General features: G+C 37.8%; 1 protein-coding gene across 1 annotated transcript; it reads left to right on the top strand.

The window, feature by feature from the left end:
- The first annotated feature begins 42459 nt into the window (after positions 1–42459).
- On the top strand, positions 42460–70080 carry TDO2 (tryptophan 2,3-dioxygenase). Its single transcript, XM_036764567.1, has 12 exons — positions 42460–42570; positions 42871–42976; positions 44540–44630; positions 48081–48151; positions 53145–53272; positions 56811–56997; positions 60839–60946; positions 62518–62629; positions 63562–63619; positions 65303–65382; positions 66010–66100; positions 69799–70080. Exons 1-12 carry the CDS (start codon positions 42536–42538, stop codon positions 69953–69955), a joined length of 1224 nt encoding a protein of 407 aa, XP_036620462.1. The 5' UTR covers positions 42460–42535; the 3' UTR covers positions 69956–70080.
- The last annotated feature ends 2009 nt before the right edge of the window (positions 70081–72089 follow it).

Genomic DNA, 72089 nt, shown 5'->3' with positions numbered 1-72089 from the left:
CAAAACAAACAAGTGAGAAAATGATGCTTTAATCTGCATTTAGACTCCATAGTGTTTTCTTAGAATGCGTATAACATTTCTATCATGAGAATTTTGGAATTGCCTTAGATCGTTGTATAGCTAAGAACCAAGTCAGTCATAATTTTTTTTATTTTTTTAATTTATTTTATTTTTTATAAATTTTTATTTTAGTTTATAACACTCAGTTCCACAAATTTTGGGGTTCTAAATTTTCTCTCCCTCTCTCCCGAAGACATCATGTAATCCAATGTAGGTTCTACATATACTTTCACATTGAACTTATTTACATAACAGTCCAGTTGTAAAGAATTGTAACCAATGGGATGAATCATGAGGAAGAAACAAACCAAAAAAGGGGAGAAAAGCAAATAGTTTGCCTTAATCTACAATCAGAGTCCATAATTCTTCTGGATATGCAAAGTTTTTTCCATCATAAGTTTTTTGGAGCTGTCTTTGAATCTTGCATTGATGAGAGGAGTCAAAGTCTATCCAAGTTAGTTCTTACTCCATGTGTCTGTAATCCTGTATAATCTCCTGGTTCTGCTCCCCTCAATCAGCATCAAATCATGTAAGTCTTTCCAGGTTATAATGAGCTCATTTCTTATAGCACAATAGTATTCCATTACAGTCACGCCACAATTTGTTTAGCCATTCCCCAATTGATGGGCATAACCTTGATTTCCAATTCTTGGCCACCACAAAAAGAGCTGCTATGAATATTGTATATACTGATCCATTTCCTACTTATATGCCAGATATAACCCTGGAAGTGGTATTGCTGGGTCAAAAGAGTATGCACATTTTTATAGCCTTTTGGGCACATAGTTTGCTCTCCAGAATGGCTGGATCAGTTCACAACTCCACCAACAATGTGACAATGTTCCAATTTTCCCACATCCAGTGTTTATCATTTTTCTGTTTTGTCATGTTGGCCAATTTGACAGATGGGTACCGAGTTGTTTTTATTTGCATTTCTCTAATCAAGAAGACATTTAAAGCACTTTTTCATATGACTAGGTATCCTTAATTTCTTAAGACTGCCTGTTCATATCCTTTGACCATTTCAAAATTTGAGAATGGTTTGTATTCCTATATATTTGGTTCAGTTCCCTGTATATTTTAGAGATGAGGCCTTCATCAGAGATATTGGTTGTATTTCTCCCAATTTTCTGCTTCATCTCTAGTCTTTGTTGCATTGGCTTTGTACAAAACCTTTTAAATTTAACATAATCAAAACTATCCATTTTGCATTTTGTATTGTTCTCTATCTCTTGGGTCATGAATTCTACCCTTTCCCATAAATCTGACAGGTAAACTAATTCTTTGCTCTCAAATTGCTTATAGTATCTATCAGTCTTTATACCTAAATCATGAACCCATTTTGACTTTATTTTGGTATGCGGTGTAAGATAGTGGTCTATGCTTAGTTTCTGCCCTACCATTTCCCAATTTTCCCAACAGTTTTTGTGAAATAGTGAATTCTTAGCCCAGAAACTGGATTCTTTGGGTTTACCAAAAGAGTGGATTGCTATAGTTGATGACTACTGTGTCTTGTGCACTTAACCTGATCCACCACTCTGTTTCTTAGCCAGTACCGACTAGTTTTGATCACTGCTGCTTTATAGTACAGTTTAATATCTGGTATGGCTAGGCCACCTTCCCTAGCATTTCTTTTCATTAATTCCCTAGATATTCTGGACCTCTTGATCTTCCAGCTGAATTTTGTTATTTTATCCAGCTCTGTAAATTTTTTTTGGTAGTTCAATTGGTATGGCACTGAATAAGTAATTTAGGCAAAATTGTCATTTTTTTTTTTACGTTAGCTCAGCCTAACCATGAGCAACTGATGTTTTTCCATTTATTTAGATCTGACTTTATTTGTGTGAAAAGTGTTTCGTAAATATATGCCCTGGGTTTGTCTTGGCAAGTAGTTGCCCAAATATTTTATAGTGTCTACAATAACTTTAAATGGAATTTCTCTTTCTATCTCTTGCTGCTGGGCTTTGTTAGTAATGTAAAGGAATGCTGAGGATTTATGTGGGTTTATTTTATGCCCTGCAACTTTGCTACTAAAGTTTATTTCTGGTAGTTTTTTACTTGATTCTCTAGGATTCTCTAAGTAAATCATCATATCACCTGGAAAGAATGACAATGTTCTTACCTATTCTAATTCTCTTATTGCTAAAGCTAACATTTCTAGACCAAATTGAACAATAGGGGTGAAAATGGACATCCTTGTTTCACCCCCGATCTTAATGGGAATGCAGCTAGGTTATCGCCCTTACATATAATGCTTGCTGATGGTTTTAGGTAGATGCTACTTATCATTTTAAGGAAGACTACATTCCTATGCTTTCTAGTGTTTTAATAGGAATGGGTGCTGTATTTTGTCAAAAGCTTTTTCTGCATCTATTGAGAGAAATCATATGGTTTGTGCTAGTTTTGTTATCAATTATGCTGATAAGTTTCCCTAGTATTTCTTAGTATGTAGAATGTCTCAGTTCTACTCCATTCAGCACCAGTTCATGTAAATCCAGGTTTTTCTGAAATCCACCTGCTCATTTCTTAGCACAATAGGATTTCATTACATCCATATGCCACGACTTGCTCATCCATTCCCCAATAATTTGCCACCATAAAACCGCTATAAATATTTCTGTACATATGGATTCTTTTCCCTTTTTATGATCTCTTTGGGATACAGACCTTGTAGAGGTTTTCTTTGATCAAAGGGTATTCACAATTTGATTGCCCTTTGGGCATAATTGCAAATTGATCTCAAGAATTGTTGGATCCATTTGCAACTACACCAACAATGCATTAATGTGACCAATCTTTATAATGATATCCATGTAAATTTCCCTATAGTAACTGTTAAAATGGGTATCCCAATGATAGTCTTCTCTAGTAACAAGATAGTCAGGTGGGCATACTATGTGTCTAATCACTTGCCTAGCCTCTGTACCTTTCCAATGAGATATTTCGCATTGTCTTCCATTTTTTCTTTCCTTTGGTTCTGTTTTATAATATCTTGACTTCATTTTACGTAGTTCCTGGCACAATTAGTTCAGTCCTTACATTTCTATTCAGCTGGATACTGAAGTGGTTTCCCATTTCCTTTACAAATAGGTACTGAGCAAAGAGGACTTGTTAAGGACAGCCAGCTACCTAGTCTGATGCCAGATTTAAGGTACTTCATTCCCAATCATGTCATTTCAGCCCGTGCCAGTTACAATATATAAGCAAATTTGCACACAGTGCCCTTTTCAATAGACAGGCAATATCCTAGCCAAGAGTATCCAGAATAAAATTTTTTCCTATAACCAATACATACTTTATCTCTCAGTTCAGGAAGGGGAAAAGTAGTGACTTTGTCCTGCTCACATATTTTACACATGGAAGTGCACACAACACGCATACATGACTAACATGAGTATGCTATGCATACGTGTGCTGCAACATGCTATCATGACAACACAAATTGGGATGCATGGCATGGATCTGTAAGCACCAGTTATGCCAAGCAAATCTCACACATGCATCCTTTCAACCACGTAACATGTGTGCATGCATGGGTGTAATGTGTACACATGTCATATATGTATATATATGTGTATATATATGTGTATATATGTGTATGTATGTGTATATATATATATATATATATATATATATATATATATATATATATGATATAACCACACAGCTGTAGCATGGCATATATGTGACCATGCATGCATACATGTACAGAATGTTGACAAAGCTCAAAACACATTGTGTGCACATGTTCACCTGCACATCATGTTCAACAGCTGATTCACAACATGCACACATGTATAGGCACATGTGATAGGGAACATATACTGTTCATGAATGTGCAGCATGACAGGTCACACGCACACATGTCACTCATGTGCCCATCACATGTATAGTGCACTTGTCACATTAACAGATCAACACGCATGTGTTGCCTGACACGAGTGTCCCATGTGCACACGTTTGTAAACATGCAACATGCTATCATGATAACAAAAACTGAGATTATGTGCAATAAGATTGTATGCTATTAATTATATCAGTTCAACAATTCCACATGTAGGGTTGCAACCATACAAGCATGGAATCATATGCAATATTATACAAGTATGCTTTCTTTACATGCATTGCTACAACCATATGACCATACAAACATGTGATAATGTAACACTTATGTAGAGATATTAACCACACATGCGTTCAACATGGCTGCAACATGCATGCCGCATATATGCAAGGGAAACCACATGTATGTGCTTACAGGTAACATGACATGTGAGTCATGCGAGTCAGTCATATGTCAGACATGAGTGTGTCACAAAGCAGTCACATGTATCATGTGGGCCATTCATGTCAGTCATGTGTGCCATGCATGACTACTCATGCTGGATGCATCAGTGCACAGTGCGCATATGTGACATAATGCCCGACAGTACATGCATGACATGCACGACACATGACACACACGAATGACATGGCAATACAATTGACATGAAATACATGGCTGTCATGGCATGTGACATAGCTCGGTCATGTGTCAGGTCATGTGTGTCATGTCAGTCATGTGTCATAATGTGTCATGTGATGCTTTTTATATGTATGTTGCACTGGCAAGTCAGACATGTGTGTCAGTCATGCATACCAGGCATGTTGGGTGCCATATGTGTCATGTACATGTATAATGCCTGCACCTTGTATGGCATGTTATGTGCATGCATCCAGCATGCATTGTCATGCATGACACACATGACAGGTGTGATATGCTTGTGACACACTCATGTCTGATACATGGCTGACTCACATGACATGCATGACTGACATGCCTTGTGGCCTGTAGGCATATATGTATGCACCATGCATTTTGCAGCCATGGTGCATGCATGTGTGGTTAATATGGCTACCTAAGTGTTACAACATTACATGTTTGTATGGTTGTAGCTATGCATGTAATGAAAGCATGGTTGTATGGTTGCATATGATTCCATGCTTGTATGGTTGCAACCCTACATAAATATACGTGTACACATGTGAATTGTTGAATTGATATAATTAACAGTATACGATCTTATTGCCCATCATCTTGATTTTTGTTGTCCTGATAGCATGTTGCATATTTACAAACGTGTGCTTATAGGATACTCATGTCAGGCAACACATGTGTGTTGGTCTGTTAATGTGACACGTGCACTACACACATGGCAGGCTGTTTGGTTAAGCTAAGTTAGGTTCGGATTCAGATTCGTGCTGACAGTAAGGCACACTCCTGAGAGAACATGGTTTTTATTGAAAGACAGGGGAAATACTCTAACAAACACAGTTAACACAACAAAGACAAAGACACAAACAACATAGATTCATCACCTCTGGGGGGGAACTCCAGCACTTGATCCTCTCAAAGCTGAGGGGGATTCTGGTTTACACAACGCAGCTTGATCAAGGTCCAAGAGGGAAACTGATCCCAGGAAGCTTCCTCTCCATTAAGTGAGATCCCACTAGCTTGTTCCACGTGGGGGCTTTTATAGTTTCTTGAACAAGGAGGGCCTACTGCTAACTGTTCCCCTCCAGAAGAGACAGCCACTCCCCTCCGGAGGGGAAGATTTTGTCAATCATTTTGTTTTTGAGAACTGGCTAGGTCCTTAAGAAGCAGTTTTGGAATTTCCTGTCCTTTGTCTTAAGAGTTACCTGTTCTTTGTTTGGGCCTGCCTGTCTCCTAGTGTATTCCATTCTTTGTTTGGCCCCATCAGCCAGACAGCAATGTCTGAGAGGTTAATGTCTGATTCTTTATTCCCAGCTGGAAAGACTAAAGATTTTGCAGGAGCTGGGGGATGGGGGGGGAAGGAAGAAAAGCTGGGCTTACACTATAATATGGAAGATCTTCTATAATGATTTATCATTCACAGGCATGTGCCTGTCATGCTGCACATTCATGAACAGGACATGTTCACTATCACATGTGTCTGTACATGTGTGCATGTTGTGACAGTCAGTTGTTGAATGCATAGTTAAAGAAATATGGATTAGCCTAAATAAGGCAAAGTTAGTTTTTTTGCTGCACAGATTATATAATGTGATTAACTTTTAAAAAAGCAACCAGTAAATCTGGACACTAGCTGTGTGACCTCACCTGTAAAATGAGCTGGAGAAAGAAAGCCCAGGGTCACGAGTTGACAGAAAGTGTCTGAGGCATCATTTGAACTTGGGTCCTCCTGTTACCAGGGCCAGTGCTCACATTCAGGTACGCGTTTGCTCATAACTGACCAAACTACATAGCTAAGTAAAATTTCCAGGCATGTTACAACATTGTCTTGAGGTTGTGAGTTTCTCATTTATGCATATTATGCATTTATGATAACAAATTTCATTTCCCTTTATAAACCAATCTTGTATAATAACATCTGTGTCTTTTGAGAGAAAAATATTACTCCACCTCCCTGTGACTGATGCACATAAATCATGAGAAATTTCAAAGGAGTTCAGGTCCAGGACAGTAATTGTAAGTCAGGGTAGGGGGAAGTAGGGAATTGGGATACAAGTGGTATTTTTTGCTTTTGCTCAAAATGATAAAATTCAGGCTTGTCGATCTAAAGATGAGAAACTCCCTGCAATCATTGAGTTCAACAGAAAAATCTAGGAAGAAAGTAACCTATATTCAAATTAGCAAAGAATAGCAATTGTGGTTTAGGAAAACAGATCTCTTACCTGTCTTGGCTGAGAAAGGGGAACTGGGAGAAAGAGGGACTGATTGACCTTGAATTCCAAGCAGGATGAAGAAACTGCAGAGCTGAACCAGCCAAAAGAGGTAGTTGAACCTGAGAGTAAACAAGTTTATCCTTAATTAAAATCCAGCTCTTTAAGGGAAGGTCCCATTTTTGTTGTTTTTGGCTTTGTACCTATATCAACTAGCATAATACCTTGCAAACAGATTCTTAATAGTTTGGTTGAATAAAGTTTCAGAATAGTCTATTAGTGGGACCCCATGACAACCTCTTTTTTTTTTTTTAAACTTAGTTATTTTGAAATAGAAATCCCCTACATGCAGGTGAATATTTCATTGACTAGGTACTTTATGTGGTCAATCCCCAAAAACCAAGTTATCAAAATAATCTAAGAACAAGTTTTTGTTGAGCACAGCTTGCCATCAGACCAAGTCTACTGCTCCATGAGAAACAATATTACCAAAACAAATGCTGCCCAGTTGCATTGATGCTCTTAGAAAAATCAAAGGATTACAGCTCTTTCCAAAACAAACAAAAAATTCCACTTTTGGGCTCGAGACATTGTTCTTGACAAATTCATGTTAAAGGAACTGGTTGATTATGAGGAAATTAGCAGTCTCTCTAGATGCGTCTGTCATCAGTTTACTGATGCTGCTGTACTTTGGAACCAATACTCCATAAGAAGAAAAGTTTATGCTGAGGTCAGCTATAACTTTAATTTGAAACCTTGGAGGAAGAAAAATACAAATGAGGCCTTTCAGTTGATGTTTTGTCATTTGTGTATTCAAATGCTTAACTTTGTGTGACTTCAATGACATAATGCAGAGATACAATTTCAGGAAGTTACAATGTTTAAAGACCAGTGGAAACCTTTTTCAACAGATGGGATTCAACATTAATAAAGGGCCTACTATGTATGAGAGATATCATAGCCCAGTGGACAGAGGTTTAGCCTTGAAGAGTGCACTTCAAGTATGCTGAACAGGATCAAGGACAATGGAGATGTCAGTTTTCAGGAGAGCACACGTACAATTTCCTGTGAGATTTGGAGAAGGACATGTCAGAAAAAACATTTGATTTATACTGCTTGGGAGAAATTAAACTGTTTAAATCTATCCTTATATTATTAAAGCTTTTCCACACCCTGAATGTTCCTGGACCCCAGTGATTCTTCAGGAACTTCAGAAATGGCTAACATAATCCTCATTCCCACATCACTACGCATAAAAAAACATTCTTATTTTCAGTTACCGCACCCAGAACCTGTGAAGATCCACCCAAGCTTGTGTTTTGATCAATTTAGCTACTCAGTAAAATTGCTTTATTGTGTATGTAGTTCATATGTGGGTACCCTTGTTTAAACCATATGTGATGTGAGCCTGGATGAGACAGACTCCTCCTTTCTGACCCATTCTCTACCTAATGACTTAAATTTCTTCCTAAAAGTATTATGGGGGGGGGGGGGGCGAGCGGTCTGTTCTAGTGGACAGAAGGGAGGAGACAGAAAAATTTTTGAGAAATAGAGGAGCAAATTAGAGGCTTCCCAACTTTGATGTAGTAAAGCATTGAGGGTGGGATGGGGGGATTGAAGAGCAAGATTTTAAATAATCCAAATCTTCACTAAAACTAAATGTTGACACAATAAAAATGCGATTGCTAATTGCCTAGAGGTAATGTCCTATATCCCAAATCAAATTCCCCAAATGATTTTTTTTCTTTACTAGTTACCCAGGCACTGATGCCCCTCACAGAATAAAGTCATCACTTCTAATCTCATTACCACATTCCTAACTCAAACCTTCCTCTCTTCCCCTCTGAGTGGAGAGCTGGAGGGTAGAGTACTACACTCTTACTGAAGCCTTCCTTTATAGAGGGCAGAAATTGGATTTTTATCTCTTTTTCCTGCAGCACCAGTTGGCTTCAACAAGATGCCCCCTGCCAGGTATCCAGCCTCTGTTTTCTAGATTCCTTTTGTTGTGTTGTCTTCCCCTGTTAGATTGTGAGCACCTTGAGGGCAAAGTATCTGGAACATAGTGTTTCATAATAAATGTTTATTGGATTGAAATATAAAGTTGTACTTTTTTGTCCTCCTTTTGCAGAATATGCTTTTGATTTCTCACTGTTTCGTCAGAGATTTGAGCCAGTGGGCATTTGTAGGATATGGTCTAGTTTTATCAATGAACACATCCAATTTGTGGCCTTTATATAGAAAATGCCGGAGTGGGGACTGTAAAGCTTGGTGGCAATTTCCATGTTGTAATCATGTATTTTGCAAACTAAAATAAAATTACAAAAGATTTACATTCACACAGTTTAGGGACATAAAAGAAGCCCCTATAAGACAAAGAAGTGGAATTTGAAGTCTCGAGTTCGTATCTTGATATACGAGGCATGTTTTAAATGCATTAAGATATTTCCTCCAGAGGCACCATGATTGCCATTTTTATCAAAGTTCCCATTTATCAAATAACTATTTTATAAAATGTTTTAAAGGTTAATTCATTTTATTCTCAGAACGACCCTGTGAGGTAGGTGCTATTTTAACCAATGAGCGGGGTGGCCAGGTGGCACAGTGGATAAAGCAAGCACTAGACCTATAGTCAGAATATTAAATCTGTCCTTAAACTTTTATTAGCTGTATAACTCTGGAAGTCATTTCACCCTGTTTGCCTCAGTTTACTTATCTGTCAAATGAGTAGGAGAAAGATGGCAAACCATTCAAGTATCTTTGACAAGAAAACCCCACATGGGGTCACAAAAAAATTGGATATAACTGAAACTGCTAAACAATAACATATGACAGGAAACTGCTAACCACCGAAGCTGCAAAGTAAAAGCTCCTGTTCTCTGGGAGCTGGCTTCCTTGATTGTCTCTTTCTGTGTCTCTCTGTCTTTCTCTCTTTGATTCTCTGCTCATCTATTTACCTGACCCTATATGCCTATTTTTTTTTATTAATAAATTTATTTTTTATTTTTAGCTTACAACACTCACTTTCACAACTTTTTGGGTTCCCAATTTTCTCTCCCTCCCTCTCCTCCCCCCTCCCTGCCAAGTCAGCATGTAAATCTAATGTAGGTTTTACATATACCTTCACATTAAACTTATTTACATAATAGTCCAGTTGTAAAGAAGAATTACAACCAATGGAATGAATCATGAGAAAGGAGAAATGAAACCAAAAAAGAAAGAAAAAAAAGCAAATAGTTTGCCTCAATCTGCATTCAGCCTCCATAATTCTTTTTCCAGACGCGCATAGCTTTTTCCATCCTGAGTCTTTTGGTGCTGTCTTTGAACCTTGAGTGATAAGAGGAGTCAAAGTCTAGCAAAGTTAGTCCTTACAGATACGGAGTGTCTGTAATAATGCATAATGATCTCCTGGTTCAGCTCCCTTCACATTCCAGGTTATGATGAAGACCATCTGTTCCTCATTTCTTACAGCACAATAGTATTTCATTACATTCACATACCACAATTTGTTTAGCCATTCCCCAATTGTATATGCCTATTTTTGACTGAAAAATCAGTATTTCTCCCACTAGACCAATATCCAATAAAAATAGCAAAGTAAAACTTGAGGAACTATGCTTACAGGGGAAAAAAAAAACCCTGTAGAATTTAACATTAAGAATTGGGGGACCATTTTAAAAAATGAAGATTAACAATTTTTAGATGTATTTGGGAAAATACTAATTTAAAAGAATTAGGGGATCATATAAGAAACCTGGAAATATATTATCATTTCGAACTTTTTAATCTCAGAAGCCATATAGAATGTGGGAAATTATTATGTAACTGGCGCCACTTGCTGACATATGTTAGGAATTGCATCAATCAGCTTGAAGAGGAATTGCTGAGCATGGGTCAGGGAGAGAGGATGAGAGCATGTGGAAGGGCTGTGTGGGATACTGCATCCCTTCCCCAGCTAGCAGAGCACGTCATGAGCCAATATTCCATGTATGTGAGAGACCAGGATTGCATCCACCACTGCTGCTATGATAAGGAAAGGAGGATCCATGTGGCCTCACTCCTATTTTCAGTGCCCTCTAAATTTGATACTGAGGGAAAAGCTTAAGAAGAACAGACCATTTATGACTGGATATAATGCCTCACTTTTGCTTAAAATACTATCTTCCACACCTGTGGTTATTTCTATTCCTCTCCTTTGGAATCTTTTGAAGACTTCCACATCTTGGTTTAATTTCATGACTTGGTGAAGATTCTTATTAATGAGTTTCCATTAACCAATTTTATTGTCTTCACCTGGACCTATGACTTTGTTTGTCTCTTTTCTCACCAAGTTAAAAAGATAATATACATTTCAAATTCCTCCTCATTTAAAGATAAGAAAGACAATGAGATACCTTTCTGCTTGCTGTATTCTTCACTAAAGCACTAATGAGCTTTGGGATCATCACAGGCTCATATATTTAAAGTTGAAAGAAAGCTCACAAATACTATTTAGTCCAACCCCATCTTTTTAAAGATGAATAGCTTGGTGGCTCCCACATGGGGCCTGGAGTCAGGATGACTCATCCTCATGAGTTCAAATCTGGCTGGAGACACTAGCTATATGACACTAAGCAAGTCATTCAACCCTTTTTTGCCTCAGTTTCCTCATCTGTAAAATTAGCTAGAGAAAGACATGGCAAACCACTCCAATCTTTGCCAAGAAAATCTTTTTTTCCCACATTTTAAAAATTTAATATATTTAGTTTTCAGCATTGATTGTTTGAATTACAAATTTTCTCCCCATTTCTACCCTCCCCCCCACTCCAAGATGGCGTATATTCTGGTTGCCTTGTTCCCAGTCAGCCCTCCCTTCTTGCATCCCACTCCCATCCCCTTTTCCCTTTCTTTCTTGTAGGGCAAGATAAATTTCTATGCCCCATTGCCTGTGTATCTTATTTTCTAGTTGCATGCAAAAACTTTTTTTTTTTTGTTTTTTGAACATCTGTTTTTAAAACTTTGAGTTCCAAATTCTCTCCCCTCTTCCTTTCCCACCCACCCTCCCTAAGAAGTCAAGCAATTCAATATAGGCCACATGCATATCATTATGTATAACCCTTCCACAATACTCATGTTGTGAAAGACTCACTATATTTTGCTCCTTCCTAACCTATCCCCATTTATTGGATTTTCTCCCTTGACCCTGTCCCCTTTCGAAAGTGTTTGTTTTTGATTACCTCCACCCCCATCTGCCCTCCCTTCTATCGTCCCCCTTTTTTTTATCTTCTTCTCCTCCTTTTTTCCTGTGGGGTAAGTTACCCAATTGAGCATGTGTGGTATTCCCTCCTCAGGTCAAATCTGATGAGAGCAAGATTCACTCATTCCCCCCTCACCTGACTTCTCTTCCCTTCCTACAGAACTGCTTTTTCTTGCCACTTTTATGCGAGATAATTTACCCCATTCTATCTCTCCCTATCTCCCTCTCTCAATATATTCCTCTCTCATCCCTTAATTTTATTTTATTTCTTTTAGATATCTTCCCTTCATCTTCAACTCACCCTGTGCCCTCTCTCTCTCTCTCTCTACATATATACATACTTACACACTCACATATACATGTATATATACATAAACATATATATGTATATATATATATATACATATATATATATATGTGCATATTCCCTTCAGCTACCCTAATACTGAGGTCTCATGAATCATACACATCATCTTTCCATGTAGGAATGTAAACAAAACAGTTCAACTTTAGTAAGTCCCTTGCAATTTCTTTTCCTTGATCACCTTTTCATGCTTCTCTTGATTCTTGTGTTTGAAAGTCAAATTGTCTATCCAGCTCTGGTCTTTTCACTGAGAAAGCTTGAAAGTCCTCTATTTTACTGAAAGCCCATATTTTGCCTTGGATTGCCAAGAAAATCTTGAATGAGATCGCAAAGAGTCGTTTATGACTGAACAACAACAACATTATTCCATTACATCTGTACTTCGAGTATTTTTGCCAAGAAAACCCCAAATGAGTTCGCGAAGAGTCACACACCCCTGAAAAACAACCGTTAAGGTCCAGGAAACTAAATTGAATTGTCCAAGGTCACAAAGGTAACTTCTGTCACAGGCAGGATATGAAACCAGGATCTCTGACTCCAGAGTCACTCCTCTTGAGGAAATATCACCCTAAGCTCTCACAAGCGATGCTGCCAGGGTATTCAAATTGTGAGGGTTTACTAGTCCTGAAAGGCTTCAAGTACTGGTGAGTCATCAGAATGTGTGTCTTTTGTCTGAGGATAAGGTTAGCCAAATTCAACACCAAAATATTGGCTATTGGGTAATGATTTTTTTTTCCAGTCATAGCAACTCAGAAAGATTGTCAGTGAAGGAGCTCTGATCCATCATGATGATGGCGGTATCTCCATTGATGAAATTATGGCTCCTTAAAATATAAGAAATATCCCCAGTATAATCTAGCTTTGACCCTTGCTCAGATCACGTAAGATAGAGGTACCTGTATGAGACACTGCAGGGATCTTCTTTTGAAAAAAAAAAAAAGACATTTCTTTATTTCATAAGCTTGTGAGTGGGACCAGCCCCTTTCCGTAGGCTATGTAGTCTGAACAGGCTGCATCTTTAAAATGACCAGTCTTGGACATCTTCTCTCTTTGTTTTTTCTTTTTCCTTTCTTAGGTATGTAGGAATAAACTATCTGGCCTAGACTTGATTCATATTGTATATTAAATACCTTTTTTAAAACTCTCTGATTTTTGGGAGACTCTAGATATGAGACATAATTTAACTTACTATAATTAAAATAATTCTGTAGTCCCTAGGGTGATACAGAGGGGGGGTTAACGAACCAGTGAATACGACTATATGACTTCCTTCAAGTCTCAGATAAATTACCACCTATAAGAAATCTATCTCAGTCTTAATGCTTTCCCTCTGAGATTATTCTCAATTTATCCTATACATATCTTATTTGTTCATAGCTGAATGCATGTTGTCTGGCCCTTCGACTGTGAGCTTCTTGAGAGCAGGGCCTTTTTTTTCCGGCCTTTCTCTGTATCCCCAGTATTTAGCACAGTGCCTGGCTTATTGTAGACACTCAATAAATGCTTGTTCACTGATTGGCTGGCTGAAAAGGTCAAAGCCTAAAGTCAGGCTTCCTAGGTGTGAACCCAGTCCAAACCTGTGTACAGAGCAGAGAGGTAAGTGCCCCCATTGGGCCCTTTGGATCCAGTGGAGCAAAACTTCAATGTTAAACATAAAATCCTAGAAAACCTAAGGCCATTCACACAACTGAAATCTGGCTTTATTGTTTTATCAAAATCAAGTCTCAGTTTGTGTTTATTTAGATAAGTAGGCAAAAAAGACCATAGAGGCTCACAAAAGGCTGAAAGAGACCCCAAAGCCTTATGTTTGCCCATCCCTTGAACAGGTGTAATCCGTGTTTCTGCCATTTATTTTTATTATTACTACATATTGTGTTTATTATTCCACATACTCTTGGTTAACAGTCTGAATAGGAGGATTTGGCATATATGCAGAGATTCACAGAGTACTCACACTCTTTGGAGCAGAAATTTTCACTGTGTGCTTAATTCTTTTATTATTCTTTCAGGGTAATAAAGTTCCATTAAAAATTGATGAGAATTTTCCTTATAGAGAAAGAGAAATATAATAGGAGCTCTGGGCCCTACAAAAGCAGATTATTCCAAAATATTTCACTTTTCCATTTCTTGTAGATGGGTTTAATAAGCTTAGAAAGGAAAACCAACAGATTCTTGTCCTTTAGCTTATCCTGAGGGATGCCTGCTAATGAGCAATGGCTGACAAATCCAACATCCTGCTTCAGGGATGAGACTCCATTTCTTCAAGAATCTGATTTCTTCAGTATCGGCACTGTCAACAGTATGGGCATATTTCAAAACTTCTATGCCTTATGAAACCAGCACACAGATATATATATATATATATTTTTTTTTTCTTCAATATATCCCTCCTCCTACTGTAAAATGCCAAAAGGAGTATGTTAACTATATGATGATATCTCTTCTAGAAGGGAATAGGGGTGGTGGAAAAAGAGAAGTAGTATTATAAAACTTTATGTCTGGTGGAGGGAAATATGTAGCAAAAAGTTAGGAAGGGATTTAGAGATTACCTCATTTTGTTGTTGTTGACTCATTTTCTGATTCTTCTTGACCCATTCAGGATTTTCTTGGCAAAGACACTAGAGAGGTTTACCATTTCCTTCTCTAGCTCATTTTGCAGATGAGGAAACTGAGGTAAGCAGGATTAAGTGACTTGCCCAGGGTCACATAGCTAGGAAATGTCTCAGGAAAATGAGTCTTCCTAACTTCAGGCCCAGCACTTTGGGCACTGTGTCACTACCTACCTGCCCTACCTTATTTTTGAGTTTCTCATTTTAGAAATGAGGAAGCGGGATTCAAAGCTTGCATCGATGATAGCATTTCTAGGCAAATTCACCTGAATCACAGCTTATTTATAGCAAATCTAGTATTAGAACCCAAGTCTGCTAGTCAGAGCAAAGCTACATAGCCTCAGAGCTGGAAGGGTTGTGCCTTCACTTTTCTGATGAGGAAACAGGCTGTCCTCTACGACATCACTCCGTTATGCTACCAGAAAATTTGTGCATGTGACACCATGGTCCAGAGAACAGAAAGCCACATGCTAAGCACCCCTTTGAACTAACAACTGTACAAGTTGAATAATCAGGAAAATATCCATGAATGACTGAGCATTTATTAAATACTTACTCAGTAACCCTAACCCTAAATGCATTGTACCTTCTGAATGTCGAGTGCTTATGATGGGAGGTCAACATGCAGATAATCCCTATGGTCAGTCATCTGCCTGTGCAACTGTAACCAGAATGGCCTTTGTTTTCTTTGAATGACTCAGCTTACCTCATTGAGCTTCCCTGGACACTGTGGCTTGCTCTTCCGGGGCAGGAGGCCCGGGGAGCATGCCGGGAAGCAGAGAACTTCCTGTGTGATGAGTCATGGGGCTGGCTGAGGGGAGGTGTTGACCTCTACCCTAGGGGGAGGGGCCAACTCAGGAACCAATCGGCCCTGGTCATTTGGGCGGAGCTTGATGATGTCAAAAACCCTATAAGAGGGGAGAGGACAGCTTGAAGATTCTTCTTTTCCTTTTCCGGTTGGAGCCAGCGACAGTTACGACAGTTACGTCAGTTACAGCGACCGTTACATCGTCAGTTTCAGTTGCAGCTTCAGACACAGACACAGCTGAAGCAGGAGCTGCCAGTAGCAGAGCTGACCTACGGGAGGAAGCTGAACAAAGACTTCAGGCCAGTGGGTAATCTTATTACCATCGAGGGGGAAGCATGATTTTGCTTTACGTAATCATGCTTCTCTGTAGCCTCCTGGTTACTCTTGCAAGGCGTACTTATTGGGCCTGGAAGATTTTGATCAACATATCAAAATGGGGCTTCTGGTTCATGGGTTGGTTACTGTGGAGCCTAAATAAATGTTTTGATTCTTCTGCCTTCTACTTTGAGAGTTTCTTATATCCGGCGGTTCCGAACCTTTCAGACATGTTTATGATCTTCTTTGAGATTATAAACTCTGCCCTCCTGATACATTTGGCGTCACGAACAGGATCGAGGTATCAGTATTTCTCATGCGTTGTTAAAACAAATAACAGAGGAGTGTTGTATATGCCAATTAGAAAAAGAACGAACTCTTCCTAGGATAGTTACTGGAGAAATAGCAAGGGGAAAAGTTCCAGCCCAAATTTGGCAGATAGATTATATTGGCCCACTACCCCAGGATAAAGGATGTAAATATGTATGTACGTGTGTTGACACCTATTCAGGTGTACTAGTGGCTTGTCCTTATAAAGACGCAACTCAGAAAAACACCTGTAAAACTTTAGATATTGTAAGTTTATATTATGGAACCCCAATGCAGATTCAAAGTGACAATGGGTCACATTTCAAGGGCAAAGAAGTGAAAAGATATTGTGTGTTGAATAATATAGAATGGATATATCATATTCCATATTACCCACAAGCATCTGGGCTAATTGAAAGAATGAATGGATTGTTGAAAGAACAGCTGAGAAAATTAAGCTCAAATAATTCATATCGACATTGGAAGGATAATTTGTCTATTGCCTTACGTAATTTGAATAATAGGCCCTTAGGGGGGAGTACACCTCTAGCCAGAATGATGACCCCAAATCTGCAGATCAGAGAACAGCAAACATGTGAGATCCACAACATTGAATTTTGGACTGTGAGGGAAGATGTCCCACTACCAAGTCCAGGAACACCTGGTTCAGCAGGATATGATTTACATTGTATAGAGAATTTTAAGTTAAATAGGAAAGAGATAAGAAAAACCCCTACTGGAGTATGTATGAGAATCCCCAAGAATCATCTTGGACGGATATTACCTAAACCAGGATTAGCGGCTCAAGGAATACATGTATTGGCTGGAGTGATAGATTCTAATTATCAAAAAGAAATTGTTGTGACACTCCAGAATATGGGTAAAAAACCTGTACAATTTTGTAGAAATGATAGGATGGTTCAAGTCATTATTATCCCCTGTGAAAAAATACCCTTTGTGAAAACTGACCCTCCTCCCAAAATAACTACTAGAGGGGCAAAAGGGTCTTGCTCCATTGATAGAATAAAGTCAGGAGCTAAGGTATGGGTAAAACGGAAGCCAGATGATATTCCAAAGGCTGCAGAAGTTATAGCCCATGGGAAGGACAACACTGTAACAGTTGTCTATTCAGGGGAAAATAATTACCAAATCGTACCCCTGAACCATATATTTTACCGTGAATAGGTTATAATAATAGATTCACAGACTATTCTTTTTGTCCGTTGTTTTGGCTAACCTTGTTGCTAGTTTTGTTTCCTTCAGGCTTAAGCACCCTGCACTTTCCGGTGACTGCCTAAGCATGTAGCATTCTTGGAATTCCTGCCAGCTTGTTAAAGAAATGACCTCTGGAATGGGACTTTTTGGGGGCAGGGCCATCTCTACATCCAATTTCAGCATGAAGAAGCTATGGAAAATGAGACCTTCACCCCTCACCCCAAGATTTTGAGCCCCAATCGTTCAAGGGGGGTGGAAATGATGATAGTGTTCTGTTCACTTATTTTGTGTTATCCTTGCTGTGTTGTTTTATTGTTATGATATTATTGATCCTATGTAATGGATACAAGGATTTAGGGGTGGACATTTGAATTATTAATAATTATTTTGGGGATGATTGATTGAAGAGATTATTTTGCTGGGATCTAGGGGTGGATCACATTTGAATCGTTAACCAATGTTTGGGAATGTCACTGAATGATATGTTTTGCTTTATAATGAATGATATGTTTTAGTTTCCTTTGTAATTGGATCACAATGTATGTTCTAGGATACATGGCTGATTAGATTATGTATCCTATAACAAGGGGTGGAGTGTAACCAGAATGGCCTTTGTTTTCTTTGAATGACTCAGCTTACCTCATTGAGCTTCCCTGGACACTGTGGCTTGCTCTTCCGGGGCAGGAGGCCCGGGGAGCATGCCGGGAAGCAGAGAACTTCCTGTGTGATGAGTCATGGGGCTGGCTGAGGGGAGGTGTTGACCTCTACCCTAGGGGGAGGGGCCAACTCAGGAACCAATCGGCCCTGGTCATTTGGGCGGAGCTTGATGATGTCAAAAACCCTATAAGAGGGGAGAGGACAGCTTGAAGATTCTTCTTTTCCTTTTCCGGTTGGAGCCAGCGACAGTTACGACAGTTACGTCAGTTACAGCGACCGTTACATCGTCAGTTTCAGTTGCAGCTTCAGACACAGACACAGCTGAAGCAGGAGCTGCCAGTAGCAGAGCTGACCTACGGGAGGAAGCTGAACAAAGACTTCAGGCCAGTGGGTAATCTTATTACCATCGAGGGGGAAGCATGATTTTGCTTTACGTAATCATGCTTCTCTGTAGCCTCCTGGTTACTCTTGCAAGGCGTACTTATTGGGCCTGGAAGATTTTGATCAACATATCAAAATGGGGCTTCTGGTTCATGGGTTGGTTACTGTGGAGCCTAAATAAATGTTTTGATTCTTCTGCCTTCTACTTTGAGAGTTTCTTATATCCGGCGGTTCCGAACCTTTCAGACATGTTTATGATCTTCTTTGAGATTATAAACTCTGCCCTCCTGATACAGCAACAAAGTACATCCCAACACAAATTCTGTTCCTGATGATTTAGGATTTAGTGCTAGAAAGAGCCAGAGAGATCATCTAATCCACTACCACCCCATTTTACAAATGAGGAAAGGCAAGGCAGGTCAACAAATATTTATTAAATACTCACCATGTGCCAGGCACAATGTAAAGCACTAAGGATACAAAGAAAGGCAAAAGACAGTTTCTGTTCTCAGGGAGCTCAGTCTAATGGGGGAGGCATCGCACAAAAAGAATAGCACAAACAAGACATAGGATAAACTGGAGTTAAGGACAAGAAAAGCAATAACTTTTCAGGGGATTGGGGAAGACCCAAGAAGTGCAGAAAGAAGTGAAATGTCTTAGCTGAGTTTGGACAGGTAGGAAGCAGCAAAGGGAGTATTTAAAGCATTTAAATTTGAAGTATTTAAAGTCTTCCAAGTCCAAATTCAGGGTTTTTTCCTACTATTCTGATGCTGCTGACAGGAAGGAGTTGTAAACCTAGGGTCTGCAGATAGTCTTCAGAGGGCCTGTGAACTTGGAAAAAAAATTGTATCTTTATTTCCATTAACCTTTAATTTTCTTTTTAATTCTCTATTTTATTCTATTGTATGCCTTGAAAGCATTATTTTGAGGAGGAATCCAGAGATTTCACCAGATCACCACAAGGTTCCACAACATACAAATAAATGAAAAGAGCCTCTTAAGAGCATCTCTTAAAAGGATTTCCAGCTTGGGCTCTTTGAGGAGATGTTCCACTGGCTCAATCTCTGGGAGGTTCCCTTTTGTGGCTTAGCCCCAGATGATGAAGACAGGTTTTGTTTGTGTCTCAATATTGATCTATGATCCTATTATTGAATAGGAGAGAGGAGGAACTTTACAAATGCTATACTGGTAGGGTGATCATGTTACTGAATTCTGAAAAACAATGTGGTTTGTTAGAAACCCAACAGGGTTTGGAACCAGAAGCCTTAGGTTCAAATCTTAACTCTTTCCAATTACAATCTATGAGAATCTAGGCAAGTCATTTGAACTCTGGTCCTATTCTGGAAAGTAAGAGGGTAGGGCTAGATGATGTAAAAATTCCCTTCCATCTCTCAGTCTAGATTCTTTGAGTCCTTGCAATTAGTTGACTTGGTTCAAAACCCTGAACATGCTGTCAGTGACATTTTGTTCTTGTTTGTTTACTGAATGTTGATTTCCTCACGCACATTCTGGGATTTTAACCTATGTACCTCTTTCTCAGTACAAAAATATTGATTTATCATGATTTCTACAACCTTGAGTGGGTTTCCATAGTTAAGCTATTGGTTTTCCCTTATTATCACATCAATTGATTAAGTCTATAGCTTACACATGCCAGAATGAAAAAGAAATTTTAAAAAATATAACATATCTCTGTCTAAGACCGTGTGTAAATATGCTCCAAATCACTAATTAGATAAATGAAAATTAAAATAACTCTGAAGTTTAACTTCTTATCCAACAAATTGGCAAAGATGACCCAAAAGACTACTCACAAAAAATTCAGAATAAGCCAAAATTGGAGGTACCTAGGAAAGACAAATTGTCCATTGACCTGCCCATGCCAGAAAACAAATCAAAAGTATTGGAAAAAAAAAGTGCCTGAACTTAGTGCTTTTTGTCTCAGGGATCCTACTGCTGAGCATACATACCTCAGGAAGGTAAAGCGCCATATATATACTAAAATATTCACAGCAGCACTTGAAAAGAACTGGAAACAATGTGACTACCTATTGATTATGGAATGATAGAATCAACTATGACTAACGGAATATTGTTGGGTAGTAAGAAATGATTAATGCGAAAAACTTAAGAGAAATAGAGGAAGATTTGGATGAATGTTTGCACAGCAAAAAGCCGTATGTATCACGTACTTACTGAATACATAATGAACACATTATGGAAGTCAAACCTTCATTAACTATCATACCTCATCTCTTTTCTGGAGAACAGATAATGAAACATACTTCCATTCCTTCAGCTGGGATGGATGATTATGGGATCAGAGCAGGAACATGGATTTAGAACGTGAAGGGTCCCAGCCAACCCTCCATCTCTTCATTAAATGAGAATAGTAAGACCCAGAGAGGGGAAGTAATTTCTCTGAGGTCACACAAATGGCAGAGTTGGGATTTGAATTCAGGTTTTCTGACTCTAAATGTAGTATTCCTTCTACTATTCCATGCTGTCCCTTGCTGTTGAATATAATGTTAGATGTGGTCACCATATCAGTAATTGTTTAACTATTTTTTTAAAAAAGAAGCGTTCCACTCAATGGGCAAGTAGAGGTTGGACGTGCATGTGTGCACGTATGTGTATGTGTGTAAATGTGTGTGTAGGGGGTGGGAGGATGAATTATATTCAGAAATGATTATGATATGTGAATGTTTAAAGCATTATAGACTTGAAATATAGGCAGAAATTCAAAACCATCCTGAGCTTTTGGGGACAAAAGCTTGTAGTTATAAGTACTTAAATAAATGGCAATAGTATTGTAAACAAATATAATAATATATTATTAATACATTATATAAACTGTTTAAGTATTATTAATAAATAATAAAAATGATCTTTATAAACAAACCTTTAAAAAAAAGAAATGTCTATGATATAAGAACAAAACATCATTGAAATTCGTTTGTTAAAAATGATAACAGCAACTAACCCCAAAAGTTACATAAATTATAAAAAGTGGTCTGGAATTAAACGTGAAGGCAACAGTTGAATCTTTCCTCTGTCAGTTGCTTTTCTGCTCTGGGTCTCAATTTCCTTATTTGAAAAATGGTTGTATTAAATTATTTCTAAGACCCCTCCAGCTCTCTATGTCCTAGGATGTGCGTATTTTTTTTTTGTGTGTGTACATATGGATCTGTGATTTCCTCTTCCAAAAGAGATCTACTTGCCTATGACTCAGTGTAGTAACAATCTTGCTAGCAGCTGCTGTGGGGGTGTAAGATCCACCAACAACCAGCACCCAGAAAGCCGTCAACACAGGTTCTTTGATCTGCTTTACTAAGGAAAGTAACTTTAAGGGGTTAACAATCTCAGTTTAATCAAACATACAAATATCATTCACAGTTCAGGGGGAAAGATCAACCCCCTGAACTTTAAAGCAAATACAAACAGAAATTACAAACATCGACAAACAGACCTTGTCTGATTCAAATCACAATACATAGTTACCAGTGCCAACTTCTGGGTTGCAAAGCTGGGGGGCAGTTTGCAGCTTTCCCAGAGTCTCAACACTCCTTCCATGAGTGTGCCCCAAAAATCAAATGCCAAGCTCTCCTCAATTATATTCAGTTTGGAGCCCTGAGGGCTCTGACCTTACCCAGGCTGGATCTGGGAAAGTTCTCCATCCCCAGGATCACATCATATACAAATCAATGACTCCCAATTGTCCCAGTGCTGAGAAATACTCCAAGACAAAAAGATCCCACTCTATCTGCCCCATTCAAACAAAGGCCAGAATCATTAAAGGCACTTAAGAAGAAAAGCAAAAAGTCCCACCTTAATTACTATTACACTTAGCAAAGGGTTGCCTGAGGGAAAGAGAAGTTAAATGACTTACCTAGGATCACACTGCAAGTAAATGTCAGAGTAGGTAATTGAACCTAGATCTTCTTGACTTCAAATCCAGCACTCTATCTGCTACAGCACTTGGCCCTATACATATATGTGTCTCCAACTTAATTGTTTTGAAAAGGAATTTTCCACAAGCTAGCTACTTCTATGAACATTTTTGAGCTTTACCCTGGACTCTAAGGCTAGATTTTGAATTGTTCATTGACTGGGTTTATTTTCTTAAGTTCTAAATAGTTAGAGAGATAATACCATACAAGCTATTCCAGCCAGCCAATAACCTTAATTTAGTGGCCACTGAGTGCAATGTGTTGCACCAAACTTAATCAGGAAAAAATTTTGTAAAATATGATACTGGGGTGAATGTGTGTTCACTTTGGAAGTTGCTGTGGATGAAAAAAACATATTATTGATGCCTGTAGCTGTTCCTGAAAGGTCAGTGTGAGAAGAGAGGTTTTTTTTCATGCCAGAGAGTGTGAAGTCTGTACCTTGTCTTATGGTGTAAATTCTGGACTTTGATCAACTTTGCGTTGATGGGGTTTAGACTGTGGGAATCCCCTTGGACCCCGAAAGAATTCAGGTCCTATTTGTTTGAGGGGGGAATGATGAGGGTCCAGTCTCTGGGAACCCCCTTGAACCTGGACCACAGTCTCTGAGAGCCCCCTTGAACTCTCCTTGAGTCTTCCAACTGGATCTAGCCTTCCCCTAAGGCCATGGGACTTGCATTATCATTGGGCCCAAGTCTCTGCCTAGCCTAGCCCTCTATTGTCCAGCTGTTTCTGACCCTTAATACTGACCAAAATATCTATACCCTAGCTCCTTTACCCTAGTCCTCTATTGTCTGTCATCTCCCTGTAGCCTTCAGCCATTTCCCACCCTGGAGTCTGATCTCATCCCAGTCCCATCAAGCTCCTCCTTAGACTCTTCCTCAAGTCCCTCCCTAAACCACTCCTCTAGTCACCCCAGACCACCCCTCAATCCCTCCCACAATCTTTGTGACTATAATCTCTATCTTGCCTCTGTGAAGGCACTCAGATTCAATCTAGCTCAGCGGATCGAATCTGGCCTGCTTGTGAAAACAGAAGTCACAAAGGGTGGGATTTCTTAAGACAACCCACTATAGCAAACCCTTAATAAACTTTGTCTTTTCCCTTGGCTGAGAAGGCTTGAGTCGAATTCTTTTGGCCAGTGTGTCGGTACTTTGGGGTGTCGAGCACCCCTCAACCCCAAACCTTTTCAGCGTGACTGGTGCTGCTGGCAATGTGCTGATAAATGTTTTAACAACCAGCTGGATGGGTGGGGCGGGGGTTGTGGAATATATGCTGGATACATTTTTAAGTTTAATCTACATTATTAATAACATTTTCTCTATCACTTTTCTAAGTCTAGACTACTAACAAAACAATAAATCAAGCCATGATTTATAGCATTTGCCAATTTCCATGGTGCACGTGCTTATGTTGAAAATTTAATAGTGGATTCTCATATGCCTGTTCAAACTGACTCCAGCACATCCCTGAGCGCCACCCTTCTCTCTAAATAAAATGTTACTGAGACTGTGTAAGTGCTAGGAGCCAAGCTTCTTTTCCATCTTCTTTTTAAAAATATTTTCCTCTTGTAGTGTTATACCAGAAGCGAGTGAGCCACGCCACAGAGTATAAGTTTTGAATGGAGAAGTTTATTAGCCGGCAGTCATTCGGGGAAATTATCCCAAATCAAATGACCACGTTTTAAGTGAGAGGGTAGTTTATATAGACAATACAGGATTCAGTGCTTAATTATCTCTTGAAGCTTACATATGTTATTTTGCAGACTCAGCAAGCCTGTGTTATTTCACTTTTTATGACCGTGATACAATAAGAGGAACCTCCTAAATAGATTGTAAATACAACATATCAGATAGCTGACAAAGTGTCAATTGGAATTACAACCCAGGATCTCTGTCTCCAACTTTTGCCATAACTCTTGAAGCTAGGAAGGCTCAAGATATGGTAAAAATCATATAATTCAAGACAATGTCTAGGGCCAAGGCTTCCATCCTGGTAATTAGCTTACATTCCTTGGAAATGTCTTAGGGGCCCAGGACACTAGCCAAATGGCAGGAACTCAGTCTGTTTTTTTCTTATGCAGACTGGGGTTTGCAGTTAGTGGCTGGGGGCAGGGTTTTTCTAGCAATAGCTGGCTACTCAGGTATCACAGTAGTGTAAATTATACACTTCTCAATAGGGTTACTAATGGATATTGTCCAACTATAGGCATAGTGGATAGAGAGGTAGCTGGTCTTATAGCGAAGACCACCTGAATTTAAGTCTGTGGAAGGGTACCATGCTTATGGGAGAGGGGGAAAAGAGAGAACCTCCTCTTCTTCCCTTCCCCCATATTGGCTCTGTGATTTTATTAACATAATGAACCTGAGGAGAGGAAGTTCCCTCTGCCAAGACAAATTGGCAGCTACTTCTTCCATTTGTGGTCTTAGAAAAGGCCTTGAGAGTCTTATGGTCTTTCTCAGGGTCATCCAACAAGTATGTGTGAAGGTCGGGACTTAGATACAGGTCTAAGGTGTGGAACAGTACGTCTCAGGTTTATGAGGGGAATGTTTTCTAGTTACTGCTTTAACTATTCCATCTTAATAAATACTTTTGCTTAAAGCTAGTGATCGACTGTTAAAATGAAACACGCCAACGGGTACTCGTCAGTTACAGTATTAGGAGTCTAGACCCCACAAGTTCTTTTCTCAAAAAAGGAAATGAGTTTATTCTCACATAAATTATTCTTTTTGTCTTTCAGTGATAACTGCTTTCATTTAAAAATTCTAATTTACTAAACCTTTAGTAACATGTTTTAGGATTGTAACAGAAATAGAAATTTAGTTCACTGGCATATTGCTTTAAGAATTTACTACCTTAATTTGTTTTGAAAACTTGCCCCATTTGTTCCTTTCCAGTCCTGTAACATCCTCCCAATTTCCCAAGATCATTTGACCATTTTCCCATCACTTTCAGCAATCATAGCTACTAAGTGTCAGGGAGGGAATTAGAACATGGGTCTTTTCTGATTCCAAGTCTAACATTTAAAATAACCAGTTAGAATTTGGTCAGTTCTACACGTTTCTCACATTTTTAATAACCCAAAGTTATAAGAAGCACTTTCCTTACAGCACCTTTGGGAGGCAGAAGTAGTAATACCAGTAATACCAGTAACAGTAATACCTTCTTTTATAGATGGGCAAATTAAGGTCTAAGGATCTCAAGCTTCTTGGCTTGTATCAGACAGATAGTGAGGATTGTAATCTAGATTTGAACCCAGGTCTTCTGATTCTACATTCAGTGCTCTTTCTATTACACTGCATTGCTTTCTCATACTTCCTCCTCGTAGATCCCTTTTAAGAGGAGGAGGCCAGAGTAGCTGATCTCTGAGAACATGCCATCTAGAGCTGAAATGGACATCAGAAGCCATCTCTTCCAAGCCCTTTATTTTACAGATAAGGAAAATAGAGTATGGAGGGTGAGTGGAAAGGATGTGAAGGGCCTTGTGCGTCACTTAGATAGTTAACAGAAGCAGACTTTGAACCCAGATCCTTCAAATCCAGGCCTATAGTTCTTTTCAAGCCTCTTTTAAAAAAATCTCTTTATTGCTTTTGCTCTTTTAATATTTTAAACCATGATTTGGAAATGATAGAAACTATTCTCTTATGGGTTCTATTTATTGAACTCTTAGTGAATGATTCACTGGTACTCTCCCAATGTCAGAAGCAAATAAGGAAGGGTTGAGCTCAACGTACAAGAAGCATTTTTCACATGGTTGTGGGTAGTTTGCATATCTTCTCTTGAAGACTTTTATTTCACCTTGTTATGATCACTTCTCTAGTAGGTTCTTCTTTTTTTGATAGTATTTTATTATTTCCAATTATATGTAAAGACAATTTTTAATTTTTATAAACTTTTGAGTTCCAAATTTTTCTCCTTCCCTTCCTTTCTTCCTAAAACTATAAGCAATTTGATTATAGGTTATGTATGCAATCATATTTCTATGTTAGTCATGTTGTGAAAGAAGAAACAGAACAAAAGGCAAAAAAAACCTGAAAAACTAAAGAAAGTGAAAATAGTATACTTTGATCTGGATTTAGACTCCATCGGTTCTTTCTCTGGATGTGGATGGCATTTTCCATCATGAGTCCTTTGTAATTGTCTTGGATCATTAGATCATCAAATCCAGCCTCAGATACTTATTGTGACCCTGAGCAAATCACTTAACCCTGCTTGCCTCAGTTTCCTCATCTGTAAAATGAGCTGAAGAAGGAAATGGCAAACCACTCCAGTATCTTTGCCAAGAAAGCCCCAAATGGGGTCAGGAAGAGTCAGATACAACTGAAATGACTAAACAGCAAAAAATTCCCTTTATACCTTGTATTTTCAATTTTATTAGAGATGTAAGAAGCAACATTTTTCTATTTAACAGTTTCTTTTCTCATCTTTGCATTGATTTTGTTTCTGTAAAAGCTTTTAAGCATCATATGGTCAAAATAGTGTATTTTATCTTTTTAGAATAACCTCTATCACTAGGAAGTAGAAGGAAAAATGCCATAAAGGAGGCTATGGAGGACAATGGATTGACTCTGAAGTCAGGGGATCTGGCTCTCAGTAGTGATATTTATGATCTTAGGAAAGTCATTTAATCTCCTCGTTTTGCCTTATATATAAAGTGAAGAGGATGGAGTGGATGGCCTCTAGGTTCCATTTCAGCTCAAAATCTATAATTCTTGTTGGGTTAAAACAATCTTTTTTTTATCATAGTTCTGGAAAATACCACCTAACTCATTTCATTTTGTTTTTAAAGTGACAACCTCTTATTTAGGTCACCTATTTGTTTGGAATTTATTGTGGTATTAGGTGCAATATGCTTTTCTAAATCACTATTTTTTTAAACTGTTTCAGGTTTCAAAAAAAAATTTGTTGAATAAGGAATTCCTATGATTGGAGTTATCAAATACAGGGCTACTATGTTCAATTGTCAGCTAGGTGGTAGGTAGAATGTAGGGCTTGGAGTCAGGAAGGCCTGAGTTCAAATGTGACCTCAGTTACTTACTAGCTGTGTGACTCTGGGTAAGCAACTTAACCCTGTTTGCCTCAGTTTCTTCATCTGTAAAATGAACTGGAGAAGGAAATGGCAAACCACGCCAGTATCTTTGCCAAGAAAGCCCTGAATGGGGTCATGGAGAGTCAGACACAACTGAACAACAAAAACGTTAAATTACTTCTGTGTCTTGCTTATCTACTCTGTTCCTCCAACAAATATTTGCCTTGAAAGGAGAAATTTTTTAAAAAGCAAGATATAAATTCAGTTGTTCAGCCTTTTTATCATTTGTAGAATTTTCCATCATTATTATTCCTCAAGCAGTGGCCCTATCCCTTTTTTAGATGCTCCTGCTGTGCCCAATATAACTTTAAAATAAACAGATTAAAACAAAACAAAACAAAACATCTTAGTTATCTTTACCACTCATCTACATTCTGGAAGATAATTCTGGACATCGACATTATTGACAATAACTCTGCTGCTTTTACAGATTTATTCTCAGTCATCTTCCCCTTACAGCTTCTATGTGGACCATTAAAAATGTTAGTTGGTCACAAAATAAGTTTCTATGCAATCTACCTTACTCTTTTTAGGCAGCTTCCTCTCTTACTCCTCATTAGAATGTAAGCATATGTGCATATGTGTAGGTGCTTAGTATTTCCTTCCTTCCTTCCTTTCTTCCTTCCTTCCTTCCTTCCTTCCTTCCTTCCTTCCTTCCTTCCTTCCTCCTTTTTTCCCTCTCTTTTTCTTTTTCCTTTCTTTCTTTTTTGTTTCTTTCCCTTTCCTTTTTTTCTTTCACTCTCCTTTCTTTCCTGTTCTTTTTCCCTTCCTTCCTTTTTCTCTTTCTTTCTTTCTTTTTTATTTTCTTTCTTATTTTCTTCCTTTGTTTCTTTGTCTCTTAACCTCTACGGCTCTGAGAATTTCTACTTTAATGGCCAGGTCTTCCCTGGTGGTCAGAATCAGGTCCAGAATAACAGTTCTTTGAAGGGTAATATTGTTTTTAATACAAGTCACACATTTCTTACATGCATCAATTTGTTGTTTATATATTAGATATCAGATCCTCATCAACTTGATACATATATATGTATATATGTATATATATATATATATATATATATATATATATATCTGTATATTGCCTTATCATACAATGCCACTCTTCCCTCTCCCCCTTTCTGAATAAGAAATAGAGAAGAATATAGTGGAAAGAACATCGACTATGGATCCAGAGACCTTGGCTCCAACCAGAATAATTTTCCAGTTCTGAATGCCATCTCATCAATGATAACTTTGGAGTCAAATTTGCTTCCTTACAATTGGATCTGTAGTTGAAGCTGTTTATTTCCTGGACTTTTGCATTCTCATATAGATATCTGAAACCATGGGTTCTATTCCTGTCTCTTTTCTTGGAAATTATATCATTCTCTTTTGTTGTTCTCCTCCTGTCATACTTGGAACACCGATTCATATGAGTTGTTTTCTTCCTCTATTATTTTAGGGTCTTATTAATTTCATAAGAGTTTAGGTAAATAGACTTACACATGTATGTGTAGGTGTATACTTACATATGTACAGAAACTCATTTATAAATATTTACATATGTATATGTAAATATACATATTAATTAAGTTGGGACTTTTTTTTTTTTTACTGTTTTAGAATGCTAAACTAATTAAGTGTCTTTGATTGAATGCTACTAGGTGCAAAGCCCGGGGGTCAAAGCCCTAATTACTAGGTGCTAAGCAGATGTGGGTGTGAAGCCCTGAGGGCCCTAAGGAGAGTTGTTAAGACCAGAGCCAGTAGTAGGCGCCTAAGTTCTGGTTGCTCAGATGAAGTTTGACAAGATCCAAAGATTGTATAAAAAGAGAGAACAGAGCTATTTGCTTGAGGCTCTCACTCCTGGAGGAATGTTGGTATGGGACTCTGGGCAGCCTCTCTAAGAGCCTCCTGGCTCATCAAACCAGATGTTGATGGTTTCTTGGTAACTATGAATTGTGATCTGGTCTGTTTATATTGTGTATGTTTGTAACTTGTTTGTATTTGCTCTGAAGTTCAGGTTGCTGGCTTTTCCTCCGGAACTAAGGGAGTTTATATGTATATGTTGGATTAAAGTAATATTGTTAACCCCTTAATGTTACTTTCCTTAGTAAAGCAGATCAAAAAATCCTGTGCTGGCAGTGTTCTTGTTGTTGGGCTCATGTTGGTCTTTCACCCCCACAACAGCTGCTAGCCAAATTGTTGCAACAGTATACACTATACTTGACAAAGAACATATCATTACTTTATTTTGAGCTGTATTCTTTGAACCCAAGTCTCATTCTCAGGCATCATTGTCCTGATTTTTTATTTACCTGTTTATTTACCTAATGAAGTTTATCGTCTAAATTCTATACCTTTGTCATTCTTGATGAAAACACCACCTGAAGTCCTAAGGTTTTTATTCGCTCCTACTCCCTTCTTGCCTGCCCACTCCCTTCCTACCTGGGGCTTCCTAACTTTTAGCAATGCTTTCTAGATTCCCTCTGGTCACATCATTTTCTTCCCACGAATCAACAGAAATGTGTAGTGTATGATGTGATAAGTGACTGGTATGACAGGTAATGGGAAACTTCTTTCTATCCCATTCCAGAAATACATCCCAGGAATGTGGAAGTGTTCTCCATTAGTTATCTCAGTTGGACAAATTTCAGATGGACCTCAGCACTCTTTGGCAAGTATTCACTAATTATCACTGCTCACCTCTTCTATGATAATGATTGGGTAATCACTCATTTGATCAACTTATCAGTCCATACTATCATTTCTTGGAATACAAGACACTCCTTTCTGAGATTAAGGAGTTTCCTGTGTTCCTTACATGGGAAGTGATTTATGCCTATATGCCCAATGTTTAGGGGCACTTCTTTGCTTCCTTCTCCAGATCGCATTTTCTAAGGAAGAATTTACTGACACAGGTTAGTGGTCCTCCTCCTCTGGCTCTTTATATTCTCTTTCATTTTTGTTTCCTAATTAAAACAAGTCTTCTCTTCTTTCAAGTAGCACTTACTTCATTTTCCATTGTAACATGAACATTTGAGGGGAATTCTTCTATACTTACAAAGTGTAAGTAGATAAAGGGTTGATTGTGGAGTAAGCAAGATCTGAGTTGAAATTATGCCCTAGATGCTGATAATCTTTCAGATCATTTGAACCTAAGTAAGGGCCAGAGCCTGAACTAATCAATCACAAGAAACCCCTCAGCCTAACACATATTTCCTTCTCTGAGTAAATTCAGAGAATGCCTCTTCCTGTGTCAACAAGGCCATATAGAGCTGACTAAGGGCAGTTTTCCTCTGTTTACAGCCATTAAGGATAAGACCCTTTACCTGAAACACTATCTTAAATAATGAGATTTTCTCTTATCTTAATATTTTCTGGACATATACTATGTTAGGTATGTTAATGGTAAAGAAAACACAGATATCCTGGGTTGTATTTTCAAGCAACACTTTGTTAACTTTCTTATCTTATTGTGTTTGCAACCTGTTCAACTAAGAAATTTCCTTTCTCATGATATAGTTAAACACATATGGAGACTATAAATCTGAGGGACACAAACATCCTGACTTGTGATTGTCCTAAAACATATAACAAGCTTGTCATTTTTTTCAGACAGAATTTAAGTTCTGGCTCCATGTACTGTTTGCTAGCTTCAGCCAGCTTTAAGAGAATAAACAATATGAATTTACATGACACCTAGCCTGTCTGCCTCTTTTAACTGAGCTTTCAGGTTAACAACACTTACTACCTGTGTGACGTGCCTCTTAGCATTGTTTTGATGATAAAATGAGATAATATATGTGAAGTGCTTTGCAAACCTTAAAGACCTATATCTATGTTAGCTATTGTTATTAAACACATTTGTACCAGGGATCTTGTTTTCCTTGCTTTTCAATTTGGGGTCAGGGAAGGGGAGTTGGGAATAAGAGAATATAAATCTTCATTTGAAAAAATAAAATTTAATTTGAAAATTAAAAAAAAAAGACAAAAAAATTACATTAAACTAGCCTCACACTCTGTGTTAACTAAACACATTGGAGGTATTTACATAATAAATTGCAGGTACATTTCCAGAGAGACATAGAGATCAGCATGAGGAATGCTTCTGTGGGCTTGCTAAGGATAGGAGACTTTTGTGTTTGTTGCTGCTTTAAATGAACCTGCTATCTTTTAAATCTCCTTCTTAGCCTGATCCCTGCAAGGGAGCTCATAGCAATTTGAGAAAGACACACACAAGCCAGATTCTAATATAACCAGGTCATCCCTGGGAAGAGATAAAATGAATTGTGCAAATTGTGATTTAGAGAGAGACTTAATCTGGTGTTCCATGTAAAAAGCCACTGTTAGAAGTACAACTTACATTTGTTTTAGGCTGGATCTATCCTCTGTATTTTTTTCTTTTGTAACTCTCTTGGCTAACACTCATAATTGAGTTGACCTGAAGGCATGCAGGAAGTAGACAATCAGGATATTGTAGTCAAATTCAGTCAATTTTCTATGCATGTTTGCACACGTGGCAAAATGGTAGGCATCAGTAAAACAGTTTGGAGTAATTCACATTTTCCGTAATATTTTTCATGTACTCTGACACGTAAATCATAGATACTCTCTCTGCTAGTTTTGGCAATTTCTAAAGTTAGTTTTAAATTTCCCATTTCACAATCCCAGTATTTCCTTCAGTCATAGTTACAACCTTCAAATATTTACAGGGATCTCTATATTGCAAATTTTGCCCCAGCCATAATTACAAAAGTTTCAATTATCATCAGATCAACTTAGATTATCCTCTTCTGTCTTAATTGCATGTGATACCATATGGAGAAAATTTAAAATTTCCCCAGATACACATCAATCTATAGTACACTGCTTCAAATTTAGCAATATAGGGACTGGGTCAGGTTATAGGCTATAGGTTTAAAGTCATAGAATTTTGAAAGTAACTGAATTTCCCCCCATGATTCATTCATTTTATGAAATAAAACCCATATATTCACCTGATGCACCTGCATGGACAGGAACCCTAATTTAGTCAGCCAAGAATTGAGAATATGTGTGATGACTTGACTGGATTGTAAACCATGATATATAAACCTTGAATAAGCAAACTGGGGGAAATTAGTGAAAAAAATTGAAGAAAAGATTTTGGGAAAAAATCATCTGTCTTTAAATATTTCAAGAAATATAGCATGAAATAAAGGAGGACAATGGGAGAAGTTGCAGAGGTCATATTTGGATATAATTAAAAACTTCCTGCTAACAAATAGAGCTTTCCCGGTATGGAATGGTCTATGTCAGGAGGTCTTAAGGGTGGGCCAGATGAACATTTCTCAGGATTGTCAGAGAAGGAATTCCTATGCAGGTTAGCCTAAAAGGCTGCTTTGCAAATCTTAAAGCAGTACATAAATGCTAGTTATCATTATGATCATTATTCACTCGTTTGTTTATTTATTTATCCATTCATTCCTTCAGTTATTCATTCATTTATTTGTTTGTTTATTTGCAGCTCTCAAATTCTGGGATTCTGACAGCATTTGTTAGTGTTTTGAAAGGAGCATATATTTTTTCAGTGTTATTTGGTAGCTTGACCAGTGAGCAGCAAAGAACATATTGCAACCTAATCTAACATTGGAAATGTTTAATGCCTAATATGTTTATAATTGGGCAACTAGGTGGTGGAGTGGATAGAATGCCAGGCCTAGAGTCAGGAAAACTCATCTTCCTGAATTCAAAGCTGGTCTCATATACTTACTAGCTGGGTGACCCTGGGGAAGTCACTGAACCCTGTTTGCCTCAGTTTCCTCATCAGTAAAATGAGCTAGAGTGGGACATGGCAAACCATTCCAGTATCTTTGCCAAGAAAGCCCCAACTGGGGGTCACGAAGAGTCATGTATGACTGGAACGAATGAAGAACAATAAAATATGTTTTTAACTATTTGGAAAGTCAAATCTGCTCATCTTGGCCAGCAACATCTCTCAACTTCCCACAGGTTCACAAAGCTTATAAAAGATCAGCAAAATTATAATGGGGCACTCTGTTGTAAGTGCTATTTTTTTTTTACAAGCAAAAATTATATTAACAGAGCAAAATAACACAAATCAGCAGACAGGCTTCTAGCTGTCTGTCCAAGACATTATATACATAGTTACTAGAGAGAGAAGCACCAACATCTGGGTGTTTCAAAGCTGGGGGGCTCCTTAATGGTTACCCAGAGTCTTGTCTGGTCAAATCACACGACACTCTTCCAGTGAGTGAGCCCCCAAAGCAAAACCTCTCCTCCCCTTAGTTCTGAGAGTTCTAGCTTAATGGCTACCCTCAGAGTATATATATATATATACACCCTTTTTCAGGGCCCCAGGGCTTCACACCTCCCGTGACCTATTAGCAAAAGGGTGTGGGCCTTCTTACAAACAAAGGCAAGACTCAATCAAAGGCACTTGCTTGCTTTAGTGCTGAAAAGCACTCCAAAACAAAAGACAACAAAAAGTCCCACTTTGCTTGCCCTTAGATAGGGCCTGCAAGAACTTATGTTCCATGATAGTCACCCTGATAAATGAGCTGAATGTCCATGTCTTGCGGTAGCGTTAGAGGAAAACTTTTGTGGAGATCAGCCATTCTCTTTAAACTTTGCCCCTTAATTCTGTTTGAATGGATGGTCCAATGCATGCTGCACCTGGAGAAACTAAGGAAGGAAACACAATTTTAATTAAAAAGACATGAAATACTTTTTTTGTCTCTTTCTTTAGAGAACCGGCTTTTTGGAGTCCCTCTTAGTACTTTGCTGGAGACTGATCAGAAAGTTGTCCCCAACACACAAGTCCCATTGATTCTACAAGCTGTAAGTTGGCTTCAGATGTCATGTGCATGTAGCTCCAAGTCAGCTTCTGGCCATCTGTCTGAGTACATTACTGTTCCCAAACCTCTCAGACTCTGGATTGTATATAGAAACCAGCTCCCAAGTTGGGATCTTCTTAGGTGGATTTTCAAAGTTTCTGTCACCTGCTGTTTCACTCATTGGCTCCAACTCTCTCCTAGCTGCTGTCCTGTTTGGAGAAGAGAGGGTTAGATACTGAAGGGATCCTGAGAGTATCTGGCTCCCAGACCAGGATTAAGGTAATTAGGGTTTTGTTTTGATTTCGTTTTTTACTAATAATTGGAGTTGGGTCTTCCAGCTTCTATATTCACCTGTGCATATGGTGGTCTCTGTTCCTGGCATTTTACTTAGTAATGTGCACCTATGGCCAGTAGAAATACTCTCTTACTGACCTATGTATTTTATTGTAAGTGCTATTTTAAAATACATGGTATCACAACTGTGTTGATAATTTTATAGAGCCAAGCATATAGAATGAAGACAGAATGACAAAGGTAGGTAATTAATATCTTGCCATTACTGATGCCACCATTCTTAGCCTTTCAAATTTATAATCATGAAGTTATATTGAAAGCATCTGAAGAGGGATGGGTTAAAGATGGGATGATGAATACTTGTGAACAGCAAATTCTGGTATACTAGAAGGGGAGGGGATATACTTGATTTTTAAAAGGCCAAAAGGTTCAGGGTAAAAAAGGGAAAAATTACTTCCCCCAAAATATGGATAATTACCCAGTATTTTTTAATTATTCAATACATACATACATACATACATACATACATACATACATATATATATATATATATATATTTCATTGCAAAGAATTAATAGAGACTGAAAAGTAAATCATTTCCGAAAGAGTTAGCTAAATCCATGTATGCTAAATCCACATCTGGCTATTATGGGAAGTGAGGACATTTGGGAGAACATTTCTGTCCTTTGAGGCATGTTCAAGAGGCCAGTCATGGGCCGAACAAGTTGTGATATATGAATGTAATAGAATACTATTGTGCTATAAAAATGATGAACAAGCAGATTTCAGAAAAACCTGGAAAGATCTAAATGAACTGATGCTGAGTGAAGTAAGCAGAACCAGGAGAACATTGTACTCAGTAACAACAATGTGGTACAATGATCAGCTACGAATGGCTATTCTCAGCAATACAACCATCCGAGACAATTCCAAAAGACTCATGATGGAAAATGCTATCCCCCTCCAGAGAAAAAACTGATGGAGTCTGAATGGAGATCGAAGTATACTCTTTTCACTTTTCCTTCTAGTGTTTTTTCCTTTTGTTCTGTTTCTTCATTTATAACATGACTAATATGGAAATATTAAACTTATAGAATGACAAACATCCTTCACAATTAAAAAGAAAAAAAAAAGAGGACAGCCACAGAGCCACCTTCAGGGACTGAGCTAAATGGGTTATTTTTATCATAAAATCACAGGATCTTAGGATTAGTGATGAGAGTTCAGCTCCTTCATTTCGGAGATGAGAAAATTGGGAAATAGAGCTGCAGTGATATAGACAATGTTATGCAGCTTGCTAAGTGTCTGAGGCTGAATTTGAACCCAGATTTTGATTCCAAGACCAATATCCTATCTACCATGCCATGATGCCTATAATCTTATATTTTTCTTGTGTCCAGCTCACCATTAACCTTTGCCAATTTTCCTTTCTATATTTCTCTCTTCTCATTGTATCATTGTAGTCCATGTTCTAGTGACCTTTTGCCAAAATGATTAAAATTACAATATTTTTTAGCCTCCCCACTTTTAACTTGTTCCCATTCTTAGTATTATTATATTCCTATCATTATTTGTATTGAGGCTTCATTTCCAAAGGAGAACACAGCTGAGTTTTTAGGTAATTAACAGACACTGAGAAAAGGAAATGATACATTCAAAGTGACATTTGGGAGATGTAATTTTTTCAGTTTTGGGTGGGTTGGGATAACATCGATAAAAAGAAATATTATATGTGTATACATATATATGTGTATACATGATGTGGAAAATTTTATACCATTTTATATCATTTTTAATTTCAACCAGACCCAGAGCCTGAATTAATGAGTAACTGGAAGAAGATCCAGGACCTGGGCTTATTTGTTCTCTAAAGTTTGCTCAGGAAATACCCTTACCACTGTCAACAAGTCCGGATTAGACTGACCTAAGGACATTCTTTCTGTTAGCCATTAAGGGATGAGACCCTAATCCCGAGAAGACCACCTCACTTAATATTCTATGGGTATATACTTTAACTGACCTTTGTCAACACTCTTGTCTTTACAAACCTATTCCATTAAAGAAAATCCTCTTCTTGTATCATGGTTAAACATATATGGGGATCATAAAATTGAGTAACATGCTGAATTGTGATTGTTCTAAAAAAATATAAAACCTGTTCATGTTTCTGTACAAGTCAGTCAGACTCTGTCTGGCTCAATCCATGATCATGTCTGTCTGCTGTGCTTAAAGGGAATGAATAAATAAACAAGTAATATGAATTTTTCTATCACCTAGCTCTGTTGTTTCCTTCAACCAAATTTTCAGGTTTAACAATGATAATAGCTAAAATTTATAGGATGCTTCTATGTGCTGGGTACTATGCTAAGTGCTTTACAAATATTATCTTATTCAGTTCTCACAACAACCCTGTAAGATAGGTGTTAATATTATCCCCATTTTACAGTTGAAGAAATTGAGGAAAACAGAGGTTAAGTCACTCATCCAAAGTCATGTAGCTAGTGTCTGAGACTGTTTTTGACCTTGAGTCTTCCTGACTCCAACCTGAGTAATCTAACCACTATGCCATCTAGCTACCATAAATTTGTGAAATTTCACAAATTTATTAAAATGGATGATGCTTCTCTCCATCTAACTTCCTTTTTTTTTTTTAAGCACTTTTGCCTTGAACTTTGGAAATCTTCTTTAGAAACTTTTACAAGCACTTGAAAAGCCAATTCTGATCATTTTGGTCAGTAATGTCCCCCAGCTTTTCACATGTTTACAAAATTTATAAAGTATCAACAAATGTATATGATAGGTCATTTTGCTGTAAGTTCTATTGCTAAATATATGGTAACTGGTGACTGCAACTGTTCTATAATTTCAAAGAGTTAAAGACATAGAATGAAGACAGAATGACAAAGGAAGGAATTTGAGTGAATAGAAAAGTTCAAAGTTCCAATTCTAAATTTTTTTAACAAGCTACATGGGAGTCTAGAAGACTACACACATCACATACACACAGACATGCACATATAAACACTCACACACACGTACACACACAAATCATAGGACCCATCTAGTCCAACTCACTCATTTTACAGATAAGAAAACTGAGGACCAGGGAGTCTGGTCAGGATCACACTGGTAGTAAGTGTCAGAGGCTGGCTTTGAACCCAAGTTCTTTGATTTTAGAACCAGAGGTCTTTTCAGCGCATCAGCTATGACATATTATAAATCTGTGCTTCAGATAAGGACTGTACTATGTAGTCTCTGAGGTCCTTTCCATTCTAAACACATGGTATGATGTGCAATTAGACAGTTAATAACCACGCTTAGTTGGAGACAATGGTATAGATGTGTCTTATATTGAGATCATGAAAATAGCATGGCTACAGTGTTGGAGCTAGAATCATGAAAACATGGGTTCAGATCCCACCTCTGATACATATTAGGTATATGGGAAAGTCACTTAACCTCTTTGAATTTGGGGTAATTATTTAAGACATCTACCTTAACTATAGAGTGGAGTGTAATCTCTTTTGGCAGAAGAGGCCACCACACCAACAAAATTACAGAACCTTGGTATACTGAAATGTTGGAACCACATAGTCCTTTTAACGTCCCATTTTATCTAATATAGTTCCCTACAGGCAGTGGTGTATTGGAACCAGACTGGCTTGGTAGAGCTGACTTAAATCGATAGTGTGAACATTTATACTTCGGAAATCAGAAAGAAAATGATATGAATCAGGGCCTGAATGGTTGTTTTGTTGATTGTCTAGACTTAAGAAAATGATAGAGTAAATAGTAATAATTCAGATTAAGCTGAAAAGTGTGCCACACATACTTTTTTTCAGTCAGTTGTTAAACATTTACCAGCAGACCACTGTCTACCTGCAAATGATTCAAATGATTGTTGATAGTTGTCTGACTAATTAATGGAAGAGGTAAACATCAATCCTAAATAGACATGATGCTGTATGGAATTTTATGGTATAAAGGAGGATTGACTGGGCTAGAATTTTTGCAGAATTCAGCAAAACAATCCATTTTTCCAAAAATTCTTTACCACATTACAGAAAAAAAATTCCCATCACCATTCTGATAGGGCAGAATAACCTTCTCAAAACTTGGTGTTGCTCAGTTGTGTCCATCTCTTTGGGACCCTGTGGACCATATTGCCCATTAAGATTTTCTTGGCAAAGATCCTGGAGTAGTTTACCATTTCCTTCTCCAGTGGATTATGGCAAATAGAGGTTAAAGGATTTTGCCAAGGTTACACAGCTAGTAAGTGCCTGATGGCAGATTTGAACTCAGGTCTTTCTGACCCCAGCCCTAGCACACACTATCCAACAAGCCACACCCATAGCTGCCTCCTCTTCTCAAAGCACAGGCCCTTAAAAAAGACCAAATTAAATTACTTAGCATCATTTTTTGTCACCCCAGGCTCAGTGGACCAATCAAATGGAAAGAGGAGGTCTTATTAGTCTCAGCTTTCAAACTCCAGGTATGAGAGAATGCCTCCCTCAGATAATTTGATATATCATGTTGTGCTAGAGAATACCTACTGAAACAAAACAAAAAGAAAGAAAGGGATCCTTAGTCACAGCTGTCACCTACATCGTAGCACAAGATTACCATACCATTATGCAAACCTAAGGAGATGGAATGCACATATTCCCATGCCTTCAAAGCATTATATTGTAGAGAAAGTGCTAGGCTTTGGAGTCCAGAGAGATTCAGGAGAGATTTGAATTAAGTGAGTAACCAGGGATAACGCACCAAGCCTAAATTTCCTCATTTGAAAAATGGAGATGATAATACACGGCAATGATGAGGATATAACAAATCCATGCCAAATGCTTTATGCACCTAATGCCAGCAATTATTGTTAGCCCATTAGAAATACCGTTGCACCATAGGGTACAGCTAGATGCCACATTGTACCGAATGCCAAGTCTGGAGTCAGGAAGATGGGAGTTCAAATCTGGCCTCAGGCGCTTCCTAGTTGTGTGACTGTGATGCAGAGCAAGCCACTGTTTGGCTCTGAGCTGGAGAAGGAAATGGCAAACCCCTCCAGTAGGGGAAACCTCAAATGGGGTCATGAATTGTCCGAAATGACAACAGCAAAAATAGATTCATAGAACCTTAATTACAAATCATCAAACTGGTGCCCCCCCCACCCCTTTTTAAACAAAAGAAGAAACTGATTCCAGAGAGCTGCTTTGCCTAAGGCCACATAGCCAAATGCAGTCATTGCCACTGAGGTCACTTGACTTATATAGTTCCAATCACTTTAGCTATTCAAGTAAAACCACCCTTTAGGAACTGAACTATCCCAAGAATTCCACTTATATGATCCTGTCCTATTCAGTAAAATTGCATTTTAACCCCAAAGGTGGGACTAACATTTGTTTGGAATTGAACTGCGACTTCTGGCTGGAAGGGGTTGTCAACCTAAAATAAAAAAGACTTCCAAAACATCAAAAATGAGGGTCTTTTAACTGAGGCAAGAGAAATGCAATCCAGGTCTACCAAGTAGCACCAAAGTACCGGGAGCGTTCAGAGTGGCAGAGGAGGGGCAGGGTGAAAAACACTTCAACTGGGTGGGAGGCTAGTGGGAATCACAGCCTAGAGCTGTTAAGTAAGTTGTTTTATAATGATAACTGAAAGTCCATAGAGAAGGCTGAAGGAAGCTGGGGGAAGGGGTGACATCTGGTCCAACCGGCTCGGGCTCCAGGAGGTGCAACAGGAAACCTGTTTGGACCTGCTCCAATCATGGGGTCAGGTCAATTGGGATCAAAGTCAGGTAGCCTTTCTGATGTTTGCATTCAACATTTCTTTTTTTTTTTTTAATTAAATAAATTTCTTTATTTATTTTTAGTTTACCACACACGGTTCTACATAGTTTTGAGTTCCAGTTTTTCTCCCCTCCCTCCCCCCTCCCTCCCCAAGACGGCATGAAGTCCCATATAACTGTCATGTATAACTTCGCATTGAATTAATTTATGCTCTAGTCAGGTCGTGGAGAAGAATTTTGACCAATGGAATGAATCATGAGAAAGAAGAAACGGAACCAAAAAAAAAAACCCAAAAACAAAAACAAAAGAGAAGCAGAAAAGGCGAGCATGTAGTGTGCCTCAGTCTGTATTCAAACTTCGCAGTTCTTTCTCTGAATGAAGATAGCATTCTCCATCGTGAGTCCCCTGGAGTTGTCCTTGCCCTTTAGGTTGCTGAGAAAAGCGCAGTATGTCAGGGTTGGTCCTCACGGAATCCACATATCTGTGGCTGTGCACAACGTTCTCCTGGCTCTGCTCCGCTCACTCAGCATTATGTCGTGTAGGTTTTTCCAGGTTGTTATGTAGTCTGCATCATCCCCATTTCTTATGGCACAATAGTATTCCATCACCTTCATATACCACAGCTTGTTCAGCCATTCCCCAATTGATGGGTATCCCTTTGATTTCCAATTCTTGGCTACCACAAAGAGAGCCGCTATAAATATTCTTGTACATATGGGTCCTTTTCCCGCTTGCGTGATTTCTTTGGGATACAACCCTAGAAGTGGTATTACTGGGTCAAAGGGTATGAACATTTCTATAGCCCTTTGGGCATAGTTCCACACCGCCCTCCAAAATGGCTGGATCAGCTCACAACTCCACCAGCAATGCAACAATGTTCCAATTTCCCCACATCCTTTCCAGCATTTATCATTCTCCTGATTTGTTATTTTAGCCAATCTGACAGGAGAGATGTGGTATCTAAGAGTTGTTTTGATTTGCATTTCTCTAATCAGCAGCGATCCAGAGCATTTTTCCATATGCCTGTAGATAGCTTTAATTTCTTCCTCTGAAAACTGCCTGTTCATATCCTTTGACCATTTCTCAATTGGGGAATGGCTTGTATTCCTATATATTTGGCTTAGCTCCCTGTATATTTTAGAGATGAGGCCTTTATCAGAGATACTAGTTGCAAAGATTTTCTCCCAATTTTCTGCTTCCCTCCTAATTCTTGTTGCATTGGCTTTTTTTGTACAAAAACATTTCAATTTGACATAATCAAAATTATCCATTTTGCATTTTGTAATGCTCTCTATCTCTTGTTGGGTCATGAATTCTTTACTTTTCCACAAATCTGATAAGTAAACTATTCCTTGCTTTCCCAAATCTGGTTTCTAGGATCAGGTAAGGTTAGCAGCTACATTCAGTGGGGTCCAGAAGAATACGGAGGGCTACATGGGAGGTATGGATTAAGTATTTACCTTAATAACCAGCTCCAAGAACCCTAAAGATGACAGCCAAAAGACAACAAGTTTCATTAACTTTTCTTTATCTATATCTATATCTAACATAATGATAAATATATTCTTAGTCCTGAATAATCACTTTAAATCATTAACTATAATGTTTTCCCATTAATACTTTTAGTGCACTCTTACTTTAGACACTTTGGATCCAAGTAGAGAACTTTACTGATTCCTATTGTATAATGATATAATCTAAAGTATTTTTTCATTATTAAAAAAAATTAAGTAGCACTACCACTCCAGATCAGCTATTGGGACATTACAGCTTTAAAATTTTATAACTCTTGCTCAGCTGCTGCAGTTATAAGTGATAGGAGTGGACGAACAACTGGCACAGAGGTGGTTGGCTGCTGCTGGGTGAGCAAAGTATATAAAAGACAGCCGTGGTACACCCGGGAATATCAGTGAGGATATTATTCCAGAACTGAAACAATCAATTGCCTTTAAGAGACGAAATCATCACCATGAGTGGGTGTCCCTTTCTAGCAAACAGTATTGGGTGAGTATAGAGTAACACCAAGTACTCTGTGACTACTTTGAGTAGCTAAGGAGGATAAGTGGGAAAGTTTAGACTGCTAAATAAATAAACTACAGCTTAATTTTCTGAGTGCATTGGCTCTACAATCTTAAAAGTCATGAATTGAATCTTAAGAGCTTTTACTAGTTAAATCAGTAAACTCCTTCTCTTCCTCCTCTTTGTTCCTCTATCTCTCTTTTTCTCTTCTTTCTTCTCCTTGCCTTTCTCTTCTCCCTCTCTCCCTCTTTCCTTTTCTTTCTTCTTTATTTATCGGGTTCCCAGATATGCTTGGAACAAACTACACCTGGAAGACAATGAAGAAGACAAATCACAGGCCGGAATGAATAAAGCCAGTAAAGGAGGACTCATCTACGGAAACTACCTACATGTAAGTGCCAGTTTAGGTGTTCTACATGGCTAGGGCTGTTTGCTTGCTTTCCTATCTTAGACACCAAACAGCTAGACATAAGCTAGCCTCTAGAGCTAAGTCAACACTGACCATTTTTCTTCAAATGTGTGCTTTCTTATACTCTAGGTATTAGTTACACATGCACCCACAGAAACATACATACATACATAACACTTGGAAACCTACTGCAAAGCTTCATGTAAGAGGAATATTAACCAAGGCAAGCAAATGGAAATACAAGTCAGCAATCAGTAGTCAGTGAGAACTTGGCATTTTTCAGGCAAAGATGTATATATACTCACCTTACACAAATCTGGGATGCCATAGAAATGGAAAATTACATTAAACAGTCAAGTCTGTCAGCAAAGCTCACTGTATTGCTATATCACAGAAGTGTTGAAAATTGTAAAGGGATTGATTCATGAAGCAACAGGGAGCAGGTATTGCCCAATTTATGCAAACATTGCTTTGTCAATAAATCCCTGTCTAGTTCATCGAAACTGTTTCCCCTTTGAGATTTTTTACCTTAAGGCAAGGATAGTGAAGCTTGATTCAGTTTTCTCAATGCTCTTTGGTTTTTAATTAATGAGATTAAGCATCTGGTAAGCATGAAGGAAAATAAGAGGCAGATAGGGTAGCAGATGGTAAGAATATTGGATTGGGTTAGGAGGCCTGGGAAAAATTCTGACTCTGCCGCTAACTACCAGTATGACCAAGACAAATTCCGTTACCTCTCTGTACCTCCATATCTTCAAATCTAGAGTGAGTGGTTGAGTTAAATAATCTCTGTGAGGTGCTTTCCAACTCTCACTCCCATAATCTTACATGTTAAGATTCGGCCAGAGTTCAAAAATAATAAGACGAGGAATGGATGAGGTTGGGCCTCTGTTTCCTCCCCTATGGATACTCTAACATCCCTTCCAGCTCTAACATTCCATCACTCTCTTTCTATTCCCTTCAGGGTATAGACAGAGACTTCTTATTTTTGTCCTTGTTACCTTAGCACCTAGGACAGCACCTGGAACCCAAATAGGTGCTTAATAGATACTTGTAGCTTGACAGATAAAGAAATAAGGTGTAAGTGATTTTGTCTGTTGTTTTCTTTGGAAGAACAGATGCATTATTATATAAGCCTACCCCCCTATATTTCCAGGCTCAGTTACTGCAAAACCCCTTTATCATGCCGGAATCAGGGGACAGGAATAAAATACATCGAATTATCAACCTTTTATCATGTGATATATCTGAATAGGTCAACGAACAGGTTTCCTAATGGAATAACATAATGAATGTTATTAGGAAGAATGAAAAAAATGGCTAAGATGTATTTGTGCTATTGCTATTTAAAAACAAAATGCAGTACAATTCTGACAAAGAGATCGTTGTTCTGCCATGGTCCATGCAGAGAAAAGTAGGTTCAATTCCTAAGGGTTGGTTGGATTTTGAAAATACTTAGATGCTTTTCATTGTAGTGTCTTTTAAAGTTTGACCATGAGTATGTTGTGGTTTAGCAAACTGATTCTCATGATCTTTCTGTTAAAGCTGGAAAAGGTCTTGGATGCCCAAGAACTTCAAAGTGAAAAGAAAGGAAATAAGATCCATGATGAGCATCTTTTTATTATCACCCATCAAGGTAAGCTGCAGAAGGAAGTGTGAACCAACAGTTTCATGGTCATTTTCATCATTCTAATTACATCAGTGATGAGTACAAATATAGTTTCATTGGTGGAGGAGGCAAGAACATTGGGAGACTCTACAGACTTGAATCTCTCCTACTTTAAATGTCTGGATGTGAATTTCACTGCCATATAAATCCCCCAGGAGTCTCTTTCTGTAAGTTTACAATAGTCATCCATGCATGCTACAGGACACCCTAAGGGACTACTTATGAATGGCTACTTATTTTACATCTTAACTTAATGGTAAAATCCTAACTCCAATAATTCACAAAGAAATGAGATTCTATAATTTTTCAGCTTAGTTATTTGTAAAATTATATTTTAAGGAAATGGTGATAGATGGCCTCAAATTCAATTAGGAAAATACTATGAAGTCATATGCAAGCCTGGCTCTAGGCAAAATTGTGAAAGATGTAAAACTTAACTTTAGCATTCCTCTTTCCTTCCAATGCCTTTAATCACTTAAAGGGGTGCTGTGCCCTTATTCAATCCACTTCTACTTTCCCACCTTCACTCTCCACCCCCAGCTGCAGAGATTATGCTGAGATAGTCCACAAAAGTCCACATTTCAGACCTCATCTGCTACTTCATAGATATAGGAATATCCCTCTACAGATGCAGATTGACACCTTCTCTGAAAGTTATAGTTTTAGGGAATTGCTTGGGATCCTGAGAGACAACATCACTTGTCCAAGCTTACTTAGCTAGTATGTAACAGAAGTAGTACTTCAATACAGGTCTTACTGACTCAAAAGCTAGTTCTCTACCCCCATGACACTTCATTTTCATTTCAGATTTATTTTTTCTCTTTTCCCTCCATTGAAATCTACCAGTCCTTTGTTTTATTCCCTCAAGAGTCACTTTAGATGACTAGCTGTTTAAAATCAACCAGACCAAAGTTTACTAATATGTTAATGATTGATATATATTAATGATTAATATGCTATCTTTCCTAAATACCAAGCCTTTCACCATTTCAGAACTAATAGAAGAGATATTGTGGTCTGGGGCTGGAAACCTTTCTTTTTCAGCACCATAGAGGCTCCTGCTTGCTCTGCTCACAACAAAAAGTATACAGTTTCTTCATTTTCAAAGGAGGCAAAGGAGATTAAGTCACTTATCCAGGGTCACAGAACTAGTAAGTGTCTGAGATTTGAACTCAGGTACTCCTGACTCCAAGACTGGCACTGTATCCACTGCACCACTTAGCTGCCCCTAAATATCCAGCTTCTAAACAAAGTTAATACTTGAATACAAAGGCTGCAGATATTTACTCTATTGTATTCCATTTTTCATTCAAATCTTTCCTCATTTCAAAGAAATAAATCCTTTAAATTTTGCAATGAAAATTATAACTAGGTTTTTCCAATAAATTCCTGATTCATAGAATTATGTGTCAGGTACAGATTTTTTTTTAGTTGTTTGACTTTTTTTAGTTGTTGTTGTTTTCCTTCTTAATTAGTATTGTTTCAGCAAGAATCAAAGTTAAGGTGACAAAATTAAAATTAAACATCTTCCTAGGTGAAGATAGACCTCATCCTGGATCAATATGAATAAAGTTGTCAGAGAAAAGGAGAGAATTAAAAAGACTTTGCTTCTAGGGAAATAGCTAGTATTATATCCCATTTGCCTGCTGCACTCAGAATTCTAGATAAGAATTAACCATTAATGCCTTTTTGTAACTTTTATTTTATTTTTAAATTTATAAGAATTTTTTTCTTTCTCCCATACCACCCCTCCCCCACTGGAAAGAAAAAGAAAAAAAAATCTTGTAATAAATATGTACAATCAAGCTCTTATATTGGCCATATCCAAGAAACATTTATCACATTCTGCTTTTTGAGTCCATCTGTCAGGAGGTGGGTTGCATGCTTCATCATTTGTCCTTTAGAATCATAATTATGTTGCTTATTACATTGATCAGAGTTCTAAAGACTTAGAAAATTGCTTGTCTTAAATGTTGCTATTGTATATATTGTTCTGGTTCTGTTGAGGGTTGAGAGGATGAGGTTCAGGAACCCCAAGATTGGAGTTCCCAGACAGGGTCATTGAGAGGGAGCACCCCTCAAAGACCTGAGTATTGGAGAGGGTTGGGCCATCTGGGATGAATTCACGATCTCAAACATTCTTCAAGTCAAGGTGGCAAAGATTTATTATGCTTTACAGTGGGGAAGAGCAACCTTACAGGGCTACAGTGAAAGTTTAAATACGAGATTTGGAGGTGAAACCTGTCAATTAGGTGTTTTGGGGTGGGATTAGGGAGTGGTTAAAGGGTGGTCAGTTCTTAAAGGAACATGCACTTTTTGTACCTACTATGCAGGTATCTTACCCAGAGTTCACTGGGAAATAGCCCAAGGTGGGGCTACCTGGGGGTGTGGTTTTGACCATGAAACGTCACAGCTGACTGGGAATATCAAGGTGGCTTCCATCAAATGTCTTGTTAGACAAGATGAATGTAAGGGAATATACATTTGACTATGTCTAGGATACATATCAGAAAGGTCAGTAAGTAGTAAATATTGTTATGTCCCAGTGCACAGCCAATTAGCAATACACAAGGAGTCAAACCAATAAATTCTGTATGTGCATCTGGCCACAGTATCAGGAGGAGAGATAAGTGTTTTTGCTAAGGAATACTGCCCTTGAATTGGAGAGAAACTGCTAGGGTCAATGTTTTGAAGCTAGGGAGAGATGTGATTTTAGAACTGGGGTGCAGGCACAGGCACTCAAGCAGTGACTAAGGAGAAATGTGATGTTAGAATTAGGGTCCAAGCACAAGCACCCCATCAGCTCTGCCCACTTTAGTCTATATCAATTCATACAAGTTTCTTTGAAACCATGGTTTTCATAATTTCTTATGGCTTAACCATATTCAATTACATTAATATAGTTAATTTGCTCAATTGATGGGGATACCTTTAGTTATCAGTTCTTTGCCCTACAAAACAAGCTGATAAAGGTTTTGGTTTCTGTTTTTTTTTAACATATAGAACCTTTTCCTCTTTTTCTGATCTCTTCGGGATATAGGCCTAGCAGGGGTACCAATGGGTCAAAAGGTGTGCACAATTTGATGAATTTTTAAAGCATTATTTCACATACCTATAGTATCTTTTAAAGAGTTTGCATTTAAACATTCCAAAGCCCTCCACTGATCCCTATATATCTCTCTTGGGTAGATAACTCCAAATTAAGGCAAATCTCTCCCCAATCTTCCCCATAAGGACACATAAGTTAGAAGTAGATAAGATGTTTTTTTTTCTGCACCTCCCTACACCCAAACCCACCCATGCACTTGTAAAAGCCATAGAATGATACTATCTTGCTACCTCTCTTTTTAATACATATGTATGTAGTCAAAGAAGACAACAAATAACTTGGCAGTAACCATGATTTTCTTATTACAGCATATGAACTGTGGTTTAAGCAAATCCTGTGGGAATTAGATTCTGTCCGTGAGATTTTTCAACATGGCCATGTAAGTCCAACTGATGTTACGTTATAATTTCAGCATTGTGTTTTATTTTATTTTGTTTGGAATGGCTATGAACCATTTCGTGGGATGCAAAATTTAACCAATCTAACCCAACAAATGCTTATTGAGCACTTACCATATGCAAAACACTGGCAAGAAAAACTAGGGAATTCAAAGGCCAAAGACAAAACTGTGGCTGACTTCAAGGAGCTTACCTTCCACTACTTAACATGAAACTCTTTGGGATTAGCTGAAAGGACCATCAATCATTCTTAACCAATAAACAAGTCTGTTGTTGAGTCAGACTATCCTAGTGACCATTCGACTATCTATTCTTAGAAGTTGCTTCAGTTTCATTCTAAAGACTCTGATAGCTTTGCTTGGGCATATTGGAGTTTCAGTGAAATAAATGCCTCAGTGGCCTGAAGGGGAGCACTGTGGATCAACTCCTAAAGCAGTTAGTTTTGTCCTTGGCTTGTGACTTATTTGAATATATTTTCCCATAGAACAATGCCAGAAATGGTCTTTAAGCTTCCGGGTTGGCCCATAAAAGCTCAATGACTTGTGAAAACATTCACTGAATCAAATGCTTGAGCTAGGTTCTAATAGATTGAACTAACAGGGAATCATATAGAACTGAAGAAGGAGGAAGAAGAAGAGGAAAAGGAAGACTATGGGGCTTAGCAGAGGAAAAAGTTGAGAAAGGGAAAGGAAAGAGAGGAAATGAACCCCTATCTAAGAGATAGCTCTTGGCTAAATTCTTAAGTAGCAGATTTGTCTTTGGTGCTTCCCTATCTTCTCTCCTCCCTTCACCCTTCTCTCTTCGCCTTTCAAACTATGGCAGCATCTAGCAGTCACATCCTCAAATTTTTCTTCATGCTCTAAAATTACTTCACTTTTCACATCCCCTTTCCTAGATCTTTCTGCTACTCCCTAACAAAACCTATATTCCTTCAATGCAGTTGATTTTTACTAAAGATTTCTTTATTTTATTTTTTTTGGGGGGGGGGGGGGGGTGGGGGTGGGGCTAGATCTGTAATTTCATTGGTGTAAGGCAGGGTGGGGAACCTGTAGTCTGGAGTCCACACATGGCTCTCTAGGTCCTCAAGTGAGGCCCTTTGTTTTGTGAAGTTTGGATTCTGTCAAAGAGCTGCACTTCGAGGCCGCAGGTTCCCCACCCCTGGTGTAGGGAATACTTGATGATAAAACTCCCTTTATCAGTGGAGACTGGCCATTGTCCTGTGGTTGGCAATTTTACAGAGTTTCCTAAGAGTTAGGGAGAGGTGAAGTAACTCTCCTAATATTACATCATAAGTATATGTCAGGGTTGGAACTTGAACCTATGTCTTCCTGACTCCAGACCAGTTTGCTATCTAACTACTGTGATATTCACCAAGTGTCTTCTTATGCATTTCCATTTCCAGAAACATTTTTCTAGTACCTAGGTCTATTCCAAGGTAGAAATGGCTGCTTTGGGAGGTTGTGGGGATCCCCATTACTAAGGGTCTTTGAGTAGAGCCTGGATGACCAGACCAATTGGCAGGGAAACAGTAAAGGAGATGCCTGTTCAGTTTTGAGTTAGGTTAAATAGATTCCTTATAGCTCTGAGATTCTTTGAGAAACTGGTGTTCGGTATAAAAATATAAGGATATATTCAAAATAGAATTTCATATGATAATTGAAGAACTGGACTCCAGTGGTAGTGGAGCCAAAAATGTGATTCCAAATAAATGAAAAGGAAGTTGTCAGTGTCATACAGACCTACCCTAATGAGAATTGAGGGAGCCAAGCGAGGTGAGCATTATCCCTACACAAGCTACCAGTGATAAGAGTTCTTTGCATTCTTGGACACTCTCAAATGTTCATTCATTAGATAATTATCTGGACACACAAACTTTAGTGACAGCTTGCCTTGAAAGCAGAAATTCCAGAATGAAGGACAGCTTCCAGGGATAGCATATGCACGGTTACTTTACTCCTAGGAATTTGCCTAGGCTTGGATTCCCTCCAACAAGCACACACATGATGACTATCTGTGCACTTTGAAAGGTGGGGGTTATATAAATGAATCTGACCCTGCTTGATTCAGCTAAGTCAAACACAGGCCTGTTGGACTTTTAAACTTATTTTTGTTATTGTCGTTTTCATGGTTATTTTTCTTGATTTCAATGAAATGTGACATTTGAATTTATTGGTCTTAAAAAAATTCATTTTAAAGCATAGCAAGCTGAGTATAGCAGGTCCTATTTAACCCCCCCCCCCCCAAAAGAAACTACTATTGGTCTTTATTATTATACTAATTTGTCTTTGTTATTCTATCATCTAGACATTTACTATGCCTATTATTCTTACATCAAAGTCACCCAGACACCTCAAATTCTGACTAATCTGAGACAAGTCAGAGGCATCTTAACCTATCATTAGTGGAAGGAAATTTTCATATGGAAGTTCCTTCCACTAATGCAGAATCATAACCTGTCTCTAACTTATCTTAAAGTGACAGGCTGGAGAGCCTGGGGATGCTGAAAAATGAAATGACTTGCCAAGAGTCACATGGTTATTGTGAGTCGATGGCAGTTTATCCACATGGTATAAATCTGAGTCTCTTTTGAGCTATAAATAAATGTGAAAAAGAAAAGTGAGATAGGTTAGGGAACCCATTCCAGAACTTTCTACTGGGGTGACTAAAATGCAGAGGAGAGTCATTAATTATCATCAATACTGGCTCTAACAGGTATTTAAAATTTCAAACAATTAAGTTATTCTTTTTTGGAGGCAGAAGGGAAAGCAGGGCAATTGGGGTTAAATGGCTTGCCCAAGGTCACACAGCCAGTAAGTGTGTCAAGTGTCTGAGGCTGGATTTGAACTCAGGTCCTCCTGACTCCAGGGTCAGTGCTCTACTCACTGCACCACCTAGCTTCCCCCTAAGTTATTCTTTATTTCTTACTCAGGAGCAACATTTTACATTTCCCTAAGCTACAATGATTATAGTCCCTTACCTGTTTATATCACATTAAGATTTGTAGAGGTCTTTCTTTATAACGTTAACCCAGAAGAAGCCAGGACCAGCATTATGCTCTGTACTTTTCAGATGATAATGGTGACCCTGTAGGGGTGTCATGATCACCTAGCTAAGGGTCTAAACCAGGCTTCAAACGCAAATCACTGGACTCCCAAGTTCCTGGACCCAACAGCATGCAACCACTTACCATTATCATCAACTTCATTTCAGCATCAGTGTTATTATTTATCTTACTTTACTCCCTACTCTTTGAGGTTAAGCTCCAAGGGAAATACTCCCTGAGGTCAGTGGAAGCTCTGCTTTCCTACTCATTCACCAACCATTTATTGAGCAACACAGGTCATTGAATTAAGGAAAGAAGAATCAAAGACAGAAAGGAAGTAGTTCCTGCTATCTGTATCCTTCTATGGAGGATGTTTCCTTCCTTCTTTCCGTCCTTCCTTCCTTCCTTCCTTCCTTCTTTCCTTTCCTCTTTCCTTCCTTCCTTCCTCCATCCTTGTATCCTTCTTTCCTTCCTTCCTTCCTACTTTCCTTCCTTCTTTCTTTCCTTCTTTCCTTCCTTCTTTCTATCCTTCTATGGAGGAGGTTTCCTTCCTTCCTTCCTTCCTTCCTTTGTTCCTTCTTTCCTTCCTTCCTTCGTTCCTTCCTTCCTTCTTTCCTTCCCTCTTTCCTTCCTTCCTTCCTTCCTTCCTCCATCCTTGTATCCTTCCTTCCTTCCTTCCTTCCTACTTTCCTTCTTTCCTTCCTTCCTTCTTTCCTTCCTTCTTTCTCTCCTTCCTTCCTTCCTTCCTTCCTTCCTATCCTTTCTTCCTTCTATCCTCCCTTCCTTCTTTGCTTCCTTCCTTCTTTCCTTCCTTCTTTCTCTCTTTCCTTCCTCCCTTCCTTCCTTCCTTCCTTCTTTCCTTCCTTCTTTCTCTCTTTCCTTCCTTCTTTCCTTCCTTCTTTCCTTATTTCCTTCCTTCCTTCCCTCTTATCCTTTCTTCCTTCTATCCTTTCTTCTTTCTATCCTCCCTTCCTTCTTTCCTTCCTTCCTTCCTTCCTTCCTTCTTTTTCTCTTTCCTTCCTTCCTTCCTTTCTTCCTTCCTTCCTTCCTTCTTTCCTTCCTTCTTTTTCTCTTTCCTTCCTTCCTTCATTCCTTCCTTCCTTCCTTCCTTCCTTCCCTCCTATCCTTTCTTCCTTCTATCCTTTCTTCTTTCTATCCTCCCTTCCTTCTTTCCTTCCTCCATCCTTGTATCCTTCTTTTCTTCCTGGCATTTACTAAAATGCCACAGTAATATTATCATATTATTAATAATAGCTAACTTTTATATAATTACTACTATGCGCCAGGTTCCATGCTAATCACTTTAACAAATACTATCTTATTTGATCCTCACAACAACCCTGAGAGGTAGGTGCTATCATTACCCCCATTTTATAGTTGAAGAAACTGAGGCAAACAGAGGCTAAGTGACTTGCCCAAGGTCACACTGCAAAGAAAAGTAGTTACAAAGTATCTTCAATACCATGATCATTCTCTCTCATAGACATATCCCAGGGTACAGGAGGGGTAAGGATGGGCATAAACTTAAAATATGATGGCATGGAAACACCTGTGTAAGGCTTTCTCTCTCGGGAGGTAGCTCATTGACATTCACTGCAGGGTGTCAGTGATGGATAAGGGGGCTTTTTGTTCAGTTGGGCAGGGTACAATGTTGAGTTTTACTTTAGAGATTACTTGCCTCTGTATAATTTTCTGACATTTAAAATTTTAAACTCTATAATTAGTACTTCTATTTTAGCAACTTAATACTGTGTCTGTCATTTCCTACACATATGCACAAGAACCTTTGGTTATATCTTAAAACTCCCAAATTCTAAGTAGCTTTCTTATAAATGGAGAGTGAGTTCATGGCAAATGTGCTAATTTTAATTAAGTATCTGCTTTCTAGAAATTGCATTTGTTTAACCCTGAATTTATTCTTTAACTCTCAGGTAAGAGATGAAAGGAATATGCTTAAGGTTGTTACAAGAATGCATCGAATTTCGGTGATATTGAAACTGCTTGTACAACAATTTTCAATTTTGGAAACTATGACAGCCTTGGACTTCAATGACTTCAGGTATGTATTTCTTAATTTGTTTTTAAACTTTTTGTATCTTTGCTTTCTAATTCAATCTGCAAGAGGAGAGCATCTGTGTGAAGGTGGCACAATTGTATTTTGGAGAGCACTGGATCGAGAGCAAAAAGATTTTATTTTGAACCCAGTCCTAACACCTTTTTCTGTGGTATTTACCATTTATGTCTATAAAATCTCTTTAATCCTCAATTTTCTCATTTGTGAAATGGAATTAATATTAATGGCTCCATTGACAGTCATCTTGGCATAGTGAACAGGGAGACTGCCTTCAGGTCAGGAAAACCTAGATTCAAATCTCACCCCTGGTACATGCTAGCTTTGTGATCTGGGACCAGTCACTTAATCTCTCAAGTTCATAAGCCATTTTTTAATTGCAGAGTAGAGCTGTACAATGGTTTAGAATGTGTCTTTAATGAGGATTCTCTGTACCATTTATATCATGGGTTCAGATTCCTTCCTCCTTACCCATTAAAAATTAAAATAAAGCTGTGGCCTCATGGGATTATAAAGGAAGTACTGTATAAGTTGGATGTATCATGGCATCTCATCAAGGGGTATGCAGAGTTCTTCTAGGTTTAGCTACAGCTGGACAAAAATCACCTAGCAACATATATGACAAGTGTCCAGCCTTTCCTTGAGGGCCTCTTGTGAGGGACAACCCATTATTTCTCAAAACAGTGCATCCCACTTTTGGATTGCTCTAATTATTAAAGATTCTTCTTACTTTAAGTCTAGTTGTATGTCTTTGAAAAGTCCATTCACTGCTGCCATGAAGCAGAAAAATCTAATTCCACATAACAGCCCTTCCTTCAAATTTGGGAAGATAGCTATCATGTCCTCCTTAATTCATTGCTTTCCCAGGTTAAACATTTCTATTTCCTTCAATTACTTCTCATTTGATATGAACTCAGAATCATTAAACACCGTGCTTGTTCTCCTCTGGTTGCTCTCTGGCTTTTTAATTTCCTTTTCAAAGTGAGGTACCCAGAAAAGAACACCATGCTTCAGAATCTGACCAGGGCAGTGTGCTATTAATTCCTTTATTCAAGATATTATCCTTTCTCAATGTTATCTAAGATAACATTAACATTTTTGACTGCCACATCACTTGTTGTCTTGTCTAAATCTTTAGTACACTGAAACCCCCGGATATTTTTTAGGCAAACTAAATTAACTCTCCCATCTAGTACCTATGAGGTTGATTTTTTGGACCTCAAATTAATCTCATATCTTAATTTAAACTATTATTATTTTTGTTCTGGGGAAACAACTAAGGAAGTATATATTATAAATGAATACAAACAGATACTCCTGTCATACTGATGAATGTTTTGTCAGTAAGCTCTTTGAAAATATTTGACAACTATTTAAAAGTTAGTGGAAAAATTCTACAAATTTTATTCTCTGAAATCATAACTATAATAATGTTTATAAACAAGTTATCCAGAAAGAAGAAAAGGAGCGAAACAAACATTTATTAAGCGCCAGGCACTGTGCTAAGCATTTGACCTCTACAACAACCTTGGTAGGCTATTATCCCCATTTAGCAGATGGGGAAACTGGGATGGACAAAGGTTAAGTGAGTTGTGCATTGTCACACAGCTACTGTCTTGGGCCAAATACGAACTTGTGGAGGGAATGGTGACAGGAGGAGAACAAATTGTGTAACAACTCTTACCAAAAGTAAAGTTTTAGTACATTTTATAAGGACAAAGGGTAAAGGGCACAGATGTCATGTCTGATGCAAGATTGCATACTGTGGTTCAACATGCTCAAAGTCAAACTGATGGATACTTAATTTGCCGGAATTTTCAACAGAGTCCATGTCAACTTGTATTCATTCGTTTAGTTATCAAGCATTTCCTACTTGATAATGGTCATCTGCTTAAGGTATACAGCAACCACACATGTCACTCATTTTTATTCGGTGATAGTACAGAATATTATTTGGATAGACATAAAATAATGATATAACTTCAGCTTTTGTTGTTGTTTTTTGGCTATGTAAACCAAGGTAAATTTGGCCATTGACCCAGAATTCCAAACTCTTATTCTAGCAGGGTGATATTCTTTCACAAACATACATACGTGTGTATATGTATATATATGAATATATATATATATATGTATATGAAATATATTTCAACAAACAATAATCTACCTTTTCTTCCTCCACATCCATTGAAAATAAATAAAAATACAATCAGGGTCCTATTCAATTCAATATAATTAAGCATTCATTAAGTACTTATGTGTAAGGCATTATATTAGGTAGGAGCTGGGGTTGGATACACATTGATGCATGAGATAAGGTATATTTGTTTACTGAGTTCCTTTTAGAACAAGGTGTTTTCTAAGCTTTTAGGTCATTTCTGAGTTCATGGAACATCAGATTCCCCCAAAGATAAGTGTTTTACTTATATTGTTCCCCTGAGTCTCCCAAACCATCTTGTAAAGAAACTAGTATAATTTTATCTTGATTTTATACATAAGGAAACCAAGGACCAGGTAATTTCTGACTTGCTTAAAGTCAGAATGGGTACTCCTTTTGGAGTAACAAGGTATTTTCTGAGTTTTTAGGATCTAGTCCTATAGCCATTTAGGACTTAAAGCCCCATTAGATATGCTCAAAGACTATTTATTTTCCTTTCATTTTGGGGTCGGTGTGGGGAGGGATGACCACCAAACTATTAAGTGGCAAAAAAAGCCAGTACTTGAACTTAGCCCTTTTGACTCCTATTCCCCTTCATCATATGACCTATTTTATTTCTCTGTTTCTAGTGAGAAAGTGCCTACAGTGCCCCAGATAGATAATGACTCTAATTCTTGAAAATCTATATGAGAAGAAATATTTTTTAAACAACATTTTATTTTTTCCCCAATTACACGTAAAAACAATTTTTAAAATTCATTTTTGAAAATTTTGGAATCCAAATTCTGTTTTTTCTTTCCCTCCCCACTCTCCGAGATGCCAAGCAGTTTGACATAAGTTATAAGTGTACAATCATGCAAAATGTTTCCATATTAGTCATGTATGTAAAAGAAGACACAGTCCCCCCTCCCCCCAAAAAAGGAAACAACCCACAAAAAAGTGAAAAATAGTTTGATTTGATCTGCATTCAGACCCCAATAGTTCTTTCTCTGGAGGCAGATAGCATTTTTCGATCATGAGCCCTTTGGAATTGTTGTAGGTCATTGTATTGCTGAGAAGAGCTGTCATTCACAGTTGATCGATCATTGCACAATATCCCTGTTTCTGTGTATAATGTTCTCCTGTTTTGCTCACTTCACTTTGCATCAGTTAATGTAAGTCTTACAGGTTTTCTGAGATCATCCTGCTTGTCATTTCTTATAGCACAATAAAATTCCATTACAATCATATACCACAACTTTTTCAGCCATTGATGGGCATCCCTCATGAGAGGACACCTTATAGCAGCTCATGAGAAACTATTTTAATGTCAGTCTATCAATTATTTATCGCTTTCTTTTTTTTCTCTCTTCCAATTTGTTTTCAAAGAGAATACTTATCTCCAGCGTCAGGTTTCCAGAGCTTACAGTTCCGCCTGTTAGAGAATAAGATTGGTGTTCTCCAGAGTTTGAGAGTTCCTTATAACAGGCGACACTATCGGGATAACTTCAAGGGAGAGGATAATGAATTGTTGCTGAAGTCTGAACATGAGAAAACCCTCCTACAACTGGTGGAGGTACATATTCAAACTTATTTTCCTTTGGAATTCAGAAATAGGGTCATAAATTGAGAGCTGTTATCATTATTTGTGAAATTCAAACAGGAAGCCAACTGCTAACCCTTTTCTTAGAAACACTTCCTCATCCAAATTAATAGAAAATAGAATTAGAAAAGATTTTCAAACAGATATTGAAGAGAAGAGACTTTAGAATCATTTCAGAAGTGTTCATTTAAATGGACAGAATTGATTAATCTTCTTTAAATTGTTCCTATGTATTTGGTGAAGTAAGACCTTGAGGAGCTCCTGTGGAGCAGCCCTTTGTTGCCACTAAATGTGTTTTAGAAACAAGCAAAACTACATTTCTTTAATAAGTGCACAATTTAGCTTTTCACTGAATTGAATAATCCACCTCACTAATCTGAATTAGTAAGATTTTACTATTACTTTATCTCTTTTCCCAGGACTCCTTAAGGATTTCATAAATCATCTTGTAGAATGCTATGTTTGGTTTTTTTTGTTTTTGTATAAGTTTGATATATTTGATATAAATTAGGGAGGAAAATTTTTTTTAAATTATTTAAATCCTGGTTAGAACCTGCCTCTTTTTGAAGGATCCAATCTGTAAAGTGGACAGATTCATATGAATTCATGTTTCCATTTAAAAGAATTCACTCCTTTACTCACTGGCATTTTGGCATTAAATACCTGTACCACAGGGGCACAACTTTGAAGTGGTGAAGTAGCCTTTTTAGGTCATGGACCCTTTTGGCAGTTTGGTGATGCTTATGAATTCCTTCTCTAAATGTTTTTAAATACATGAAATGAAATAACAGTATTATCAAGGAAACCAATTATATTAAAATAATTTTATATATATATAATTTATGTAGGTGTCTACAAATATATACCCATGTGTATACATACATACATATACATTCAAATGCACATATACACATGCTCACAATATGTATATGTGTATATATGCTCATATATATGTATGTGTGTATAGACATAGACACACATTTGCTGGATTTGGCATGTATACACACACACACACACACACACAAACTCACCCCAAGTCTAGTGACCTCAGGTTAAGAACCTCTGGTCTAAGCTAAAATGAGAACAAGCAGAAAATCATGAATTGTGTTACAAGTTCTAGGCAACAGTCGGTCCCAAGCGTGGACTATGCTTTGTAACAGAGGTTCCCAAACTTATTTGGTCTACTGCCCACTTTAAAATAAAATTACTCAGTGCCCCCTGGAAATACTTTCTTTAACTCCTTAATGACTTAAAAAATGCATCATTTCAAAAAATAAAAAAAATATTTTTTAAAAAAAGATGCATCTTAAATTTAATAATTAATTGTAAATTTGTGGGTTTTTTTCTTGCATTGAAATTTTGATGATGCAGTATTGTGTCATGTAACCATATAGTATCATATTAGAAACAAATCATTACGTGGACGTATTCTTGCAGATGCAAGCTGGACTTCCCGACAATGCATGACATGCTTGCCTGCCAACACTTGCTTGTTAAGACCTGTCAGTGGACTTGATCACTGATTGGTTTAACTTGCATTTTGTGTGTTTATTTGGAAAATAATGTAATCACTATGAGTTTAACTCAGTTATACAACAGATGAAACATGTATGAACAGTTTTTCAAAATTTTCTTCTCTTCTTATGTTTCCATGGCCTCCTTATTTTTAATCAACACCCTCCAATTGCACCCAAGGCTACTACTGGCCCCCCTGGATCACTCCAGAAACCCCCAGGGTGCAGTATCACCCACTTTGAGAACCTATGCTTTGGATGGAGAGAGCAGTGGAGTCATCTAAGTCAAAGTCCTAGGGCAAACCAAGAAGTTATCCATAAGAGTAATTGAAGAGAAATAGCTGGGGCAGAGATACCAAGAGGGAAGCAAGATGGGGCATTTTAAAATCCAAGCCATGGTCTTTTGCTGTGATTTGATGCATAATGGGGAAAAGAGAATCCAAGAGAAGAAAACCAGGACTGTCAACCTATTTGGCCAATTGGGGGTTAGAGAGCTACAGAGCATAGTGTAGAGAATGCAAGGGGAGGCCTCAGAGGAGTAACAGCATAGGAGACAACAGATTACCAGAAATTATGTGCTTTTCAAGCCCAACTGGCCTGTGCCAGCTGATGAACTTCAATTGCTATTAAAACCACAAAAGTTCCATTGGATAATAGTTGATGATGATTGACAACCGCTCCTGGCTTTTAGTTATTTAATTATTAAAGTATCACAGATTTTGTTATGAGAAATATAGACCACCACAAATAAGCTTGGCTGAGAGACAAAATGATCAGGGAAACTGAGATAGCTCCATTACTAACTTTCTTAGCTGCAAAGGAAAGACTACATAAAGATGTCTTCTTTAAGGTGTAATTAGTAAAGCTTGCAAGTAATAATTGATGAAGTGATCATGTAGACAAAGAAAGAGAAAAACAGTCTCTTCTTACTCAGAATTGGAATCATGGAATCTTAAAAGCCTCCAAGGAGGGGCAGTTAGGTGGCAGAGTGAGAAGAGCACCAGCCTTGGAGTCAGGAGGACCTGAGTTCGAATCTGGCCTCAGACACTTGACACACTTACTAGCTGTGTGACCTTGGGCAAGTCACTTAACCCCAATGGCCCTGCCTTCCCCCTGGCAAAACAAAAAACAAAACAAAATGCCTCCAAGGAAACTGAGGCCCAATCTATGATCTCTCTATGAAAAAAGACATGGCTTTGGTTGATTGGCCAAGTTGTCAGAGCTCGAAGGCATTGAGACTGACCTATCAGGTCTTATCCATATAGGAACCATTGTTCTGGTTCTGCACAAAGAAAGTGTCCCACAATCTTAAGTGTAGAGTTAAGCCCAGCCAAGCATCTCCCACATGTGTGTCTAGAGTCACAACCTTGCCAGGTGACATACTGATTAACTTCACCATCATGACTAGAAAAATAGTAAAGACAGACACAATTCTAAATATATATATATATGGTCACCTATTAATTTATTCAGCACAGCACATTTCATAAAGGTACAAAACATTATTCTGGATTATAAAGAGTAATACGTTTTGGAATTAAATTTATTTAAATTGAGTTGAATTAAAAATAATTATTAAGCACCTACTCCGTGCCAGGTGTTAGGTTAAGTGCTAGGGATACAAATTTTTAAAAGCATTAAGTCCTTACACTTAATGAATTTAAACAAACTGAGGGAGGGTCAGAATTCATTGCCCCAATACAAACAAGTACAGTATAATTCAAGGGAGCATATTTTAGAGAGGTGGCAAAGGAGAAATCTGTTCTAAGAAAATATGAAGAGGGAGAACACAGTTTCAGCAGTGGGAAATCAGGAAACATTTTATGGTGTGCTTCAACTGAAACTGAAAGCAAGGAAAGGATTAAAAAATGGAGATGGGGCAGGAATTTATTCCAGTCAGGGGAACCAATGCAAAGCAGTGAGATGGATTAGTGAGGATAGCTTATAGTCTTTTCTCTGAATTGCAAAATACATGAAGTTAGTAAAGGGGAATAAGGGTGGCTGAATTCTAATGAATTACAATGAAAATAATTTTGGTCCTGGAGAATAAGGAAGTACGAAACACTTTCCAGGTCTCTGTAAATATACATAGAACATTACATATACTATCACTCATAGTTACTGTCTCACCCGGCTTTGCTGTTATTCTTTGTTATGAAGGCTGGTTCAATGGGGGCAAGGTATATGCAAGGTTTAAAAGATTAAAAAAAAAGAAATCCAATTCCAGGTTTTTAGATAAAAAACTTTTGTTACTTATAATCTTTATTGTGCTCTTACAAAGATATTTACTTTTATTTAAGGCATGGCTAGAAAGAACACCAGGATTAGAAACCGACGGATTTAATTTTTGGGGAAAATTGGAAAAAAATATCATAAAAGGTCTGGAAGAGCAACTCATAATGATTCAGGTATTGTGTTTTTTGAAAGCATAAGACATGAATGAGAAGAAAAATTGTCATTCTATTTGAGTCTTTCATAGTTTTTTTTCTTTATATTCTTTCATTCCTCAAAGACCTTTAATACTTTACACAGGCCCTTTAATTCAGGAGTTCTTAACCATTTTAATGTCATGGAGCCTTTTGGTGGTCTAGAAAAGTCTACGGATATTTCTCAGAACAATTTTAAATAAATAGGAAAAATATTTCAATCTCCACTCCTACTCCATCAATTCTCTCTGTGGAGGTAGAGAGCATTTTTCATCCCAAGTTCTTCAGAATTATCTCAGTCATTGTATTGATCAGAATAGCCAAGTCAATCACACTTGATCATCATACAATCTTCCTGTTGCTGTGTACAGTGGTTCTGCTAGTTCTGCTCACTTTACTTTTCATCAGTTCATGTAAGTCCTTCACGGTTTTTCTGAAACCACCCTGCTCTTCATGTCCTATAGCACAATAGTCTTCCATGACAATCATGTACCATAACTTGTTCAGTTACTCCACAATTTGTGGGCATCCCCTCAATTTATAATTCTTTGCCACCAGAAGGAATGCATCCATAAATGAATATTGTACATACAGCTCTTTTTCTTTTTTCCTTTGGTCTCTTTGGAATAGAGGTATAGCAGTGGTCTTGCTGAGTCAAAGGGTGTACATAGTTTGATTGCCCTTTTGGCATAGCTCCAAACTGTTCTCCAGAATGTTGGACCAGTTCTTCACCTACAGCACATTAAGATCCCAGTTTTTCCACATTCCTGCCAACATTTCTCATTTTCCTGACTTTAATTTTACCCAATTTGATATGTATGATATTGTAGCTCGGATTTGTTTTCATTTGATTTTCTCTAATCAATAATGATTTAGAACTTTTTTTTGCATTTCCTTTGTTATCCTTCCTTCATTTATTCATTTGAAGATCAAAGAGTTTTAGAGCTGGAAGAGGCCTTAGAAATCATTATTATGCCAGCCCCTTCTTTTTACAGAAACAAAAACTTGAGAAAACCAGAAAGCTGAAATATTTTGCTCACAGTCACAAATCAAGTGTGTGGAAGAATTGGAAATAAATTGGAAATCTTCTAATTCTATACAGGCAGTGTTTTTTTTTTCACTTTGCCAGGGCAAATGAACATTGATAACTAAAAATATTCTTACACTAGACTATATAGATATGGTTAGCAAAGAATGTTTACCAGCAACCTCTATCTGTTCATCTGTTTTTATATCATAAAAACTTAAATAACTTTTGCATGTTATCAGTATGTCAACGACAGATCCCTTCTCAGAGACAGTAAGCTCCTATTTGCCATTTCACATATGGAACGCAGGAGAGGAAATAGAGGAAAGAAGGAATAACTAGCTGAACTCCCAAAAAAGAAAGCAAAAAGGTGAACAACCAAAGGGCCAATCATTTGCAGGCTGAAGGAGACAGAGAGAGGATAGAGACCATTTTGCAAAGCAGATTAACAAAAAAGGAATTCTAGGGAAGTCAGAATCATTTTCAATTGCTCGCTTATAGCATCTACTATTTCTTTTCTTCTAAGGCCAAAGAAGAATCAGAGGAAAAAGATGAACAGCTGGCCGAATTCCAAAAACAAAAAGAGGTGCTGATGTCATTATTTGATGAGAAACGGCATGAACACCTTCTCAGTAAAGGTGAGCCTCTTACATCCAGTGATGTGCTGTAAGTAAACAAGTATATAAAGCCAAGGGAATCTCTGATGATCCTGAGTTTGGGATTCCAAGATTATGTCAAATACGTTGGTTGTAAAGAAGAACCTAGAGAGCCTTATCATCTTTGCTTTGGTTTGGTGAGTGGAGAGCTAAGTCCAAGTCCTACCTTGGACAAATTCTGGGACCCTATGTCACACCCTCTCCATGCCCCAGACAATTCTCTAAGACCACAAATTACAGAAATGTTGTTGATGATCTGTACTAATAGAGGGAATTATTTGAACCAAGGAAATCACAGGTGTGATTGGTCCAAAAAGAATCTGTATTGTGATAGGTATAAACATTTTTGGAGACTACTGAGATCAGTCCTCTTATAAAACATAGTGATGATGGTTCAACCCTCTGAACAAATTTTTCCTTTGAAAACTTGAAGAAAGATGTAATTCAATTCCTCTACAGACAATGGTAAATTACTTACAGAAGGCAGCAAAGCATAGCACTAAGAATAAAAGACTGAGTAAAGTAAGAGTAAAAGAATAAAGAGTAAAAGAAGAGTAAAATATACAAAGGCCATAGGGAAGTTAGTTAGCCTTCTGAGACTCAGTTTCTTCTTTTGTAAAATGGGATAGTAGCAAAGCACTTTATAAATGTCAACTATTTTTATTTATGAGAGACATCAAGTTAAAGTTGAGTAAATTCTAAGCTTAGAATCAGGGAGATCCGGATTCAAGTTGTATCTCTGAGGTGTGCTAGCTGTGTTGTTCTTTTTTGGGAGGATGGGGAATGTTGTTTGGGAATAGTGATAAATCCCATTTAAGGCTAAATACAGGCACAAGATGGACAGTCAGTCATAACGTTGACACAAGTATCTTGGAAAGTAAGCTATCAATGTAACATTCCTATGTATTTTGCAGGTGATAGACGGCTGTCATATAAAGCTCTACAAGGAGCACTGATGATATATTTTTACAGGTAAGATGACTTTAGAACAGGAAAAAGCTTAGGTCATAATTCTAAAGTTGAAAAAATGCAGGTAGTTGGTAGGTCTGATCTCAATTATAAATTGCTTGCTTACTGTTATTAACTAATATTTAACAAACAGTAACTTCCAGCTAGGCTTCATTAGTATTTGTTCTCTCATACATTAAAAGATACACTTTATAACCGAGAGGGTTAAAAAAACACTAGTAAATCAAATTTCTCCTTCCTTCCTCCCTTTCTCCTTTCCTTCTTTCCTTCCTTCCTTCCTTCCTATTTGCCATTTCACATTAGTATTTGTTCTCTCACATATTAAAAGATACACTTTATAACTGAGAAGGTTAAAAAAATACTGGTAAATCAAACTTCTCCTCCCTCCCTCCTCCCTTCTCTCCTTACTTCCTTCCCTCCCTCCTTCTCCTTCGTCTTGAACATAAAAAAGGAGGAGACACTACCCCTGGTGGGTCCTGGCTCTAATCACTTCAGGGAAGTGGAGAGACAATGATTTTATCTAGCACAGATCTAATCTGATTATCAGTTTTACTCCAATTCCTTAAGAAAGGCTTTAATGTTCATTTTATTTCCTTTATAGGGAAAAGTATGAAAAGGGCTGGAGTAAATATCTTTTTTTAATATTTTCAGTTGAACGAAGTTTTTGTTCAATTGAGTGAAGTTTTTAATATGCTTCCACATATCTAATGAGGAATCCTCAGTGACAACTAGTTGCTTTGTCTCTGCATTAGAAGCACCAAAGGCATGCTGGACAGCTCCATTAATAATTATAACAGCTAACATTTGCATAACACTTACTATGTGTCAGACACTGTGCTAAGCACTTTACAGTTATCCTGTCATTTGTTCGCCAAAACAAACCTGAGAAGTAAGTGGATCATTATCTCCATTTTGCTGATGGGGAAGCTGAGGTTAAGTGACTTGCTCGGAGTCACACAGTCTGAGACCAGATATGAGCCCCTGACTCTAGGTAAGGTGCTCTATCCACTGCACCACCTAGCTGCCTTATGGATAAAAGCAATTCCTTGTCCTTATTACTTGGAGATAATACTTATCTACGTCACAGGCCTGTTTTTTGGAAAATGCAGTGTAGACTACAAAGCACCATATAAATAGGAATTGTCACCATTATCCATAATCTAATTCTTTCAACTGTGTTTCCAGAGAGGGCACCAAACACTAGATATTGTCACTCTCCTGCAACTGTCCAGGTTAGTGTCAGAGATAGTACAAGACAAGTTGTTAAATGGTAAAAGGAGAAAGCGGTGGGGCTGTTATTGAGTTGGAAGTGAAAAAGAGACATGTAGGAAGAAAACCAAATACCTTTCTCCTCTGGTTTTGTAATTTTTTTTTGTAGCCAGGTTTAGGCCACAATAATAGAGTAATGTCTGTTAAGAGACTGACCAGTGATTTCACTGAAAGGGGATTCCCTCTAACAATACAGGTCAGCAACTTTTCTGAAATTTAAAGAGCTGCTAGAACACAGAGGTTAAAATGTCTTACTCATGGTTATATAACCTATATATGTCAATGGTGGGACTTATCAGTCAGGGCTTACTATCTGAGGTTAGTTCTCTATTCATTATAGCAGACTCTAAAATCCTTTGAAAATAGCATCCACTTTAACTCTGAGCATGGTGTGCCTTCTCTTGTCTTCTTCTGTAGGGAAGAACCCAGATTCCAGGTTCCCTTTCAACTACTAACCTTTCTTATGGATATTGATAGCCTCATGACCAAATGGAGATGTAAGTTTATTTTTTTCTTAAAGGAGCTGTGTTGCCATTTCTTCCAGGATCCTGCAATACCCTGCCCCTGTTGGTTGCATTAGCATACTGACTCACACTTCACCAGGTGTCTGAGGGAGGAAAAACATTTTGCCAAAATAAAGGGAGCTGCAGGTTTCTAAGTGTGTGTTATGGGAGGTGTGCTCCCAAGTTATCCTAAAGCAGATTACCTAACAAATGTGCAGCTGCATGATGATCCCTTTGCTAGACTGGAAATTAAAAAAAATAAGAAATTTTATTTACTCATTTTAAACATTAAAAAAAAAATTGAATTCCAAATTTTCTCCCTTCCCAGCTCTTCCCCTGTTCACTGAGAAAGCAAGCAATATTATATCAATTATATATATAAAATCATGCAAAACATAGTTTCACATTAGCCATGTCACAAAAAGGAAGAAAAATAAAGTGAGAAAATTATACTTCAATTTTCACTCCAAGTTCATCAGTTCTGTCTCTGGAGGTGGATAGTTTTTTTTTTCATCACAGCTCTTTAGGAATTGGATGGACTGGTAATTAAACATTTCACCAGATTACTGCCATTAATGGTAGAGGAAGTCTTCTCTGACCTTAAATTGTGTGTTTGTCTAGATAATCATGTGTGTATGGTACACAGAATGCTTGGAAGCAAGGCTGGCACTGGTGGATCCTCAGGTTACCAGTATTTGCGCTCAACAGTTAGGTAAGTTTGTGAGAAAAGTCACTTCATGTTGAGTGTTGTTTAATGCTAATTCACTTAAACCTGTTCTTTCTCTACTGGAAAGTCTACAAATAGGTCATAATATCTTTTATATGCAGGCCTGTGGTTAACACAGTTTCATAAGCCACTAGGGAGACTTTTGCCAAAAATAAAACAAAACAAAATAACAACAGGAAAGCAAGGCAATGGATATTTATGATTTGGGGTGTAGGGTGAGGTAAATTGGTAAAATTGTAGAAGTGGAAAGCTGTGAGGCTGTTATTGAGTTGGAAGTAAAAAGGGAGCAATGTAGGAAGAAAATCAAATATCTTTTTCCTTTAGTTTGGGGAAATATTTTTTTCCGGCTAATTGATTGTTAAATGATAAATGGTCTTCCCTAGATGTCCTGAGGGTGGTGGTGGTTTTAGTGCAATTAAATTCAATTTGATAAGCATTTATTAAATGTTTGTGGTATGCCAGTCACTAGACTGTGGCTTGAAGTAGTAGGGGAGAAAGCATTCCTTATCCCTGGGACTATGAAAGAGTTTGTTCCCAGGTATTTTCCTCATCCTGGCTGAGCACTGCCATCCTGGGACCATTACTGTAAATGGAAAGGGATGGACAAAATCTCCAGGCTGTAGCAGAGTTGTTTTCTCATCATGCCTTTGAAAAACAATATTTTTGTTCTGAAAAATCAACACAACACAATTACTTTCGCTTTGTTCTTATGCAAATTACATAGTCTGCAAAATTATGAAAAGGAAAATATTGTCTTAAAGAGACATGCTTTTTTTAGGTTAGACCTGGGATCGCGTTATTATAGGGAGCTTTCTTTACCACCGCAGATGGGTACTACCACTATAATTTACATTTTTTATAAGATTGCTTGGCACCCCAAAGTGAAATGACTTGCTCAGGGTTAATGCAGCCATTACTCATCAGAATTAAAATTCAGACCAAAGTCTTTCAGGTTGAGGTCAGCACTCTATCTATGATGCCAGGCTGAGGCAAAGCATGTTAATCACCTCTCTGTTAATCCAAAGTGCTAGAGAACAGGGTGGCATTGAGAGGTGATGTGTGGTAGAGAAAAGAGTGCTGGAACTGGAGTCAGAAGACCTAGGTTTAAATCCTGTTTCAGATAAAACCTCAATACTTCTACTTCTCTCACAGGGTGAATATAATAAAAAGCACTTCCTTAAAAAGCAACACAAATATTAATTATTAGGTTTACTGGAGATTCAGAGTCAAATTGATCTTCCTAAAGCATGGCTTACCGTGTCACACCTCTCCCCAAACCCCTATTCAATCAACTGCAATAGTTGCCCATTGCTTCCTGGATGAAGTGGAAATAAATTCCTCTTTCTGGCTTTTAAAGCCCTCCATAACCTGGGACTTTTCTACCTTTTTGGTCTTCTTCCACCGTACCCACTCCCCAACCCCGACTCCCAACAAACTCTGTGATTCAGTGACACTGGCCTCCTTGTTATTCCTGACACAGGACAGTCCATCTCCTGATTCCAGGCATTTTTCACTGGACATCTGGCATGATTAGAATACCAGAATGACTCCTCATCTCCATCTCCTAGCTTTGTTACCTTACTTGAAGTCTCTCTTAAAGTCCTACCATCTTCTGCAATTAAGCTTTTCTAATCCTTCTTAATCTTAATGCCTTCTGTCTATTGGTTATCTCCAATTTATACTATCTGTATGTTTCTGTGCTGTTGTTTACATGGTGTCTCCCCTATTAGAACTGTTGTCTTTTGCTTTTCTTTGCATCCTTAGCCCTTGGCATGGTACCTGGCACAAAAGAGGTGATTAATAAATACTTTTTGATGGAATAATAGACAAAATTCCCCCAAAGACATCTTAGCCATTTTGAAACATCAATTCTTAGCCTTTCATCAGAGTTCCTAGTAAGCTCTTAAATGGACTATATCAAGGTTCATGTGCTTTCCTTGCCCTTACTGCAAGTGGCAAAGCTTCTTTTTTTCCCAATAGTATTTTATTTTTTTCCAGTTACATGGATAGACAATTTTTAACATTTATTTAAAAAAATTTGAATTCCAAATTTTCTCCGTCCCTCACTCCCCTCCCCCCCAAATGGTAAGCAATTTCATATAGGTTATATATGTGTAATCATGCAAATATATTTCCATATTAGTCATGTTGTGAGAGAACAGATCAAAAGGAAAAAAATGGCAAAATTTCTAAAATACTGGAAAGAAGAAGGGAACTAGATAATCAGAACATGTAGTAGTCATGAGTTGCCGTTTAAAAACACTTTAAAATTTAGCAAAGAACCTTTCAAACATTTTCTCATTTGATCCTCACAGTCCTATGATTTAAAGGTTGTAAGAACTATTATTTCCATTTTATAGATGAGAAAATAGAGTCTAAGGGAAGGAAAGTGACTCGCAGCTAGTTAGGCATGAGGGTGGCATTCAAACACTAGCCTTCCTAAATTAGTTCAGCACTCTATCTGCTTGCCCACCTAACTGGCCCCTCCAGGATAGACTGGATAAATCAGAGTAGAACGTAAGCCATCTCTCATAAAAACATGTGTTCTCAGGTAAGTTGGTGGGGTGGGGAGGACTCTTTGCACAATCGAAATTGTTATTCAAATGTCAGGTGCTATTAAAGTCGTGTTGTTTTTCAGTATTTGTAGCATTTGACATCTACCATCATAATTATTATGCTTTATGACAGGCCCACACAGCTTGTAAATGTCTTTGAGCCACAGCTGGTTAGACTAGAGATAGGCTGAGGTTGGTGGTCGCTGCAGGTCATATGACAAACAGGAGAGAGTGTACTTTGGCAACCCAATATTTTTTGCAGGCTGCCTGAAATTCTTTTGTGGGCTGCGAGTGGCCTATGGGTTGTATGTTGTCCAGGCCTGCTTTATGAAATATTTTCCAGGAAACACCTAAGTGACATTGTGGGATAGTGGAGAGAGAATTAGTCCAAGAGGCAGAAGGACCAGGGTTTGACTTTTGCCTTTGAATGATGCTGTCTAAGTGACCATGGGCAAATCACTTAACCCTTACAATGCCCTAGGCAATTCTCCAACACAAACAAGGTATGGAACTGTTTTGATAAAGGTAATTTCCTATACCAGTGGTGTTAAAATCTACCCTGCAGGCTGCATATTGATTTAGAATACTACAAATTAATATAGCTATATTTTATTGTATTTTTATTTATTTTGTTAAACATTCTCCAATTATGTTTTAATCTGGTTCATCTTTTGTGGGCTGCTTGCATCCATAAGTTTGAAACCTGCCCAATGAGATCCTAGGTCCAGTTCCAATTTCTAATCAATGTCCTTCATTTCATCAATTGTTTCACCACCTCTTAGAGGAAGGGACCTGGAGAAGCCTTATGTCCTGAATAGAATCCATTATCTCATTATTCTGACCACTGAAATAAGAAAAAAAAAATAAAAACAAATAAAAACAAACAAAAAAGAAATAAGAAAAAACAGGAAAGGCTTGAACAAATATTCTAGCAGGCCTGTAAACCGAAGGCATCTGGACAATCATGGGATGCTATTTCCATAGACTTCAGAGCCTTAGATTAAATCTAGACATCCTGAGTGGAGAATCTTACTACTTTACTTATTGGTCTTCAATATAATCATAGAGGTTTTGAGATGTATAACAGTCCAATACTGATGTAAAAAATCTCTGTGTATGTGCTTTCAGTGACAGGTACAAAGTATTTGTAGATCTGTTCAACCTTTCGACATACCTGGTTCCACGACACTGGATACCCAAGATGAACCCAATCATTCACAAGTTCCTTTACATGGCTGAATACTGCGACAGCTCTTACTTCAGCAGTGATGATTCAGAGGATTAAGGCCCACTTTGAGGCATGTGCGAGAGAACATCAGTAGTCATGCCACATCGTGTGAATGGTCAGGAATGTGCAAACAGTTCTAATGTACCATTAGTAAATAAATATTTAAGCACTTCAATGTCATATTCAAAGCCTTGTGATTAGTTTTCTTATCTGTGAAATGAGGGCACTAGACTAGACAATCTATTTCTAAGGTCCTTTCCAGCTCTAAACCAAAGTGAATATACACTGGAGAAATATTTAAATTACTTTGGTTTTTTGTTTTGTTTTGTTTTTTGGAAGGGGGAAGGCAGGGCAATTGGGGTTAAGTGACTTACACAAGGTCACACAGCTAGTAAATGTGTCAAGGATCTGAGGTCACATTTGAACTCAGGTCCTCCTGACTCCAGGGCCGGTGCTCTACTCACTGTGCCACCTTAAATGATTTTGGTTTTGTGATGATTTAATGAAGATGACTACTGATTTAGAGCTACCAGACCTCAGAAGATAGCCAGACCATCATTTTCATCTTGAAGATTAGGAAACTGAGGTCCACAGAGGTCATGATCCACTTGGGGTCACACAACTCAGTGGTAGAGGCCAGGTTTGGATTCAGGCTGCAAAGTCAGTACTATTTCCACTGTACAATGAGATCACGGCAAAGTCAGGTAAACTATAGCATTGCATACAATCAAATGCATGAACTATCAGCATAGGGCACTGATGGTATGAAAACTCCTTCCACCAATAGAGATTACAACCAGTCTATGACTTAATAAATACCTACACAGGAATTTTTTTAACGTAAAAAAAAAGATTCAAATGGTACAGAATGCTCATTATAGTGTAAATATTTTATCATTGCTTAAATCTTTTTGTAAATTTGAAAACTTCATGTACTATTTCAAATCACTTTTGGATCTATGTAATGCATCTGATTTGGCATATATGTAACAGAACTGACCATAGTAAAAGTAGTAAAAAAAACAAAACAAAACTCATTCTTTCCTCTGCCTTCTTTGGGAGAATAATGTTTATGAAAAGATTATGAGTATTGGACTAGAAACGGAAATGCTTACATTTTTTAAGAAGAATTGCAGACTTTAATTTCTTATTTAAATATGGTAATTTTTTAAAAGAATAAATTATAAAACTTTACATTGCAAATACTTTGCACAAATGTAAACAAGCATATTTCTACCCTATAGTAAAGAGCTATGAAAATAAACTCTAGACACGAGATTTTTAAAAAATTTTATTTTAGATTAAACACCAGAACACAAATACAGAATACAGAAAAGAAACAAAAACATATCATAAACTTAAATATTGGAACTTAGATACAAAGTAAGAAAAAAAGGCATGTCATGTGCATAGCAGGACATGAGAGGATTTAAAATATGTAACAATAAATTTTCCTTTCAAGAGAGCCTGTATGATAAATACTACATGATGTGTTGAGGACTGTCCATCTTTTCTTTGCTTCCTTGTTAAGTTTTCTTTCATTCTTTGTTGTATACTTTTTAACTTGGTTCTCTCTCCCACCCCCACCCCCACCCCAAGGCTACAATTAATTTTAGATATGTTTCTCTATACCTATAGATATATACATATATACATAGATATATAGACATATACTTTCTCCAACAAATTCTACTTCTGATCATCTCGAATTGCCCCAGGAAGACTCCTGTTGTGCCCTTATTCTTATTTATTTTTAACTGCACTTTGTTTGCCTTAAAAGCTATTTTATCTCTTTTGTGGGGGGGGGGGGGAAATCTTGAGAGCTTGGAATTTTCTGACCTACTCAGCCATCTTTCCAGAATCCTCTTGGCACACGATTTTAGAAATTGTAGTCACAGAGCCAGAGAACCTTAAGTTAACTTGTTAAAATGAACTCGGGACAAAAGTGATGATGGGGGAATGGCAATAGCAAGTGATGATCATTTTTCTCCTGGTCTTTTACTTCAACCTACCCCTAAATTTCCACAATGCCACCTACTATCCCACATTGGAATAATTCCATTTTACTATAACCTAATACATCCACATGAGAATATTTCTTTCAAAACAACATATAAATATATCACAAATACACACACACACATCCTACTGAATCTGTTATCTTAATCAAGGAAAAGGGATTCTGGATTCA

This window comes from Trichosurus vulpecula, chromosome 6 (genome assembly GCF_011100635.1).
Source record: "Trichosurus vulpecula isolate mTriVul1 chromosome 6, mTriVul1.pri, whole genome shotgun sequence".
NCBI lineage: Eukaryota > Metazoa > Chordata > Mammalia > Diprotodontia > Phalangeridae > Trichosurus > Trichosurus vulpecula.
This window is presented reverse-complemented; position numbering and strand designations above follow the sequence as displayed.

What these genes read in the sequence shown, in the direction of transcription:
- TDO2 (XM_036764567.1), top strand. Translation starts at nt 42,536, where the DNA reads ATGAGTGGGTGTCCCTTTCTAGCAAACAGTATTGG. An exon ending in TTTCTAGCAAACAGTATTGG is followed by an intron (nt 42,571 to 42,870) that starts GTGAGTATAGAG and finishes TCGGGTTCCCAG; the next exon opens with ATATGCTTGGAACAAACTAC. An exon ending in TCTACGGAAACTACCTACAT is followed by an intron (nt 42,977 to 44,539) that starts GTAAGTGCCAGT and finishes TTTCTGTTAAAG; the next exon opens with CTGGAAAAGGTCTTGGATGC.